The following is a 72,089-nucleotide window of genomic DNA, read 5'->3' as shown; positions in this document are numbered from 1 at the left end:
ATTTGTGAGATTTTGGTGCACCAATCACCTGAACAGTATACACTGAACCCAATTTGTAGTCTTTTATCCCTCACTCCCCTCTCACCCTTTCTCCTGAGTTGGCAAAGTCCATTGTATCATTCTTATGCCTTTGCATCCTCATAGCTTAGCTCCCACTTATGAGTGAGAACATAGAATGTTTGGTTTTCCATTCCTGGGTTACTTCACTGGACTAATAGTCTCCAGTTCCATCCAGGTTGCTGTGAATGCTATTAACGCATTCCTTTCTATGGCTGAGTAGTATTCTATCATGTATAGATATATACACCACAATTTCTTTATCCACTTGTTGATTGATGGGCATTTTGGCTGGTTCCATGTTTTTGCAATTGCGAATTGTGCTGCTATAGACATGCATGTGCAAGTATCTTTTTCGTATAATGATTTCTTTTCCTCTGGGTAGATACCCAGTGGTAGTATTGCTGGATCAAATAGTAGTTCTACTTTTAGTTCTTTAAGGAATCTCCACGTTGTTTTGCATAGTGATGGTACTAGTTTACATTTCCACCAGCAGTGTACAAGTGTTCCCTTTTCACTGCATCCCCACCAACATCTTTTTTTTGTTTTTAATTTTTTTGATTATGGCCGTTCTTACAGGAGTAAGGTGATATTGTATTGTGGTTTCGATTTGTATTTCCCTTGTCATTAGTGATGTTGAGTATTTTTTCATGTTTGTTGGCCGTTTGTATATCTTCTTTTGGTAATTGTCTATTCATGTCCTTAGCCCACTTTTTCATGGAGTTGTTTATTTTATTCTTGTTTGAGTTTCTTATAGATTCTAGATATTAGTCCTTTTTCAGATATACAGATTGTGAAGACTTTATCCCACTCTGTGGCTTGTCTGTTTACTCTACTGACTGTTTCTTTTACTGTGCAGAAGCTCTTTAGTTTAATTCCCACCTATTTATTCTTGTTTGCATTTGTTGTGCTCTTGGTCATGAAATCTTTGCCTAAGCCAACGTCTAGAAGAGTTTTTATGATGTTATCTTCTAGAATTTTTATAGTTTCAGGTCTTAGATTTAAGTCCTTGATCCATCTTCAGTTGATTTTTTTGTAAGTTGAGAAATGAGGATCCAGTTTCACTCTCCTACATGTGGCTTGCCAATTATTCAAGCACCATTTGTTGAATAGGGTGTCTTTTTTTTTCCCCTACTTTGTTTTTGTTTGCTTTGTTGAAAATCAGTTGGCGGTTAGAACTTGGGTTTATTTCTGGGTTCTCTATTCTGTTCCATTGGTCTATATTCCTTATTTTTTTATATCAGTACCATGCTGTTTTGGTGACTAATGGCCTTATAGTATAGTTTGAAGTCAGGTAATGTGATGCCTCCAGATCTGTTCTTTTTGCTTGGTCTTGCTTTGACTATGCAGGCTCTTTTTTTGGTTCCATATGAATTTTAAGACTGTTTTTTCTAGTTCCATAAAGAATGATGATGGTATTTTGATGGGAATTGCGTTGAATTTGTGGGTTTCTTTTGGCAGTGTGGTCATTTTCACAATATTGATTCTACCTATCCATGAGCTTGGGATGTGTTTCCATTTGCCAAAGCCCCATTTCTATTTCTACTTCTGTCTAAGGAATTTTCCCATTCAAGGAATATTTCCTTTTTATATAAAAATCTTGCTTCCATTACCCCTTTGTATTACTTTCTATTCTGATCTTCTAATTACTGCATTATTGTCATTATTTGAGGACATTGTATTCTCATTCACAATACTTTCTTTCATTCTATTTATTAACAACTTTTTTTGGAACCCAAAAAGATAGACACTTATCTCTGTAACATCCTCATTCCTAAATATTTTTATTTACTTTTCACTCCAGGCTGTATCTTGAATAATGAAACTTAACATCACCTGAAACATTTTCACCATTAAAACATTACTATGTTCACTGTCTTTTTATGTCCTCCAAATTTTCCACTTCTCTTATTTCTTTATTGTCTCTGCAATGGTTCTTTAGAAATATCAGAGCATTTTTCCTTAGACTTTGGTCATTTCCTTCTGCTAGCAAACTTCTCTTCCCTTTTCTAATTTTTTTACTCAGCTAAGATATCATGGTTAATCCCTTCAACTAATTATTTGCCAATATCCTCTACATGCTTACCTAATTGGTCTGCCTGTACACCTGCACATGCATGAACACACATGCACACACACACACATGCACACACACGCACACACTTTGTGATGCCTAATTGGATTAATCTGTTTATTTTCTATACTTTTAATGCCAGATTGCTATTGTCCCTGAAGTAAAACCATAAATTATGTAAATAATGTTGCTGGAAATTTATGTTACTGAAATTTACCTAGTAAGCTCTGCTTTCTATTTTCTGTAGTGGTTATTGATTAACCTCTCTACTTTGCTCAAATATAACAGAACACCTCCATCCACATACCTCATACTCATAGAATATTATACTTTCTTTTTCAATTAGAGAATAAAAGGTATTATGTAAGATTTTTAAAAAAGCTTTCCCAAGTGATTTTTAAGTTACTTTCATCCTAATTGTTTAGATCTTTTCCTTGACTCTTCATTACAATGAATGTTCTCATTATCCATTCTGCAAAAGGGAAATCAATTCCCTACATCTGTGCTTTGAATCCCACACCTTCATTCTCTTTTGTAACTTTCCTGTATCAATTATTTTTGATATTCAAGAATAACATGATTGCTGGAAATAGTTTACCAGTGTGTGAAATGCCTATAGTTTCACTTAACCAGTTTACCTCTATTTTTATATTCTTCATCTTATTTGTATTTTCATTTCACTATTAAACATACTGAAAACTAAAATATCTTAATAAAAAGGTATCTAACTATAATAACAATAATTATTATTTTTTGCTTGAGAATGAGCAAGCAATGAGTTTTCACTCTTGATAAGGCAAAAAAGAATAAATGAAGCAAATTTGCTCCAGCAACTCTGTATGTGCATTTTAAGGTTGAATAGATATGCCAAATTCCTGTCTTTTTGAAGAGTCACTCAAAAAGTCACTGCCTCTTTCCAGTAAATGTTGAAATGGATCTTCATTTATGTATATGTAGCTTATATTCAGACCCCCCCCCACATTTATGGAGAGATCTGTTATACAATTGAATCTATGTAATGGCAGAGGACACTCAGCCACCATCTATCATAATAAACTTAGTGTTTCATTCATACATATAAAGAAACATCTAAGAATTCTGACAAAGCTAGTTAAAAGTAACGACTCAAAAGAGAAAAATATATATATTTTTGTGTTTTGTATCATCTTATTAAAAAACAAGCATGTATATTATATATTTATATATATTCATCTTGACATGAAAAACAGTAATGGTAATTCTAATACAAAACTAACAGATTGAGTGCATGTGAATCACTAATATTGGTAGGCTATCCAAATATGCAGCTTTTGCTAGTACAAGTGTGATTTTTGCATGTTCTGTTGTCCTGTATTATATTTGCACCAACATGACTGTTGTTTTAAATGAATAAGGAATTCAGTTATTCAATTAATTTCAAAATAGTTATCAAAGAATAATCCAAAAGTTCCTACCCTAAAAACTAAGATAAATGTTGAAGGTGATGGCTATCCCAATTAAACTGATTTGATCTTTACATTCTTTATATCAATGTATCAAATTATCACTTGTACCCTCAAAATATGTACATCTATTATGTATCAATAAAATATATAAAATGAAAGAGCTGAGAATAATAAAATAAACTGATAATTTATTATTTTAAAAGAACATGTTTATAAATACAGAAAAGTGTTTACCCAACTTATTTTTGCTCCCCAAGAAGCCCTATGTATAGAAAATAATCTCTTCAGAGAGACTTATTTCTTTCAATATCCTGTGGGTACACTAGTGAGTTGATGTATATTGGACACAGATATCTCTTTAGCATTTCGTTTCTATTTAAGTAGAGAAAAAAAACTATTTTGGTCTAAAGCTTTATAAATTGCATTCTATACTGATATGATTTGGCTCTGTGTTCCCACCCAAATCTCATCTTGAATTGTAATCCTCATAATCCCGACATGTTGAATTAGGAACCAGGTGGGAGGTGACTGGATCATTGGGGCAGTTTCCTCCATGCCATTCTCATGACAGTTAGTGAGTTCTCACGAGCTCCGATGGTTTTATAAGGTAATTTTCCCTGCTCTTGCCTGCTATCTCTTGCCTGCTGCCATGTGAGACATGCCTCTTCCCCTTTTGCCATGATTGTAAGTTTTCTGAGGCCTCCCCAGACATGCAGAACTGTGAACCAATTAAGCCTCTTTTCTTTATAAATTACCGATTCTCAGGTATTTCTTTATAGCAGTGTGAGAATGAACTAACACATATACAGTGTTGAATTTATCGTTTTTTATCTTAGCTGACTATCACCTTCCACCTTATCTAGTCGCAAATCCAGAATCTGGATTTTTTTTTTTCCTGTTCTTCACTGCCTAAAGGGTATTGTGTCAAAGGTTGTACCTTTGTGATCATGAACCTACCTCTCCCTCTTTGGTACTCCCTACTAATATTTCAACATACCGCATCATTTTAGACAGTTTTCATTATCTGGATATATTTTCATTCTATCAGTATATGAACTCAAGGTTGGAAATGGTGATTTATCCATCTGTGATTTTCCTAAAGAATGAATCTTGTAAAAAAAAAAATAGCACCTATTAACTACTGGAGAATTGTATCCAATCTTCATTCTTAATTCTCTTGACTCCAAGCGACTTATGAGCAGCAGTTGTCATTGGGAGATTTAGAATGACTGAAGAATGTTAACAGATATTTTCACTACATTGAGCATCAAAATGTATTGATTTCAGCTGCAGGAATCTGACCACTATAAAAAATAAACATTGGAAATTAATTCAAAGGACACGTAAGAATAATAATAATAATAATTTTTAAAAGCAGTCAAAATATACTGAGTACTTTCTTTGTATCAGACCCTGGTCTAAACTGTTGTCATTTACTAGCTTATTTAATGTTAAGAACAAAGTTATAATGGGTGATATTATTATTGCCTGTATTTTATTTCTCTATTGATTTTAAGTTTTTTAAAATTGTATTTTATTTTAGATTCAGGGTGTACATGTGCATGTTTTTAACAAGGGTACATTACCTACTGGTCTCCACCTATTACCCAACTAGTGAACATTGTACTTTATAGGTAATTTTTCAACCCTTTCTTCCTCTCCCACCCTCACCCATTTTTGAGCCTGCAGTGTCTATTATTTCCATCTTTATGTTCATGTGTATCCATTGTTTAGCTCCTAATTATAAGTGAGAACATGTGGCATTTGATTTTCTGTTTCTGCATTCACTTAGGATAATGCATTGCCTCTATTATATAGATAAGAAAACTGAGGCTAAGATTTACCCCGTATCAACAGCTATCAGTAATCTAGCTAGCACGTAAGTACTGACAATCTGACTCTGGAGGGAGTTCGTACTCAAACTTACCTAAGGCTGTATCCTATCTGTTAGGGAAACTTGTTTCAGAGAGATTCGACTCATTATTGCAGTGATTTTAAAATGCAGTCTTTACTTCTATATATTTTAACAGTATTTCATTTTAGAGGTATAAATTAAAATTGTTAATATGTGAGGAGCCTGAAGAATGAGGCATTAATGTTTGAAATTGACTGCGTAAGTTAAAAGGCACAATGTCCTGAAAATGTTGTCCTAAGGAACCTAGCTCTAAACACAGAATGTTCATAAAATACTTATTGAATTGTTAGAAGCACGAGCCTCACATTTGTTATCTTAGGTTATTCTACCACTGGCCATGCAGTCTTGTTTTCTCTCCTTGATGAATGAACTGTCCTAATTCTAGGTTATAAATGAGATGTTCAAACTGTAGGGTGCCTCTTTACTGAAACTCTGACTTCTGAGAACAGATGACAATTTTTTTAGTAGAAACACAAAGACAGATATTTCTGTCTTCTACAGAAAAGATATATAAATCTCAGCTATATATAAAATCTAGAATGTTGCATATTTTCACCCCAATTTATGGAAACTTTTCTAATGTTCAATTTTACCTTTTCACCAACTTACCAGCATTGAAACAAAAGTGTCTCTAACTATTCCCACCTGCGTCGAAATCACCTGGTTGTACTTGTTAAGCCTGCAGCTCCCTGGCTTTTACAGTGTAACTGCTTTGTCCAGCTCTGCAAGTTGGAGCCTGGGAAGCTGGCGGGTAAAAATAAAAGAATGAATGAATGAATGAATGGATGGATGAACCAAGTCGTTCTCATATAAAATTCCTGCCATGGTTCCTTTCTTTTCCTCTTTATTTAAATCTTCAGTTCAGAAATATATCATTTTCTACCCACATTACTGCATCTTCTCTTTCTACTTCCAAAACACATCGCTGACATGGTTTCTGCTTCTTCCGTGGTACTGAGGCCTTCTTTAGAAATTATTATAATTTTTAGCTATTCCTTCTACCTTTACTTTTTGTGCCAACTCTCTATCTTCAATTATTTTAACTGCTAAAATTTTGAACTTGGCATTTTAATATTTTTTGTGAGTAAATTATCTACTCTTTCTCCTCTTCTAATCTCTAAATATATTCGTTTGTGTATTCTCAAGCAGGCAATGGTATCAGGGAGCAAGATGATAATGCCACCATTCTTACCTGTAATGTCTCATGCCAGTGTGTATGGTGAATTGAAATATGAAAATCAGCGATAATTCACTGTCATCAGTAGGTCTGCAATTTAATTGCTGGCTACATAATTTTAGTCAAGTCATTCAACATCATTGAATTTTCATAATCTCATCCATCAACACTGGGATTGTAGTAAACCTAAAGCTATATTGTGCTTGAATTACATGAGTTAATCCTTGTGCATATGTTTGGCAAAGTGTCCAAGTTTTATAAAAAACTTTCTCTTCTTTAGAGTTATGCTTATTTGCTTTACCTTATAGTCTACTCACATTAATAAAAACTGACCAAGAGTAATTTATATATTTCATAACGAATAAAGCTAAGAACCTAGCTTTATTAATTATAAAGAAGTACATTTGTTATTGTAGTATATCTGTGCATAAATATGTGCTTACAGAGATTCAACCTTACATACATATGCAAAGAGAGAGAGAACTAGTCTTTTTCGAATATTTTATTTTGCCAGGTATTTAATATGCATGAATCTAACTTATTTAGCATTATTATTATTTAAGTTTTACAAATGTAAACATCTATGGAGAGTGACTTTCCCATTGGCCACAGTAGGATATGATGGTATTCTGACCTGTGGATTTGAATACAGGGGTAAAGTGAAAGGATCAATTTGGCCAGGGCGAAAATTTGTATCTGGAATTGTCTGCTGTGAAACACACAGCTGGTCTCCACCACACGGGTTTCCAAGCTGCTTGATTTTTTGCTGCCATGTTTAACATGGATTTTTGTGTGTGTTTCTTTTGTTGTTTGTAAAATCAATATTGCTTTAGCCTACAAGCAAAATGTAGAGGTCAAGGATTATGTCTGTTTCCATTGTTTTGCTCTTTCTAGTCCTCTAAATACTGAGATTTATGTTCAATCATATTTTCTGACTAAGCTGATCCCTGTGGATAAATGGGGTTACTTCTTTTATACAAAATTTATCCACCTGCCTTCGGTCTTTCTTCTTACAAATTAAGTAGTAAATAATGCAAAGCATATTGAATTACCATTTTTGAAGGTCACCCTATATATTAAAACCTATTAACTAATAATGAATTTTAATAATGATACCACATGATATACATTTATATAATTAATATTAGGAGCATTGACTTGAATACTACACATTAATATTTTTAAATTGCCATTTTATGGTACATATTAATGAATAACATTAATCAACAAATATTTATTTGGAGTCTTTAGGAAAAAAATCTCTGAGTTATAATTGATAATTATAAAGAAGCCATTTTAAATGTACTTAATTTTTTCAATTTATTATTCCAGGGATTCACCTCTCCACCCAACGAAAATAAAGAACTACTGTTGTGTTTACAGTTAAAATAAATTCTGTTTTTATTTCCTGATACCACAGATATTAAGCAATTTTAGAAAATTACAAGGCATTTAGGAGAAATAAATCATGTTTGTCCTGTGGTGTGCTCCTGGGAGATAACATGTCTCTCAGGGGACCAATGCTAGCTCTTGCAGTTTCTGGCTATAACATGATCCATAGCCATTAAGTACTAAAAGCTAGTGTACTCCCTCTATCCTTATGAAAATAAGACATGATTTACTCTAGGGTAACGTTGTACTTAAAAGACTACTTTTCTTTTTAATGACTGAAGGGACATTTGAACAAAATGTTTAATTTTGTATTTCTGCCAATGTTACATAGGCAGCATTGTAATAAACCACATGACTGGATTTTTGCCAAACAGTATAAAATGACAAGCTTAAAGCCTATAGGCAAAACTATTTGTGATAAATTATTTTCCATTTTAAGAAACTTACCAACTGAGTAACTTTATGGTTTTCTGAGTTTAAATTTGGCGTGATTGAATGAATTGTTCTCTCCACTCTACAGCTAAGGTGCCACATAGCGAATCAATTTGAAAATCCACAAAAATACTAAGTATGGTCTGTGACACGCATTGCATGTCCTGGATTGCCTTTGTATTCCTCATAGTGACTCATTTTAAATTGCAAAGTAACCACTTTTCTGAAATTTAGTCTCAATGCTACTTCCTTCAATGTGTGGTATATAGGAAAGAATATAGGTTTTGGAGTCAAGATAAAACTTAGTAGTAATATGGTCTTGTGTAATTCATTTAATTTCTATTGGCAAATAAAAACAAAATGTAATTTACAAGTTTTTGGAGTAAAATGATAAAATATATAAAGCATCTAGCATAATGCTTTTCAAAATCTAGTTTCTCATTAATAAAACCTATAGAAAAATTTGTATTTCATTGTCTATCACATTTATTAATTTCTTGCTTGCAATTTAATATTAGTATAATATGTGTAATAGTTTAAATATAGTTTAAATGAAGAATAGTTTATTTTACCTTTTTCTCTAAATTTTATTGTGTTTTTTTAAATATAGAAAATTCGAAGGATAGTAAAATAAATGCCATATAACCTACATTTGGATTTAATAATTGTTAATACCCTGACAAATTAGTTTTCTTTCATACTCGTTCTCTCTCTCTTTCTCACTCTCTCACTCTCTCTCTCCTTATTTCTTCTACTTGCCAAATTTGTGACATTTTAATGATCAAAAAAGGTGATGACTAATTTTGAAATATTGAATAGATAACAATCCATGGACTCAGAGTGATACACACATGTAGACACCAGGGAGTTCTTTTTACAGAAGATGATGGTAGGTAATAAATGGAGAAGGAGTGATAGAATTAAAAAATCAGCATTTGTAACCCTAGTGAAGTGATTCTTTGGGAAGGAATCAGCAATGGGTTCCAAAATAAGGTGGAAAGCGTATTTGTATAGTACCAATGTTTCACAGATTGCCTACTAATTTCAGAGGAAAAAAATCATTTATTTAATAGAGAGCTTCCAGCCACCATCCTAACCAAGGACTCAACCTCAGCATCATGAATAGTGGGAAAACTTGACCTTACATACCTGATGATAATACAAAACACAAAATACATGGCATTACTTCTGAAAGGTTCTCACCATTTAACCTTCATCTAATCACTTCTCTAGTCCTCATTTCAGTTTTCCAACGAAAAGACAGAGGAATATATTTAAGAAAATACCAGGAACCGTAAGACAAATTTAAAATATTTACAATCTATTGACAACTGATTTAATCGCTTTAAAAATGCCATAAAGGGGAAAGAAATGTTGAAGTATTAGAGAAAACTAGGAGTGTCTTTACATACGAAGGATACAAGGGCATCTAGGACATGATATGCATACACAGTTAGTACTTTCTTTGCTTTTTTATATTGATTCATTATATAGCACCTTAAGTATATAGTCTGACTAAAGTTATTTGATCAATGGTAAGAACTCATTTAATCATTCTAACTTCAGAAATCCTAAAATTATTCTGGTGGTTTCTTTCACAAAAAGAAAATTAATTTATCAAAATATTTGTGTCTACAGTCTTGAAGCTTGTAAGATTATGCTGTTTGGCAGAAATTCAGGTAAATGATCTCCTACAAAACTTAGATGGAATCTTGTTTCAAAATCAAAATTATACATATTATTTTGTAAACATTTAGAATAAATTTGAATATTGTTTAAATGTTAGATAACATGAGGAAATTATTGTTAATTTTTAAACTGTGATAATCATATTATTATTACAAGGAAAAGGTCATGTATTTCTTAGGAGATGCAACTGAACTGTCTAGGGTTGGAATGTTTTCTGATTATGATGCAATCACGCTGCAAAACTAATTAAATGAGAAATTTTATAGGCCCAACTGCCTAAAAATAAACAACTACATTCAACAACTCCTGTGTTAAAGGGTAAATATAAACCCCAGAATAACTAAGTTACTTATTAATCAAATAAAGTTCATTCTCTAGATGATCATAGGAAACATAGCAGTAAAATCATCTCTAAAATTTGAATGCTAATAGAGTTTATTTTGTAAACTCATTTATTGTTTTTATATCCTTCTAATATTTCTTTTTTATTGTCTATTTTTTAATTTTTAATTTTTGTGTTTACATAGTAGGTACATGAGGTACATGAGAGATTCTGATATAGGCATACATTGTGTAATAATCACAACAGAGAGAATGGAATATTCATCCTCTCAAGCATTTATCCTTTCGTGTTACAAACAGTCCAATTATATTCTTAGTTATTTTTAAATGTACAACAAAATTGTTGACTGTAGTTGCCCTGTTGTGCTATCAAATACCAGATCTTATTTATTCTAACTATATTTAGTATCCATTAACCATCCCCCACTGCCCCTCCCCCACTACCCTTCATAGTCATTGGTAACCATCAGTCTACTCTCTACCTCCATGAGTTCAATGGCTTTAATTTTTAGCTCCCACATATGGGTGAGAATATATGAAGTTTGTCTTTCTGTGCCTGGCTTATCTCACTTGATATGATGACCTCCAGTTCCATCCATGTTTTTGCAAATGACAGGATCTCATTTATTTATGGCAGAATAGTACTTCCATTGTTTATATGAACTACATTTTGTTTATCAATTTGTCTGTTGATGCACACTTAGGTTGATTCCAAATTTTGGCTCTTATGAATACGGCTGCCAATAAACATGAGAGTGCAGATATCTCTTCGATAAACTGATTTTGTTTTTCGTTTTTCGTATATAACTAGCAGAGGGATTGCTGCATCATACAGACATAGTGTCTGTTTGTGTACCAGTACCATGCTGTTTTGGTTATTGTAGCCTTGTAGTATAGTTTGAAGTCCAGTAGCATGATGCCTCCAGCTTTGTTCCTTTTGCTTAGGATTGTCTTGGCTATATGAGCTTTTTTGGCTCCATATGAATTTTAAAATAGTTTCTTCTAAATCTATGAAAAATGTCAATGGTAATTTAATGGGAATGGCATTGAATCAATAAATTACTTTGGGCAGTATGGTCATTTTTATGATATTGTTTCTTCCTATCCATGAACATAGAATGTTTTTCCATTTGTTTGTGACCTCTCTGGCTTCCTTGAGAGGTGGTTTGTGGTTCTCGTTGAAGAGGTCCTTCACTTCTCTTGTTTAATGGAAATAGCATTGAATCTATAAATCTATAAATTACCAATGGAACAGAATAGAGAACTCAGAAATAAGACTGCAAATCTACATCCATCTGATCTTCAACAAACCTGACAAAAACAAGCAATGGGGAAAGGATTCCCTATTTAATAAATGGTACTGGGAGAACTGCCTAGCCATACACAGAAAATTGAAACTGGCTTTGATCTTGTTACTTGTTATTAGTCTGTTCATATTTTTAATTTCTTCATGATTCAATCTTGGTAGATTGTAAATGCCCAATCTTGATAGATTGTAAGTGCCTAGGAATGTGTCAATTTCTTCTAGGTCTTTTAATTTATTGGCAAATATGTTGCTCATGGTACCCATTAATGATTGTTTGAATATCTGTGGTATTGGCTGTACTGCTTTTTTTCTCAACTCTGATTTTATTTATTTGAGTCTTCTCTCAGTTTTTGTTAGTCTAGCTAAAGGTTTTTCAATTTTGTTTCTCTTAAAAAAAACAACTATTTGTTTCATTGATGTTTCGTATTTTTTTTCATTTCAATTTCATTCATTACTTATTTTTGTCTACAAATTTGGGATTTGGTTTGTTCTTGCTTTTCTTTAAGATGCATTGTTTATTTATTTGAAGTTTTTCCACATTTTTGATGTAGGCGCTCATAGTTATAAAATTCTCTCAGTACTGCTTTCACTGTATCCCATAGGTTTTGATATGTTGTGTTTCCTTATCATTTGTTTCAAGAAAATTTTCAATTTTCTTCTTCATTTTTTCATTGACCCACTGGTCATAGAGAAGCAAACTGTTTAATGTCTATGTGTTTATGTAGTTTCTGAAATTCCTCTTGTTATTTATTTCTAGTTTTATTCCATTGTGTTCAGAGAAAACACTTGATATTATTTCAATTTTTTGAACGTTTTATACTTGTTTTGGACCCTAACAGTGGTGTATTCTTGAGAATCATCAGTGTACTAAGAAGAATATTTATTCTGCAGCCATTGGATGAAACCTCTTGCAAACACCTGTTAGGCACATCTTGTCTACCTGTTGCTTAATTCTACTGATAGATCTGGCACCCAAGCTACAAGACAAAGTACTCCCCACTCTTTCCTCCCCTATCTTCAAGCAGAGGAGTCTCCCCATGGCCACCATCACTCCATTTCCACAGTAAATACTACCCGGTTACCACTGATGTTCACTTAAGGCCCAAAGGCTCTTCAGTCAGCTGTGGCGAATGCTGCTGAGTCTCTCCATTCAGGGCCTGAGTCTCTCCATTCAGGGCACTTGGCTCCCCACTGGCCAAGGGTAGGTCCAGAAATGCTATTCAGGAGCCAAAGACTGGAATCACAGACCCCTGGAGGCTGCTTAGCGTATTACCTAACTGTAGCTGAGCTTGTATGCAAGCTGCTAGACAAAGTTTCCTTTACTCTTTCCTCTCCTTTCCTCAAGCAGAAGGAGTCTCTCCCCATAGCCACCACAGCTGGGAATGTGCTTGGTCACATCTGAAGCCAGCACAATTCTGAGTCTCACCTAAGGCCCACAGGGAGTACTGCCTGGCTACCACTGCTGATTATTCAGGACCTATGGACTCCTTAGTCAGCAGTTGATAAATTCTATCAGGGTTGGGACCTTCTCTTCAAGGCAACAGTTTTCTTTCTGGCCCACGGTGTGTTTATAAATGGTGTCCAGGAACTAGGGCCTGCAATGGGGGCCTTGGGAGTTTGCCTGATGCGTTATTCTACTGTGACTGAACTGGTACTAGGAGGCAAGACAGAAGTTTTCTTTACTATCCCCTCTTCTCTCTTCAAGCACAGGGTGTAAGCCTTTCCCAGAGCTGCGAGCTGTGCTTCCTGGAGTTGTGGGAGAGGTGGCACAGGCACTGTCTTGGCTGCTGCAGCAGGGGTCTCACTACGTCCCATGCACCCCAGGTCCACTGGCTTCTAGCCCAGCACAGTACAAGGACTCGCCTGGGAATTGCAGTCCTTGTGCCCTAGGCTGCCTTTCAAGTTTCTTTCTTTTTTGTCCTTCCTTCCTTCCTTCCTTCCTTCCTTCCTTCCCTCCTTCCTTCCCTCCCTCCTTTCTTTTTCTTTCTTTCTTTCTTTCTTTTTCTTTCTTTCTTCTTTCTTTTTTTCTTTCTCTTTCTGTCTTTCTTTCTTTCTTCTTTCTTTCTTTTTCTTTCTCTTTCTGTCTTTCTTTCTTTCTCTCTTTCTTTCTTTCACTCTCTGTCTCTCTCTCTTTCTTTCTTCTTTTTTATTATTATACTTAAGTTCTGTGATACACGTGCAGAACTTGCAAGTTTGTTACATGCCTGTGCCATGGTACTTTGCTGCACCCATCAACCCATCATCTACATTAGGTATTTCCCCTAATGCTATCCCTCCCCTTGCCCACCAACCCCTGACAGGCCCCAGTGTGTGATGTTCCCCTCCCTGTGCCCATATGTTCTCATTGTTCAACTCCCACTTGAGTGAAAACATGTGGTGTTTGGTTTTCTGCTCCTGTGTTTGTTTGCTGAGAATGGTGGTTTCCAGTTTCATCCATGTCCCTGCAAAGGACATGAACTCATTCTTTTTATGGCTGCATAGTATTCCATGGTGTATATGTGCCACATTTTCTTTATCCAGTCTTACAAGAGCTCCTGAAGGAAAGACTATCAAGTTTCTTTAGGACCCCAGAGTTCTTTAGCCCATGGTGGTAAGGCTTGCCAAAACTAAAGTTCTGACTCCTGGGGTAGATGATTTGCCCCCGGGCTAGTCTAATTACGCTCTCCTGGGTGCTAGCCAGATTTGGTCCTGTGTCACTTTTTGCTGTGACAGGGCAGCAATGGGTTTAAATGCGAAGTCTAAAATGGCCGGGCGTGGTGGTGGGCACCTGTAATCCCAGCTACTCTACTCAGGAGGATGAGGCAGGAGAATCGCTTGAACTCAGGAGGCGGAGGTTGCAGTGAGCCGAGATCACACCACTGCACTCCAGCCTGGGCGACAGAGCGAGACTCTGTCTCTAAATAAATAAATAAAATTAAAAAATGCAAAGTCTCACAATCACTGTACTCTATCTCCTCCAAGTGCACAGATTCTTTCTCCATGCCACCCAGCCACTGCTGAGGGATGGTTGGGGCTGGTGTAGGTAATGCAAGGGTGTTTATTCTAACCTCTTCAGTGCCTTTTTCAGCAATATGAAGTTAAAACCAGGTACTGTGATTGCTCACCTGATTTTTGGTTCTTATGGAGGTGCATTTTTTGTGTGTGGTTAGTTGTTTAATTTGATGTTCCTGTTGGGGGGACGATCACTGGAGGCTTCCATTCAGCCATACTTCTCTGGCTCCTTCTTTCCATGCTAATATGGTTTTTAAAATATCCTTGATTCTTGAAAAATATCTGATGTGGCTATTAAAACATTAGTTTTTACATTTCTTGCTTTGTACTCTGTCAAAATGATATTCTGTTGCTTTGCTTTGTTTTTTGTCATAATCTATCAAATTAATTTGTTTCTTCTCTCTTTAAATGATAGACTTTTTCCTAGAGATCCAATGTAATTTCTTAAACTTGAAGTCTACAAACGTTACTAGAGTTTTTCTCACACAATTTTCCCATGAATTCAGTGAGCCCTTTCAAGTGTTAGAGCTTGATTTTCTCTTATTTCTGGAAATAGTCCTTAAAATGTAGTTTTAAATATTAATGATCTTTTGCACTGTTTTTCTTTTAAAGAGACTTTAGTTATTCATATGTTGGAACCTTCTTCTCTGTCTGCTTTTTTATTACATTATTTTTTATCCAACTTATATTTTTCTGCTTTTTTCATTCTATTTTATATAATTTTACTGTTTCCTTATGTGGAAATCTTGTAATTTACTTTTTATTGGTGGTATGATTTATTATTTTATTTAATTTTGGAGTATAAATATTTCCTATTTTAGTACTTACTATTGTATGTCTATATTCTGAATTTCTACATTTCTGATGAATGATTTTTATATACACATTTATTTAATTATATGTAATTAGTGCCAAAATATCATGTTTCTTGTTTTTTTTTCTTTTCATAGCTCTTTTCTCTTTTTGGAGTTTTATTATTTGTTGTGAAGTTTTGATTCTCAAACTTTTGTTTGAGGTTATTTGCTTCGTGTATGTTTGTTGACTGTTTTGTTTAGAATTTTTCTTCATTGAAAATAATAGGGAGTCCTGTTTGGGAAGAGGCTAGAGAGCAAATGGTTTACTTCCTTGGGTTTTAGTTTGAGCGCCTTGTACTGTTGCTATGATGAAGTGATTAAGCACAACTTTAAAATGTCACAAAAGAGAAAGTAATGTAAAGTCCCCTTTTCTTTTTTTTGTGCCATTTTCCTATGTCTCTTGTTTTAATAGTTCAATAAATCTTAAGATAATTCTTAAAGATTTACAGTCAATAATTGATCTATATACTATACATCTTAGCATAATTAAAACTTGAGATATGTATTTCCTCACTCAAAATAACTGTGAAGTCCTATAAAATAATGTTCTATACAAATATTTTTATCTTTTCTACTTTGAGAAAAATACAGCCCAATAAGCAGAGCACATAAAATAAGACATTGACCATAGCTACAGCAGTGTTGGGCCATATACATTTCACAAATGTAAATTTAGTCTAAACAGTACAATGTGGATAAATAAGTACCTGAGAAAAGTAGTTATATCCTAAGACTAACCGGGAGTAGAGAGTCAATAAGGACTTGGACAGAATAAAAAAGAGCAAGGACAGTTGCAGCACAGATAACACCAAATAAGCTTTACTCTCAGATATCACTGAGAATATCACTAAAAGTGGGAAGATACTGATGATGGAGGGTACTGGCTACTGGAAAACAAAAGAAAATGACTATAAAAATGTTGAGGGCCATTTTTGGGGAGAGGGAAAATACCTTGGAAAGAGAATGTATCCTTTGAAGAAAAACTCAAAATTTAAAAAAACAAACAAACTGCTGAATAAAAGAGTGTTACTGAAAGAAGATGTATTACTTTCTCTTTTGTGACATTTTAAAGTTGTGCTTAATAATTTCATCCAGGTGAAATCAGTCAATAGGATATTTCAAAATGTTAGGGTATTTGTTAGCCTAGATAGTGGTTCTGAATCTTTCTTCATTAGCTCTTGATATGGTTCCCACTAAGATACTTTTTTTTGTTGTTAATAGACATTTCACAAGTTATGTATTTAACCATCCTGAAATTGTGTTTCATAACATTACAAGAGTCAGGGATTCTGTGACCTCTTTTGCAGGAAAGAACAATTTCCTATCCAGAGATAACCAGCTTAAGAAGTTATTCAGAGGTTATATATATCTGTTAAGCTAAAGTAAGTAACAAGTAATTGACAAAGTCTAGTCTATAGTTATTACTGGTTGTCCTCACTTGTTGGTATTTTTTAAAGACACATAATGAAGCATTTGTTATTATCCTAGAGAAATCTGTGATCATTTTAAATGTATGAAAATATGGTTCTCTAATTTGTTGTTTTTCTCAATCTACATCTATTTATCTTTCCACCATACTGATACGTTCATCATCTCTCATTCCTCTAGTTTAAAAGCATTATTATTTTAGAAACAGAGGCATCATCATAAGATATTAAAGATTGAACTTAATCCTTATAGAGAGGTCTTCTTGAGGGTGGCAGACAACGCTAATGCCTCTAAACTTAATATCCTTAGTGTCTGTTTAAAACCACAATACAATTTGAACTTCGCAAAATGGTTAATAAACAATAAGATTGCTTTTGGTCAAAAACGTTACCTATTTGTTTATTTCAGGGTTTTTTTTTTTGGATTAAATGTATGTCTCTGTTCTCTGTGACTTACATAGCAAGTTCATTACGCTGTTCTAATATTTCTAAGGATTCACAACAGTTGAATAGTATTTTTAGAATGCATAAATAGATAAATTTACTACAAATGCTCAATTTCTAGAATGTCATTTTTTCTTTGTATCTTTCAAAACATATATTTAAATTTATGTATTTAAATTTTAGACTCTGAAATTTTTATATAGTTACAGCCACATCACTTTTTCCAATGAGAATTTATACTCTGTAGTGTATTTTTTAACCCAAAGGTATAAAAATTATAGCTTATATTTTCAAAGACTATTTATCGAGTATAGCTGATTCACAATAAAACTTGCAATAGGAGAAAAAACCATATGTAAATAGATAGCATCCATAGAAAATAATGACTGTTAACTACTCTTTAGAAATATTAGTGAGGTAACTGTAATCAAGTGACACAACTGATACTTTCTAAGATTCATTTCAAATAGAAAATGCAAATTTTGAATATGTTTTATTTCTGTCCTAAGTCATAAATATACAAAAGTGTCCCTGAGAATTTACTTATAAAGCAAACTTTTCTTGAGCATTTAGAACATTTATTTAAAACTTGAGTATTTAAACAAGTATTTATTTTAAAAAATTGCTGTTAGCAATGATATTAAATGTCAACATAACTAAGCTTATAATGTGACCGTTTCTGTAAAATCTTTATACAAATACTGTATTATTGGATTTTTGCATGATCGTAGCTCATGTTCTTGCCTCTTCTAATGTATAGAGAATATTTTCATCATAAAGCTATCAGCTCAAATGCATGGCTACCCTTAAGGCCTAGAAGAATTAAGACAACAGACATCTGGAACTCCCCATTAATACAGGCAAGTGTTTAAGAAAATGTAGTCACTAGATGGTTTTGCCAAATTATAGCAATTTATGGTCTTTACTGCTTCTACACAACCCATTCAGTATACACACACACACACACACACACACATTATGTTAATAGTAAGTAGATATTAACACATTTCTATCCAATTAAATTGCAGGGCATTTCCACCAAAAATTTTGTTACAAACTGGTTAAGGTATGCATTTCATAGGATGACATCAGAAAATATCCTGTTAATTAACTAGCAAACACCTACATTGTTGTTAAGCTAAATGTTGGGTAAAGCCATTGATCCTTATTTTTCTTGGATCAGCTTTTATAGTAGTCTCTGAGAATACCAAAATGAAAAATATACTGTCTTTGTCCTCTAGAAGAATTTACAAATTAATCACAAAATGATTACATTAACTGACTAATAACTGGTTTTGCTTTCCCAAGGTGAAGCTAAAGATGAATAACTCAAACAGCATATCTTTAGAGCTTAGATATTTAGTTCAAATATAATTTATATAAATCTAAGCAAAAAAGCCATATTAAATCGCTGTCTAATGATCTAATTTAATTCACTTTAATATGCATTTGTATTATGTAACATTCCTTGAATATATATCAGAAATGAGATAAGACTAGCAGGGTGATTTTAATTGTGGTGGGGGGGGGTGATATTTGGGTTGTAGGGGTAGCGCTGCAAAGAGTAATCAGCCCCAAGAAAGAAAAATGTTCTAACATCACTAAGGTCTCCATTCAGAAAACTATATGAAAAGTCAAACTTCAAAATATTTTTGTGGGAGGTAGAGGAGGTTGAATAGTCCATTAGGTTCTGAATCCCAAAATAAAATTGATAAAGCTTAGGTTGCTAAATCATAGCAAGTTGTTCACAAATGCAAGCTTCAGAACACTAGGTGGAGGCAAAAAGAGGTAGTGGAACAAGAAATAGTCAATTTTCATATTCTTACCAATAAAAGTAGCAGGGCTTCAGAGTTAGTAGACCAGACAAGTGTATTATTAAATGCGTGCTTTTTAAAAATTTTATGGACACAAAACATATTTTACACACACCTTTAAAAACAGATCAGTAACTCTGAAGGAAAACACAAACATTATTAGCTAGGCATGGTGGCATGCACCTGTACTTCCAGCTGCTCAGGAGGCTTAGGCATGAGAATCGCTTGAGTCAGGGAGGCTGAGGTTGCAGTGAGCCGAGATTGTACCACTGCACTCCAGCCTGGGTGATGGGCAATACTTCATCTCAAAAGAAAAACAACAACAACATAAAAAACCCACAAGCATTAACAGCATTAATAGTAGAGGTTTTCTCAGGAGAGGAGAACTAGGTGATTGGGGGAGAGCAAAGAGAGACTTTTCCTTGTAGATTTAGAAAACAATATTTGAATTTCCTACTGCATCTGTACACTACATGCATACTTGTGTTTTTAAAAAGTGCATTAGTGAAAATATATACTTCATGGAAATACTCTTCCACATAATTTATGTATCCACAAATAGGAAATATAGATGATAGATAGATAGATAGATAGATAGATAGATAGATAGATAGATATCATAAGGTCTTATGTAACTGCTGAGATGTGTTCTGAGTTCTTGACAATTATCACTTTCAGTTGTCATTTAATACTATTTTGGAAATAAGTTTTTGTTTATTTGTTTAATTTTATTTTAGTTCTTAAAAATCAGCCAACCACCCAACTATGGGATGGAAATAACATCTTTTGACCCCATCAAGAATCCATAATGCTGGTGGGTCAGTCGGAGACCTCATTAATATCAGCTTCAGTAAAGAGAGGTTTCAATCTTAAGAAGCTCATAGCTGGGCTGATGTTGCCACGGCTCTACTGCCACTGACTATGAGGTTCCCTGATGACAGGGCTTTATTTCTGTGACGTCATCATGTGTGTGTCTCCCTGATAGTGCCTAGACCCTCTTGACCTCAACTCCCTATCCAGATATGTGACATAAGTAAACCCCATTTGTCAGAAAGGGTAGAAAAAGACATATTTATATTTTAGCTATCTCTACAGAATGGCCCAACAAGGGAGTAAGTGTTTGGGATTGCGTGTAGTTTGAGCTTGCAGTGCCCACGCCAGCTGGTGGGTAAAACTGCTAGCACTAGAAACTTTCCAAAAGCTACAGAATTACTGTTCCTACTCCTGAATGAGATGTTGTGCACAAACAAAGATCTAATTTGTAAGAAGGAAAAAGATTGAGATAATGGCAACAACTCAAGATGGGATTTGAAAATTAATATCTATAAACACATGCTTTGGTTAATCATGTTTGCCTGCAAGGTGGTTAACATTAGCACTTGTGATCATGACCTAGGTGAAGTACTGCTAAAATACAATATTAAGTTTCAGAGCAGTTATTTTTCTTTTATTACCATGATATCAGTTATACACATTAATGAAAGGAGCATATAGCTTTAGTAAAATATATATTACCTTTATAATGATAGATATATAGAACTTTTTGAAAAAAATGACTGACTGCTCTTTTATTTTAAGTATTCTTATATCCTGGGCATGATCATAATTATGTCATATTTACTAATTATTAATATTCTATATTTAAAACAATATCTGAATTTAAACCTGTGAATATTTACTATTATGCTCTCATTTTCTTTCTTTTCTTAAATTAGTAACATTTGTTTTATTTTAAAATAACAGTTTTATAAAATATAATTTGCTGTTTTCAAATACATATAAATGAGAATTGATTACTGCAGTCAAGCTAATTAGCGTATCCATCACCTCATATAATCACCTTTTGTTCTCTGTGTGGCGAGAACATTCAAAATTTACTTACTTAGCAATTATCAAGTGTAGACGCAGTATTAACTATAGTCACCATTATGTATATCAGATCTCTAGAATTTATTAATCTTACACAACTGAAAGCTTGTACCCTTTAATCAACTTCTCTCCATTTTCTCCCACTTTTTGCAACCATCATTTTGCTCTCTACTTTTATGAATTTGACTATTTGATTATTAGATTCCATATATATGTTAGGTTATGCAGTGTTTTTCTTTCTGTATCTGGCTTATTTCACTCAGCATGTCCCAGTGCTCATCCATGTTGTGAATGGCAGAATTTTCTTTCATTTTAAGGCTGAATAATACTCAATTGTACACACATGTGTACCCCCTTTTCTTTATCCATGCATCTTTCAATGGACACATAGGTTGTTTACATATCTTGGGTATTGTGAATAATGCTGCACTGAATGTAGCAGTGCAGATATCTTTTCTAGATATTGATTTCATTTCCTTTAAATATACCAAGTGATGGGATTGCTGGGTCATATGGTAAAAAAGTTTCGTTTTTTTTTTAATTTTTTTGAGGAAATTTCATTCTGATTCTCGTAATGGATGTACTAATTTACATTCCCATCAACAGTGTACAAGGGTTCCCTTTTTGCCACACAAGACTTCCACAATGCTTACATCAATTCACTTAATAGTGTTCCATAAATCCCATAGATATTCTCTACTCTTTTTTATTATTTTTCCTACTATGTCAGGATAATTTCAAGTATTCTGTCTTTGAATTTGTTTAGTATTTCTTCTGCTTGATCGAATGTGTCATTGAAGCTCTCTATATAATTTTCATTTTAGTCATTGTATTCTTCCACACCAGAAATTAGTTCTTTTTATGATTTCTGTCACATTTTTGAAAGCAAGGCTATAAGGAACAAAGAAAAACAGAGATACATGACATTGCCAAAATAATGTGATAATTCCCCAGTAACTGACCCCAAATTAATGGGATTGTATGATTTCCAGACAAATAATTGAAAATAATTGTTGTAAAGAAGTTCAGCAAACTACAAGAGAACATTAATAGCAAATTCAGTGAAATCAGAAAAAAATAATCCATGAACCAAACAGCATGAGTTCAATGCAGTGGTTCTGGCTCTGGGCAGTGCCAGTGGCTTGGTTTGACATCAGTGAAGATTAGGTGAGTCTTCTGTGGCAGTAGCTATGGTGGCTGGGATCCACTGTGTCAAAGGCTGCTGAGGTTCCCTGCTCCCCTTCTCAATCCAGGGGGGAATTTTTGACTGAGGGGATTTATCTTGGTGCTGCACCAGCCTGGAGAGGTGGGGTGATGCAGACAAAATACCTTCTTCTCCTTTATATGCAGTCATCCCTGGTCTCTGTACTGCACCAGCCTGGCGGCGAGGGAGGTGGTGATACAGACAAATATTTTCTTCTTCTTTATATGCACCCATCCCTGGTCTCTGTACTCCTCTGTGTTGCTGTAGCCTTCTAACAGCACTCCAGCAATATTCCAGAGCTCATCATTCTCATTTTTGAATAGTTGACCTCATTGTTGTTTTTGTGTAGGATGAGGAAGAAAGACAGACTATAAACCAGTAATTCTCATGGACATTGAAGCAAAAATTATCAATAAAATACCTTGAAATACATTAAAAAGATAAAATATCATAATTAATTGTATTTAACTTGAGAATGCTGGGCTATTTGGATTTCAACAAAATCAACCAACACAATTCAGCCTATTAACAGAGTAAAGATGAACACCAGGGATTCTTCTTGCTTGAAAACGAAATTGATCTCCTTGTGGCATTAAATGGCCAATAGTATGAGATTGTGAAAGTATTTTAAGGCCAACCACCAAAATAATGTTTCATGCTATTAATAATTTGTGAAGCTTTCTGAAACATATTAAATTGTAGGTTTAAACAGGCTTAGAAAGCCAAGCCACTGCTTGATTTTTCATCATGATTATTCTATAAGTTAGATTTTGTTGTTGTTGTTGTTTTGAGATGGATTCTCACTCTGTCGCCCAGGCTGGAGTGCAGTGGCGCAATCTAGGCTCACTGCAACCTCTGCCTCCCCGGTTCAAGTGACTCTCCTGCCTTAGCCTCCCGAGTAGCTGAGGCTACAGGTGCGTGCCACCACACCCAGCTAATTTTTTGTATTTTCAGTAGAGACAGGGTTTCAACAAGTTAGCCAGGATGGTCTCCATCTCCTGACCTCGTGATCTACCCACCTGGGCCACCCAAAGTGCTGGGATTGTTTTCTTTAGTTGTCCTTCACCTTAAGTTTCCAGCAAAATGAATGTGCTAATATTGTCTCATTTTGTTAATCAAACTGGCCTACGTTTTAATACAGTTGAATTAAAACCCAAAATTAGTCTGCCAGAAGTAACAGTTTTCTGAGGGAAAAGAAAACAAAACAAAACCTGCTAAAAAAAAATTTAAATATCTACTGTAAAATTTTGCTTTCATTTTTGCAACAAAAGTACCCTTCTTTTCAGCTAAACAACTAATTTTATGAAAACTAGTGTACTTAGAATAATTTCATTTGAAATAATAGTAAGCCAGATAGAAATCAATATAGGTAGCAAAAACTGAGACAGTTTCATGTACACTTGGGAAAAAATATGTATTCTCCTGTTTCAGTGGAGTGTTCCATATTTTTTCTTTTATGCCTAGCTAGTTTATAGTGTTGATCAAGTCCTCTGTTTTCTTGCTGTTTTTTTGCCTAGTTTTTCTGTTATTGAAAGTGTGATATTGAAGTCTTCTAATACTGTAGAGCTGTTAACTTCTCCCTTCAATTCTGTGATTGTCATATATATATATATGTGTGTGTGTATATATATATGTGTTTATAATTCATCTTCTTGATGGATTTTTCCTTTCATCATTATGTAATGTCTGGACCTTCTTTGTCTCTGATAACCATTTTTACTTAAAGTCTGTTTTATCTGATAGTAGGTACCACTGGTTCTAGTTTGGTTATTATTTGCATAGAGTATCTGTCTCCATCCTTTCACTTCCACCTCTTTGTGTTTTGGAATTTAAATGGAGTCTCTTGTAGGTGTATTGTAGGATCATGCTTTTTAAATCCACTATGTTATTCTCTACCTTTTAATTGGAGAGTTTAATTCACATGCATTTAAATTAATGGCAGATAAGTAAAAACTTCTGCCATTTTGTTATTTGCTCCCCATGTCATTTTATTTTGTTCCACAAATTCCTGTATTACTGCTTCTTTGTGTTTAAGTAATTTTTTGTAGTGTACCCTTTCGATTTCTTTCTCACTTACTTTTCCATATATATTTTTAGTTAATTTCTTCGTGGTTACCCATGGATTACAATTAACCTCTTCAAAGTATAGCAATTTATTTTGAATTGATACCAATTAGCCTTAGTAGTGTACATAAACTCTGCCCCTACACAGGTCATCTCTCATTGCTTATGTGGTTGTTGTTACAAATTAAATCATTATGCGTTATGTTCCCAATAATATAGATTTATGATTATTTTAAGTATTTGTATTTAAATCCTGTAGGAAATGAAGAGTGAAGTTTCAAACCAAAAAAATAATACTGGCTCTTATATTTGCCCATGTCTTACCTTTAACAGAGACTTTTTTTTTCTTCATACAGCTTTGTTTTTGTTGTTGTTGTTTTGTTTGTTTGTTTTTGTTTTGAGACAAAGTCTTGCTCTGTTGCCCAGGCTGGAGTGCAGTGGAACGATCTCAGCTCACTGCATCCTCCACCACCTGGGTTCAACCTCCGCCTCCTGGGTTCAAACAATTCTCCTGCCTCAACCTCCCAAGTAGCTGGGATTACAGGCACATGCCACCATGCCTAATTTTTTAATTTTTAGTAGAGACAGAGTTTCACCATGTTGGCCAGGCTGGTCTTGAACTCCTGACCTCAGGTGATCTGTGCACCTCAGCCTCCCAAAGTGCTGGGACTACAGACATGAGCCACCATGCCTAACTTCTTCATATAGCTTTGAGTTACTGTCTTGTATCTTTTTATTTCAACCAGAAGAACCACCTTTAGCATTTTTTATAGGGCTGCTCCAGTGATACAAATTCCCTTAGCTTTTGTTCATCTTTTATTTGGAAAAATCTTAATTTCTCCCTCATTTTTGAATGATAGTTTTGCTGGATATAGGATTCTTGTTTGATAGTCTCCGTTTTTTCACAGCACATAGAATATGCCATCCCACTGTCGTCTGACATCTATAGCTTCTGGTGAAAAATAGACTGTAGGTCTTACTGGGGAGCCTTAGTGCATGCTTTATATGCTTCTGTCTTTGTCTTTGCTTTCAGCAGTGTGATTATAATGTATTTTAGAGTCAATCATTTTGAGTTTATCCTGCTTAGAATTTGTTGAGCTTTTAGAATGTATAGATTTATGACTTTCATCAAATTTAAATGTTATCAGCCATTATTTCTCTTAATATTATTTCTGCCTCTTCAACTCTCTTTCTGAGGCTCTTATTATATATATGTTGGTATAACTGATAATATTCCCAAAGTCTTTTAGTCTCTGTTCAGTTTTATTTTTTTGTTATTCTGGATCTCAGAATGTATAGTGTAAGTTAACCAATTTTCAGATTTGTTGATTATTTCTTTAGCCTGCCAGTATCTGCTGATGAACCTCTTCAGTTAATTTTTCATTTCAATTATTGTCAGCTATAGAATTTGTTTCATTACCTTTTTAATAATTTATGTCCACTCATATTCTGTGTTTCTTAAGACATCATTCTTCCAAGATCCTATTGTCTTTTGTTCATTGTTTTCTTTAGTTGGCTGAGTCTATTTTGAGAGTGTTTGTCAAGCAAGTTCAATGTCTGTGCTTCCTCTGGGAAAGCCTCTCTTAGTATCTCCTAGAAATGGGTCTGTCTTTCTTTCTTTCTTTCTTTCTTTCTTTCTTTCTTTCTTTCTTTCTTTCTTTCTTTCTTTCTTTCTTTCTTTCTTTCTCTTTCTCTTCTTCCTTTCTTTCTTTCCTTCCTTCCTTCTTTCTTTCTCTCTCTCTCTCTCTCTCTTTCTTTCTTTCTTTCTCAATTCCTTATTGAAAACTGGGCATTTTGAATATTATAATATGGCATCTCTGAAAATTATATTCATCCTCCTCCTTGGGGTTTGCTTTTATTACTTTGCATAAGTAGTTCTTTGTTCAGTAACTTTTCTAAATTACTCTTGTAAATCCTTTATTCTTCTTGTTATGTGTAGTCTCTTAATTCTCTGGTCATTTAGCTATACGCAGCTCATTTTGGACAGGGATTTGCTTGAACACCAGGAAGAAGAAAAATAATTTTTAATTATCCACATATATTTTCTCCTTGAGTTGTCCTCTGAGGCTTTCAGTGTACCTATAATTTGCTCAACTGTACCTTTTTCCAATGTTGCAGTGGATTTTTCATTTGAATTAAAATATCTTCAAGGGATACCTTCTGTTATAGCCACATTTCCACCCTCTGTGATTTCTGAGCTAGACAAAACAAAAGCAGGCACCTTGGGTTATTCTTTCAGTTGACTGCCAGATTAAGTAATAATGGAAAAACACAATTATTTGGGAATAACATATACTCTCTTCCTTTCAGAACCAGTGACCAAAATTACAAATTGGGAATATGAGCTGTGGTTTTCAAAATAGCTGCTGCAAAGCAGAGGGTATTGGGCCAAAGACAAGGACAAATTCCACAAAGTTATCTGACCAAGTTTAATTTACCTTTTCCTTAATTCAGCATCTGCCGGTTGTGGTTGCTGTAAACCTTTGACTCTTTGCCAAAGTTGGAACAAATGTGAAAGTGGAGTCTGATGGTTGCACTCATTTTTTCAATATTTATCTGGAGAGAAGGGCTCTTGGAGCTACATACTCCATTATCATCACTCCTGAAAAGCTGCTTTTTAAAATTTTATTTTCTTTCCTATTATTTGTTGCTTTCCACAAATGCAGGAGTTGTTTTTTTTTTTAACATATGTGTGTCACAGTCTCTTTATACATGTAAAATTCTTTCAGTTACTAGAAAAAATAAAATCCAAGCTGTGTACATTAAAAAATACTTAAGATTGCATTTAAAAACAGATTTGCAAAGTTTGCAATGAAATTAACATAGCATTCTAAAAGTTTTCTGCTGTGGACAAGATATAAATAATAAAAGATAATTTTTTTTTACCTAGTATTTGGGTAAAACTAAAGATATAGTTAGATACTGTAGAAACAATATAAATAATAAAAGATACAGTAGAAATAATAAAAGATAATCTGTTATAATTTAACAGTATTATTTCATAACACTGTTATTATCCTGAGTAGAAATAGTAAAAGATAATCTAATTTTACCTAGTATTTTGGGTGAAACTGAAAATATAGTTAGAACAGTAGAAACAATAAAAAGGTGCAAATAAATAAAAGAGTTAATTATAAAAGCATTGTTTTCACAGCTGTAAAAAAAGTTGAATACAAATCATGGGTTATCTTTATTTCAATTTTTTAAAATAAGGTATAACAATACAACTTTATATATGTACTTATTTTATGGAAGTTGTGTTTCTTTTTTAAACTTTTAAGTTCAGGGGAATACGTGTGGGTTTGTTATATAGGTAAACTTGTGTCATAGGGGTTTGATGTACAGATTATTTTGTCACCCAAGTATTAAGCCTAGTACTCATTATATATTTTTCCTGATTCTATTCCTCTCCCGCTTTCCACCCTCTGGTAGTCCCCAGTGTCCATTGTTCCCTGCTATATATCCCTGTGTTCTCATCTTTTAGCTCCCATATGTGAATGAGAACCTTGGTTATTTGGTTTTCTGTTTCTGTGTTAGTTTGCTAAGAATAATGGCCTTCAGCTCCATCCATGTTCCAGCAAACCACCATGGCACATCACTGACTATTGGAAAAATGCAAATCAAAATCACAATGGGAAATTGTGTTTCCACGGAAAATTATCTGTCCTCTAGAACTGTGCATCCTTTCTGTATTCTCAGATCTAGCTTTGTTCATTGTTTCGGGGATATTTTGGTACACTTTGTAAATTGTAGTTACCTGATAATTATGTAAATTATATTCTATATGGTACGAATTTAATTGACTTATCCCCCTTCTGTGAAATAACCAGCATTGTTTCCATTTGCAATACTTTTCAGTATTCCTTTTCTCTAGTTTTGTGCTTTTTGATTTTCCCTAATATCAGTAATTACACCTGCTGAGTTATCTCATGTCATGTGATTAAAATAGAATTTTTAAATATGTTTACCTTTTATATGTGCATAAAAATCATGATTTTATCTTCTTCCTAAACATTATCTTTTAACATTATAAACATAAGCATGTATAGATATAGATAGACATGTATTTGGAAAAACAAGATAATTTTTATATATGTGTACATATATGTATTATTTATGTATTCACATATATAAGCATTTTATACCCACACATACATATTGCTATGCTAGATAGATTGATATAGATGAATATTCTAGCATGAGATGGAGTCCCTTTCTTCTTTTACAATTTTATAACTTCAACCCCTCTTTTGTATCTTTTCTTCACCAATTTAACTACTTTATTTTTAAAAAATAAGTTGCATATTTGTCAAGCTTGGAGTGAACTTGGTATAAAGATAAATTCTCTTGTAAATGTTGTTCTTCGAAAATATTTAGACTCATTTCTAAGCTTTCTATATAGAGGGTAATGGTGAGTCAGAAGGGAAGTATAATGGCCTTTATCTACATTGGTAGAAGTTCATCCCTCTGGGATGATGTAACCCTCAAAGGATAAAGCTTATTCAGAAAAGCAGGGGTCAGATTTTGGCTCCAACTTACTTGTTTTAACCTGAAGCCTTGTGCAGAAATCAGAAATTTAACTGACTTAATCGAGTTTTAGAATTCATAAGTATTATTAATTTCTTGGTAATGTTAATGTGCAGAGACACCTGAAGGTGAATATAAATGTGCTACTTTTCTACAACATCAAGGCTATGGTGAAAACAAACCCCAGACAAAATTATTTCCATTTCTTTGACTTTTATTAGCAAAACAGGAGTTAGTAGACAAAATCAGTCTAGAAGCTACCTGAAGTCTCAGTCTCTGCCTATTCTGTTACTCACAGAGCGTCTAGAATGAAAAGGTCCCTCAAGGCAAACCGGCCTATTGAGCAATAGCCAAAACTCAATTAACCATCTAATCAGGTTCAGGTGATAGCCGTTTTAGGGATCGCAGCTGAGCTGTTTTCCCTACGACTAAAGGTGAAAAAGCTAAAATCTTCTATCCAGTTTAGGTCAATAATTTAACCAGTGAAAACCACGTGTAATGCCCATTATGGTTATTATTATCAAAACATTAATTTCAGCAACAAAAAGTCATCCTTAATATATTAAATATATGCTGCTAATTAGAAAGGACCCTTTTCTTCATTAATGAGAAAGCAAAGGGAAACACTTCTAAGAGCTCATCCTTGAGTGGATCTCCTTATTGAATGCCAGCGAATCATCTCTATGGTATTTCTGTTTTTGGAAGTGGGTCACTCTTGAGTAAGCACAAAACAACAGAAAATATAAATTTTAATATTTTAATTAATAAAATATAAGCACTTATATATCACATTTTAAAGTATATAACATCAAAAAGTAATTCCTGTTGTTGCAATTTATAAGATTGAAATAATATTATATTTTATGTAGCTATAATGAATATCACCTGTCCAGAAACAATAAACCTCATTCAGTGCCACTTAATAAGCTATTCTTTCTGTTCTTTTAGAACAAAATTTGTATAATTTTCTCCACATGAGTTAGGATTTCAATTTTCTTTTCATGTCATTTTTCTTTCCAATTTACAGATGTTCTCCACCAGAAGGAGAATAATATGCCCAAGGAATCCAACCTCCAACTTTTCAGTGAAATATTTGCTATAAGCTATAATTTCCGTTCTGAGGATCTATCATAGAAAATTTTAACATAGGTACGTCAATCAAGTATTAAAAAATGAAAATTCTTTTCTTTACCATACTGAAATGGCTGGTTATTGCTTCTTTTGGGAATCAATGTTTTAAAGACAGGGCTTCAGTATCTTTTATTGCTGTAATAAATGTTCAATATTTTCCCCAGTGTTGAGTGAAAGTGGAGTGAACTTGAGTTTCCTTTCTCAATTCTGCAGTTGAAAATAATTGCTTTGCTTTTCCCACATAATTGTGGAAAAACAATTTTGACAAGAGACTAGTTCCTAAGTATTGAATATTGAAATTAATTAGCATTCACATTGCGTTGTGCACTGCCATCCCTGGAGAATTGTGGTAATGAGTATTCAGATTAACTATACCCACTAGGGACACCCTATACTATTATGCCTTCATGTTCTATAAATATATATAGTCCCTGAACAGTCAGAATATACTAAGGGATCAGTTATACCCACAAATCTAAAAGAACTAGAATATAGAAGGACATGGTCCATTTAACTATGCAGATCACAACATACTATGCTGGTACATCATAATATTGTCTCAACTAAAATTTCCAAGTGTCTGTTCTTGAAATTGGCATAACATAACAACACATTGCTATCAAACACTCCCATTTAAAACAGCAGAGCATTTGGTTTCATGACCCCCTTCTAATTAATTACAAGAATCATGCTTAGAAAACTGTCGATTTATCAAAGCAAAGTTATGGATATTGGCACATATAATTTTTGTTAGTGTATCCGTTTCACTTCTTTCCTACAATCTCAGCAAGTGTTGGCTAAGTTTCAAATTTAGTCAAAACATATGCTCCAAGTAGGATTTTAAAAATTAACCTACTTTGGTTTATTCAAAAACTGATTAAACAGATAATTAAAACTTATAGACACAGATTCCTGCTAAATTACTGTAGCTTAAATGAAATTGTGCAGTAGATTATTAGTGGCATGTACGCTGGTATAAACTGCATCAGTCACAGTGCGGACAACATACAAAGATTTCATGTTTCCTGTTTTCTACATAGGCTCCTAAAATGGCTCCTTTTGATATGAAAAGAGTCAGAAATTTGGACAATTTATGAATTTTTTTTTTTTTTAGATTTAAGAGCTCCTTTATCTCAAATTTTCTAAGCCAGTGCCACTGTTTATTATATCATTTCATCATGGAATTGATCATTAAGAAAATTCTATTTGCCTTAAGAATCCTTTAGTGCTTTAAAAAGGTAAATATGCTGAGAAAAATGTAAGAATTAAAATGGTCATTTATGGTAAATTGCCAAGATGCAAATTAGGTCTGTGGTCAAATATCTACTATGAATACTTTTTATTTGTATAACTCTCTGAATTTCAAACCATCTTGTATTACTAGGAAAAATGCAGATTTTTAAACTTTAAGTATTGTTGTAAGTACTAAATGAAATAATGTATGTGAGACTCCCTAGCACATTTCCAGGAACAAAATCTTGCAAGGTTAGTTTCTTTCATGCATTTACACATGGAAAGGTAACATGCAACAGATTAAAAAAAGAAAAAGAAAAAGCTTCAGACTTGATCTCTTCCATGTACGACTCTAAATTTGAGTAAGGCACACAATCTCTGATCCTGATCCTCAGATAGCTCAGCTTCAAAACTCAACAAATAGTCACTTTAGGTAACCATGAGATCAAACAAATAAGGTATACACATCTTCCAGAAATATTGGCATTTTGAATTCTCTCAAAAATTGTTATTGGCCTTTAAACATTATATATTTGCTCAACAGTCAGTATCATTCTACTTCCACATTCTTGTAGAAAGAAACTAATCATTGTGAATATCTCAATTATCCACCTTCCCTAGTCCAGCATATATCTATTAGAATTTGCTATATGCTTACATTGTTCTAGGCATTAAAGATAACGAGCTTGAAGCAGAACTACCCTAATGAAACTTACTTGGCCATACCAATCATAGGCAATAAGCAATACAATATCAGGTAGAGAGGAATACCAAAAATAAAGTTCAATATAGTACAGGTTAAATCGTTAAATGTTGGAGTATAATGGTTGGAGTGGCCAATGAAATACAGGTTGATCCAAAAAATATAGGAATTTTTCCAATGTTAATTACAAATTTTATAGAATTCCAATGTGATATTTATCTAGACAAAAAGATTCTAAAACTAATCAAAAAGAATAGTAAAAAGCAACACAGGCAAAGATAATTGCCCTAATAGAATATATGATTGAGTGATGTTATAACTCAATGGGAAAATAAATAATTATTCAATAAATATTACAGAGAAAATTATCTAAACATTCAAAAATTATTAATCATTTTCCCTTACATTGCATGCCATAATAGACCCAATATAAAATGAAGAGGCTTCAGTTAAATTGTAAACTGTAAATAAGAAGTGCTACTGAATATTTAGACAATACTCAGAAAGGATACTTTAAGTATAAAAACAATGAAATAAATAAAAAGGTAAAAGTAAACTACACACAAATTTGAGATTTCTGAACCTATAAAATACATGAAAAGATAATCAAATAAGCCAAAAATATTTATTATAGAAGTTTTAAAGTTGGATTTCTAAGATTACTGAGGTAAGCCTTACAATCTTGAGGTTACTTAGAATTATATTGACTGGGTATCCATTAGCCACATCTGACTATCAAGCACTGAAATGTGGCCAGTCCAAATTGAGAATTGCTACAGCGTAAAACACAGACAAAATTCTGAAACCTTGGTAGGAAAATTAAAAATATAAAAGATCTCAACAACGTTTTGTTGATTAAATATTAAAATAATACTTTTGACTTACTAAATTAAGTATATTATTAAAATTAGTCTCTCTTGTTTCTTTTACTTTTGTAATACAGCTACTAGAAAATTTAGCATTACCTATGTGGCACAGATTATATTTTGGATTGCACGTATCTAGAGAGGCAAGAACTATTTGGAAAAATTGGACCTACCAGGTTGCCTCATCTTCATTTTTCTAAGATATTATGTTAAGAGCCTTGATTATGATAATGATAACAGTGGTGATGATCTTGGTAATTTTTGCATCTTGACATTGTATCTTTATACCTTCTTATAATTTTGGTGTTCACCTTATGTTTGCTATACTGATGCTAGAATTTGAAAAGTCAAACATTTTGGCTTCATAACAATGACAGCTTCCTGATTTTCCTAACTGCTATGAAATGTTAAATGGCCATGGCCAAATAACTCAAGAATTTCATATTCTGTATACTTCAATGAAAATAAAAATGTTTACTCATTAACTCTAAATAAAACCATCACCAAATTAGTTGTAAATAACTAGGCAGAGAAAAAATTATAAGTTGTATCATTAAATTTTTATCTTATTCATTAAGAAAAGAAATGCCATTTGGGGAAGGACTTATTCAGTCATCTCTGAGATTTTCAACTGTCTGTTATTGCATAAGAGATAGATCTGTATAATATGAACCTTTAAGAAGACAGCTTGTATCTGGGAATTATCATGACTTGTGTCACTCCTACTTCCATATATTATCTTAGTTATTCCAAATTAGCCACAATGACTAACAAAGCATCACAGTCCTGTTAACCTTTCATAGTTTGGTAGAGAATCTAATGAACAGGCAAGGAACATTTAATTCACCTTGATTAAATAATTGCATCTGTGAATTTGTGTAAAATTATGAATAGAACTGAGATGTAGACAAAATTATGTATGAGGATGCTGTCATTGCTGTTGTGGCTGCTGTTATTTTGTATTATCTTGATGCAGTTTTTACAACAATAGGAAATAAATTATGCGAACACAAAATTTTAAATTTGAAGCATAGTTAATGACATGAGAAGATTAAGTATTTTAAAAATTATTCATTATCCAATTATCTAAACATGACCACATATAATATTTTAGTTATGTATATTTACATATGTGTGTATTTCTAAATACACTGTTTTAATGTACATATCATTTGCTACTGTGTTTCTTTACATATCAATCAGTATGCAGCCTCCATTGTAGCGAGGATTAAAGATGATGCATGCAAAACACTTGTGTCGTCTCTTCCAGAGAGTAGCCTCTCTAAACTTCAGGAGATTCCTATTCTTGCTCATAATGTTCTACATTTTTTTCATATTACTGGTATATAATATGCTTGCTTAATAATTTTGGTTGCTTAGACACTGAAAACTAAGATTGGTTCAGTTTAAGTTAACTCATTCCAACTACCTAGCCCATAATTTCTTTCTTATTATTTAATGGCATATACAATCATCTACATTACTTTGGGCTGCTTTTAATAGAAAACTGAATACAATGGCTTAATGAAGTAAGGGTGTATATTTCTCACCTAGAAAAAAAATCAGAGGCAAGAAATCCATGGCCAGTGCTCCACTATGTCACAAGGACCTGGTCTTCTTTTCTGTTCTAACATCTTTAGTTTGTGAATTACGTTCCCATCTGACATGACGGTTGCTGTATTTAACATTCACAATTGAAGAGGAAGTAGAAAGACAATAGCCGTTTGCTCTAGCTGTATGATGTTTTTTGTTTTTGTTTTTTTAAACAACAGGAAGAGGATAGCACTTTCAGCTGTTTCATAGATTTTAAATGAAAAAGTAGACTTTCCTGTATATAATTATCCATATGTAGGTCTAATTTCAAACAAAATGAAATCTGTTATAAAAGAAGGGAAAAGAATTGAATATTGGGAGACAATGAGCAGATAGTTTAGGGTGTAAACTGTGATAATCCAATCTACTAACAGACTTTTATTAATATTTTTGTACATTTGAACCAATTTTCTCCTCTATTAAATGATGAAATAATATCTATCTCTCTGAGTGGTTATGCGAAGTTAGTAAGGCAGTGTCAATCATCTAGTGAAGCAACTGATTCATATTGTGTTCCCATTAATGTGCTGATTGACATGAAGAGTTAGATTTCTGAATAAATAAGGGTTTATGTATATTAAGTTTCTATAGTTGTTCTTTGGTAGTACATGAGGTTGTAATTAATAAGCATAAAAACGTATTCTAAAATAAGTGGATGTTGTTAAAGGCATATGATGGGTAAGGTAAAAAATGTCTTTCTTATTACTTCCCTAGAAAATATAATTAAGAATTAGCACTAAATATATTCAGCCCTTACTATGTCTAGGAAAATTATGATAATATAAAATATTGAATACTACACAAATATACTTTATGAGCCTTTGAACATTTATTTGGGATATAATTAAAGAAAAATGGCAGAATAAAATATATACTATATTAACCTACATTATTACTTTTTAAGTTTATTATTTGAAAGCATTTACATAGCATGTATATATCAATTCATGTAATTCACAGAGCATATCGGTTGTCCAATAAAAGTCTTTTTATAACTTGGATTATGAATTTAAAAAGGAATATGTTTTATCAAGTACCTATGAATGGATCCTTGGTTGTCTTTTATAAAGAATTCTGAAGTTCTCAGAAAATGGCATCACATAATTGAAGCTAAAACAAAATCTAGTAAGAGTGGACAGAAAGTGTCAAAAGGCAATACAGCTTTCCAAGTTAAAGGGTAATATAGAATCAGAGAAGAAATGAAGTGGCTAAATCCGTCAGCCACTTTCCATTGTGTCCAGTCTTATTTGATATGAATTCCCTATGATAAGCCACTTGAGTATCTGTAATAATTTCCCAACAGGTCTCCATGTCTTCACATTCTATGTTCTCTATATTCCTATCCTCCAAATGTTTACAAAAAATATTATTACCATTATTATATTTAAGATAGCATTATTTGACAACTCATGTTAAAAAAGTCAGATTTTCTATTAACAAAGAAGATTATTTAATTTATCCAATATTCAAGATCCTTTCTACTTTGTGTTTAAATTACCTTGCTGGTCTTATCTTCTAGTGTTTCATTCCTCTCTGGTCACAGCAAACACTTGGGAGACTCACTGGCTTTGCTGATGCTATTTCATCCTGTTTTATTCTATTCCGTCTAATTGGCATTTCTTTCCACTCAATTTAGCCCATTGAATTTTTTTGACAAACAGCCCAAATTTGCTACTTTTTTGAATCCTTTCCTGATTTTGCTTGGCCAATTTAGTTACTCTCTCCTTTGTGATTCCATCATATTTTATTTATATTTACAATTGCAGAATTTATTATAATCTGACATGCTTTCTAGTTAGCTAAAAAATTGCCCCCTCTTCTACTAGGTCAAAAGCTATTATTATTATTATTATTATTATTATTATTATTATTAATTTTAATCACCTAGTACCTAATTTGAGGATACATGCACAGCAGAGTCTTATAAAAGCTTATTGAATTGAATTAATATTCATAAATCTATCCCACCCAGACAGTTAACTTAGTTTTCTTTTAATATCTACTATTCTGGAATCAGTGTCCATTTGCTATTGTGACAAATTGGAAAGAATATTCATAAAGCCTTTCCCTTCAAGTTCATACTGCTGAATATTCTAAATGCCACTTCCTGCCTTCTGCTTACATTATCTGTTTTCTCAAACAGTTTCATCATTTTTAAAAATTACAAAATTCCAAGTAATTTATAGTACATTTCATAGGATTTCTGCTTTCTTCCAGGAATGTCTCTAGTAAAACTTAATATGTCTTCTATCAAATTAACTCATTTATATTCATTCAGTAAGGAATTTCCATATTGATCTCTCCTTGAAAGTTCATCTTGTCTTCTTTCAGTCTCTTTGCACTCAGAATAGACATGAAACTGCTGCCTCAACAACTTATCAAAATCATTTCCATCCATGAAGATTGCAGAGAGAATGAAAAACTCCAGTGTTAACATTAGGCCTTATTTATCCTGACATTTTTCCCTATGCTTATATTTGGCTTAGAAGAAGCCAAATGTATTCAGAGACTTATGTATTTGGCACCATAATATCTAGCTTAGGGCCAAAATTCTGTTGTTGACGAAGATGAAAAGGTCATTTAATTTATTGGAACTTTTGTTTTGACATATGTAAAATGTAAGAAATTCAGATAATATTTATGCTTTCTCTTAGAATCTCTTTTTTTAAAAAAAAACTGAATTAATGTTTCAAGGTTAATACTAGAAGCACAAAAAATTACATTTAAAAGGCTATGTAGTAAGTCATTCTTAAAGTCTTTGACTTATAGAATACCAGAGTTGGGAGGGAACAAAGAGTTCTTTGTCTAGTCTTCCTCCCTATGGCAGAGATGTTACACATTATATCCAAACTAGGCAGTCATTTTCTATCAGCAAAATAAGTTCTGTAGCAACAAGTTTATGACATCAAAACTTAATCTGTTCCACTGCTGAACAGGATGGATTACCAGAAAATCCTTAGACCTTGTAATTTTCATTCCTATCTTTGAAGTATCTGTAGTTAAAGCATCTAGAAATCGCAAAGAATTTATCTCTAGAACTATGGAATAAGATCCATGGTCCTCACCTTGAGTAGACAGAGATGTACAAAAGGAGCCCTTTTAGCCAGCCATAACATCATTTGTGAAAAGCAAAAAACAGGATGTCTCTCATTCTAAAATTCCATATCCTAATCCCAAGTACTGTAAATGATGGGATATCACTGTGGTGATTAGGTTACATTATATGGCATGGTTGATCAGTTGATCAAGTGGGCCTGATCTAATCCTATGAACCTTTAAAAGCAGAGTGCTTTATTTGGCTGGTGATAGAAGGGGAAGTGAGAGAGATTCAAAGTCAAAGGACTTGACATTCTTTTGCTGGTGTTGAAGGGCTCCACTGAAGTAGGAGTACAGGTGGCTTCTGAGAGCAAGGGGGACTCCCAGTTTACAGCCAGCAGGGAAAAGGAAATCTCAGTTTAACAACAGCAAGTAACTGACTTCTACCAACAAACTGCATGAGCTCAGATATTTCTCTGCAGATCTTCCAGATAAGAACTCAGCCCAACAAACACCTTGATTTCAGCCTTGTAAAACCCCAAGCAGAGAACCAACACGCGATGCCAGATTTCTGACCTACCATACCGTGAGCCAATAAAATAGGTATCATTTAAGCTAATAAATTTGTGGAAATTTGTTACATAGTAACATAAAATCCTACCTCAGTTAAGAAATAATATGTTACAGAGTTTATTTATAAACGAGGTACTAAAAAAAATAAAATTATCACCAAGGTACCAACAGACTTTCCCTCCAAGGAAAATATTTTCAATTAAATTGTAATCATGAAAATTGTAATATGTTGGTTGTAAAGACTGATATTTCATGTGAAAAAAAGCATAGCTGTTTAATCCTTAGAATTTTCAAAGAGAAGTTGTTCATATTCTCATGAACAACATTGTAATTTTAAGCAGAAATAAATTGAATAAAAGCAGTTAATCCAACTGGATAGTTTTTATTTAAGAATAACAGATACTTTGTGGTCAAATTTTATAGTCACAGATAATTTTCTGATTTGTAAAGGACTATTCTTATATAAAAATTGCATTGCAAACTGAGAATATTATAGAGAAGAAAACATAGCTAACCATTATTGAGCAATTACTATGGACCAGGAGCTGTTTTACTCATTTTAAATGTATCTACTCACATAGCCCAATAGATTACTATTATTATAATATAGTATAATTTTTATTTTACAGATGAGAAAACTGAGACATGGAGAGATTACTTCTCTACAGGTACAGGAGTAGTGTCTGGTAAACCTGGAATGTGAATTTAGGTTCCAGAATCTGTGGAGTAACCACTATTGTTATTTATGTGTGTATGTTACCTAAGGAGATAGTTCTTCATAATTTTATAAACAATCAGAACATAAAGGTAAATATCCTTTTAGCTTAGGCAAAATTATAAACCATATAAAAAAGATATAATCCCCAATAATATTTTTTTCTCCATCTCAAATCATTATATTTTTCGTGGATATATTGAATTATCTTATCTTACTTTCTGTGGCCAAAGTACCAGAGTAATATGCTTCTCCTTAAGCATTTTAAAAATATATTCCAGGTACAGAAAATCACACAAAATAAACATCTATAGCTCAATAGTTTGTCACAAAGAGAACGTTCATATAACCACCAGCCAATTGTGACAATAAAACATTTCATATTTTTAAATTTTTCATTTTCTTTTAGGTAATTAATATATTTATATTTAAAATTGTAATTTCTTATTTGTTCTATGAGTTATTTAGAAGTGCATTATTTAATATGCAACAAGGATTTTCTAGTTATCATTTTTATTAATTTTTAGTTTAATTTATTTTCAGCAAGATACGATGATGTGTATGATTTCCAACATTAAAAATTATTTATAAAGACCTTCTATATGGCACAACATATGGTCAACTTTGGTAAATGTCTAGTGCATACTTGAAAAGAAAGTACACTCTGCAGTTTAAGGAGTGCGATATCTTCACCATTAATTTTACTGATTGTGACGTCCTAATCTTTATTTTATCTTTACTGATTTTGGTGTCTTTGTTTATGAGTTTTTGAGATAGTTCGAATAATCCTTCTAAAATTATTGGTTTGTTTATTTTTCCATTGTTTATGTCAGTTTTGTATGATTATAAAACTTTATAATTTCTTAACTAAGTAAATTCTTCAGCATAATACAATGTCTATTTATCACTAGTAATGCTTTTTGGTTTGATGTCTATTTTGACATCAATATTTTCATATTAATAAGTGTTTGCAAAGCTTATGCTTATCCATTCAGTTTTATTCATATATCTTTATATTTTAGACATTTCCTTTGTAAATGACAAATAATTGAGAAAATTTTATACTGTTTTACAATCTTTATATGCAATTTGAGTGTAGAGCATATTATTTACATTAGATACACAATTTAATGACTTTTAAAAAGTCATTTATATTCATATAATCTTTCCCTTTTTTCTTACTTTTTTGTCTTCTTTTGAATTGATCATATTTTTTTTTATTTTTTGTTGTCATTAATTGACATTGGTCCACTCTCTTTACTATTAAAAGTGTTCTCATAAATTACTCTATGATTATAAAAAATACGGTTTTAATGTTAGTTGGGACCATTCTATTTACTTTAAATAGTATACATTACATAGCAATACATACACTTGATATATGTCTTTATTATTGTTGTTATGTGGAATCAACATTTATTTATACCTACTGTTTTTCTTGCTCATCATTTCTTCATACATCTTTTAGCTTCCATCTAGAAAGCTTTGCCTTCTTGAGAAGATCCCATATTCTCTAATACTTTACTTAACATATGTGTACTGGTAATATCATGGTATAGTATAATTTTTGGCCAGGAAAAGTCTTAATTCTATTCACATTTTCACAATATTTTAGTATGAAAATCTTTAAAGAAAGAAAATCAAATTGATTTATAGTGAACAACCACACTTCTACTACGTAGATCCTGTCATTGTTAGGTTTAACACATTTACTTTTCCGCATATATATCTATTCACATATATATATATATATATATATATATATATATCCATCAATGAATTTTATATTTTGATGCATTTCAAAGTAAATTGGTTTCAATAAAATGATTCAAATGTGTTCTAAGGTCTTTCATAGTTCACATTGGTTTCCAGCTTACATTACTTCTATGATGCAATATTTCAGAATATCATCCAAATTAATAGAGTTTACTCAGACATTTGTCTCAGTCTTGGACTCTGACTATTGTCCCACTAACATTGTGAGGCTGCCATAACTGCAGTGCTTAACCTTTGGCTCTGAGCTTTTCAAGTGCCTGCTCTGAGATGTATCATGCTTCTAAGAGGAAACTGACCTTGAATACTGGGCTCACTCCCTATACCTCCATCCTACTCTGAATCCTGTCCCAATAACTCTTAACTATCTTGACAGATTTCACATGACTTTAAGTACTTTTTAAACTTAATATTAAAACATTTCCATCTTTTCTAATTTTCCACAAGTGTTGTTTACCCATTTCTACATTGGTCTACATATAGACCAATGGAAATATAATCTTTACATACCTGATATGCATTTGCCCAAGATGATAGATGCCATTTCTAGTTGGTATTATCCCCTCACTTACATATCAAAAAGAATCATTAAGTTCATTAAACATCTTCATTTTATATTCACATATTGGTATGGATGATTGATAGGATACTTTCCTTGGAGTCAGGTCATACGAATGATAGGTTAGTAACTTGTTCACCCTAAACAATCTATAAGAACAAGGAATATACTGTTAAAAGCATTGAATAGATAACAACTCTTCTGCTAACAAAATCTCTAGCACTTGTTTGTCAGGTGGTCTGTTATTATTATGCTCCCCAGGGAATTAGATCAGGTCTCCTGGCTTATTTCTTTCCTAGAAATGTTCAGAGCAAACAAAGAAATGACCATGGACATGCTGCTTAATTCCTTCCAAGAAATGCTGACATCTTGGTAATGGTGACACTATTCAAAACAATGATGTCATTGGCGAAAATTTCGTTCGCAAAGTAACTTGCACATAACTTGGACTTTGCAAGCTTTTTTTTTTTTTTTTTTTGGCTCACCACGTATACACAGATGTCCAATCTACAAGACCTGACCTTAGCAATTACTTGTGTTGTACAAAGATTAAGCAATGCCAATATCTAGACCACATCATATTCAGTTTTGTAATCTCAACATCGGCCACAAAAACTGGCTTATGTTTTCTGCTCAAAGAAATGTTCAAAACTATTTATTGCTGAATTTGTTTATTTAATGGAGAGATAATTTAAGAAATGAGAAATCCATAGTAGTCTTAAAAAATAAAAAAGGTTGTGGTTTTATTCTCCTGTGTTATCATCACATTTGACCACTAACACAGTGCCACATTCTTCTTAGGTGATGAAGAGGTCATTTTAACTTCTACAGCCAGTTCAGGAAGAAAAGAATAGTAAACCCTTGTTATTTTCTCTCATTCACAATAATGCAACCTTACAAATAGGAAGTTTTAAGTTCTATTCTACTTACTTTGAAATTCTGTGTAATTCTTCAATATAATATGTTTCATATAGAAATTGTCAATTCATCAAAAGCAAAATTCCAAGGCATTATTCAAAAGGAAAAAAAAAAACATATTTGTTGTTGCTGCTATCCCAAAAGTAATCAAAGGAGGTACAAAGATTTGGCAAAGCTATCCGTAAAGCAAGTCGAAAGTAGCCAAGTATCCTTTGGAAAAAAGTAAAAATTGTTTTTTATGTTGATTAACTCAAATTAGTTTAACATTTTGAATATACCATAACACTAAAAATAATGATTGTGATTCTGACATAACTTATATCTCTATATTCTGAAAGGACAAGCTTTAGTATTATTTTTTAAGTCTGATTAAAACATACTTAACATGACAATGAAAGCTTTTTTTCAGTTTGCTATTTAATGAGGAAAAAGTTATGATACTCTTAGTATGTCAGAGGATATGACATAAATTATTTCCAAATAAGTCACTTTCTCACCTGTGGTGATTAATATGTACAATTCATCATTATTCCAATGTATATATTTTTAGTTATAAGCAACATACATTTTCCAGAGAATTAATCATGATTAAGATTTAGAAGAAGTAGAGAGGAAATTTAGCAAGACATTTAACAGCTTGGACACTGGAGTTACAGTCAGTTGGACAAGAATTAATAGATATTAACTCTGTGAACTTGGGAGATTTGTTTTTCCTTCCTGAGTCTCAGTTTCTTGATCTATAAAATTAGGATAATACCAGCAGCAACTTAATTTGATTATTTGAAGAAAATACAAGGAAGAAATAAGAGTAAAGTAGCAGATAGATAGATGATAGATAGATAGACAGAGAGATAGATAGACAGATAGATAGAAAAATCTATCTTTTTTAGGGTTTGTGATAGATATCTATCTAGCTATCTATCTATGTATCTATCTATCTACAAATCTATCTATCTACAAATCTATCTAGATATCTGGACAAATCTATCTATCTGTCTATCTATCTATCTGTCTATCTATCTGTCTATCTATCTATCTATCTCAAGCACTAAAAAATGTAAACTCATGCATTCAATGTAAGTATGCAGAGAGAAATGTAGTAGTTGAGTCCCTAAATCTCTAGTCACACAGTGACTCTGACAAGCAATAGAACTTTGTTCACTGTACTTACCTGAAGAATTAATCTTTCCAATACGATTTTCCGTTTCATTTTTCCAACCAGTTTTTATTTGTTTGCCTTTGATCCTTATACCCAAGATTTAGAAAGTTAAAAAAAGCTACAATATTCTCAATAAGTTCAGTTGGCTTATTTTAATAGAAATGGTAGAAATGCCGTATTTAGGGCATTTTCTTACATTTTTATGAGCACATAATCCAATTAAAAAGTCATAGTGCTTTTTCAGAAAACAAAACCTTCAAAATATTTTTCTGGCAATAAATTAAATTGACTTCATGACGCAATGTAAACAATAATGCATTATGCATTTTTTAAAACAACATTTTTAAAATTTAAAAATGACTGAGGCCGCGCGTGGTGGCTCACGCCTGTAATCTCAGCACTTTGGGAGGTGGAGGTAGATGGATCACCTGAGTCCAGCCTGGCCAACATGATGAAACCCCGTCTCTACTAAAAATACAAAAATTTAGCTGGGCATGGTGGCAGGCACCTGTAATCTCAGCTACTTGGGAGCCTGAGGCAGGAGAATCGCTTGAACCCGGGGGGCAGAGGTTGCAGTGAGCTGAGATGGTGCCACTGCACTCCAGCCTGGGCAGCAAGAGCAAAACTACATCTCAAAAAATAAATAAATAAATAAATAAATAAATAAAATAACTGAAAATTGTTTTAAAGATAAATCTATTCACACTTTTTGCTAAATAACAATTTCTAATTTTTTAATTCCTTAAATTATGTGCATAAAATGATTTTAAAAAGCAGAGTTACTTAGGATTATTAAAATTGTGATATTTTGGCTTTGCTTATTTCATTAAAGCCAAGACATCTACATGATTTAATTTTGTAATTTTAGAAAATTGCTATACTTTCTGCAGATATATAATTTGCAAATTTGATACAGATAAGTGAAGAACATTGTTACTTTGAGTGTTTTCCAAAGCTTTGAACCTTATCAATAGAAAAATAGAGGAAAATAATCTGCTGTTTTAGTTCATCAATCAATATCTCTGTTCTGATATGATCCACAGTGTTTCCTTAATGTGCCTAAATTATTAAACATCTGTGTCTGTAGAAATTGAAAGATTTCCCTACAATTGACTCAAATTATAACTTTATTTTCTCCCTCATACTGTTTCCTCCTTCTCCCCACTCTCCATCTTTTCTCCTTGTCTTCTAGAATTCATCCTTCTTTCCCCCCTTCTCCTTATCTTCTTCTTCCTTTTGAAAATATTTTTGATGAGAAAAATGGCCACTTAGTAACTCAAACACATATTAATAGTTATTTATTAAAGGGAAAATCAATCTCATTCAATTGCATTCAAGTCTCTTCAGATTTCATGAGACCAAGGCAGAATTCTTTTCTCAGGCACTTGTTATGTAGCGGGGTCTAAGTGAACACTTAATGCAAATGACCTGGTGGGAAACCGGAAGACCATATATTAGGGCTCATCTACACTTTCGTGTCACCAAGCCTTAGGATATAATTTAATGACAATGTGCCAATGCTGAAAAAATGATTGGATTTCAGTGATCTGGGTGTCTAGTATTAAACCATGAAGAAACATTGTTTTGGGAACCAGGAGAACTAATCATCAAAATAATACAAATTATGTGTTTGACCTTAAACAAATATTTATTTCTCAGCTTTCAAGTGAGACATATCAATAAAACCTCTGAATATTTATTTACAGAATAATAGGGATATATTTGAAGACAGGTTTTTTTTAGTCATTTACAGTTATTTTACAATCCATATTATCAGATTTATTATGATCTGCATTATTTGTGGAGTAATAAAAGAATCCACCCTGAATCAAATATTCTAAATACTTGCGAATGAGTTTATAGTTCTAGATCAACATACAGGGAACCAACTGCAAAACAAAATTCAGACATTAAGCCAGTTTTATTTCAACCTTTTTTGTAAGCCACAGGACTTCATGAAAAAAAAAAAAGTCTGTACTTGATGTTAAATCACAAACTAGTTAGCTAATTTTCCCCAAATGATCTATGTCTTCTTAATTAAAAATTTCCTAATTAGGATAATGTCTCTGTTTCCACTTTAAAAACACTAAAGAAGATAAGTAGACCTAAGAGGATAGTGCTATTTCCTAGGTACAACAATTTTTACTTAATTTCTCATTAACACTTTTTAAAAGAGCATATGTTTCTCCTAAACTCTTTCAAACATCTTTTTTTTAAAAAAAAATTCAGCAGTTACAAAGTCCTGTTTAAAAGGACTTATTATTAAAAACAAAAGCAAAAACTCGAAGAAAAATCCTCACTCCTGAAAGCCAAGAGCGAATCATAACAAGGTCATGATGAGCCTAAGCTCACGTCAAGGGAGTTTTCCTAAAGACATATCACCATAGCAACAGCATTGAGGAATGAATCAAACTGCATGTGCGGAAGTCCTAACACCCAGTGTGATGGTATTTGGAGGCGGAGCCTTTGTTAAATGAGTTCATAGATGTGGGGGTCTTGTGATGGGATTAGTGTCCTTATAAGAAGAGACACTGAGGAACTAGTTTTCTCTCTCTGTCTTATGAGGACACAGTGAGAAGATGACCATCTATGAGTCTGGAGGAAAGTCCTCACCAGACCTTGACCATGCTGCCACCCTGATTTTGGACTTTAAGACTCCAGAACTGTGAGAAATAAATATCTGTTGTTTAAGCCACCTAGTCTATGGTATTTTGCATGGCAAGATTAGATTTGCACTGGTCAATATAGTAGCCACCAAACACCTGCAGCTATCAAGCACTTAAGATGTGGTTAAATAGTGATTTTCTGTGAGTGTAACATACATGTCAGATTTTGAAGACAGTAAAAAAAATGCAAAATATTCCATTAGTAATTTTTAAAATTTTAATTATGTATTAAAATATGTACCAGTTTAAATACAATATATTACTAAAATTAATCACAGCTACTTTTTCTTTTACTATTTAAAATGTGACTACAAAATTTACAATCCTCTATGTGGCTTGCATTTGTAGATCACATTTTTCTATTGGACAGCATTAATTTAGACTCTCGTGTTCCTATTAAAAGCCAACTCCTGATTAAGATAGTAAATTTAATGATTAGTCATATCTTGGTACTCCTGAATTATCAAAATTTGAAATGCATTTTCTAAGGAGAAATCATTAAAAGGGAATCATGATATGTTGAGAATAATTTGCGACATGAGTTATTTACACGGGATCTTGGGAGACCCTCTTTGGTCCAATTTATAGTGGGTCAAATGTTATTCAGTAAGGATTGCAATAATTGATTCACAGCATATTAGATATGGAGAAGCCTACCTAAATATTTTCAGATAAAAAATAAGGCTTTGGATATAATAATATATTGTTCTCTATTCAATTATTTATCTCTTGCTTTCAATGTTTATTGCCATTTATTTTCAGACGTTCAAACTCATCTTTCATCTAATGGAAGCTCAATACTATACTCTGTTCTGACACATTTATCCTTGACTCTGAAAATGTTCAAACTAATATTTAAACTTATGAATTCTTAGCAAAATAAAACCAGTTATGATGACAAGTTTTTGTTACTCATCTCTCTTGTTTTAGAATAGTTAGTGAAAACACAGGTGCCATCCATGACCATCTATGTTGAATGCTCAGCATTGTAAAATGATTGATTGGATTATATCTTAATATTAAAAAAAAGTAAATAGGTGCTCCATATTAGAACTAATAAAATGGAGTATATTGTTTTATATTTTACAACCTGAAAGGACATTTTACAACTTAAAGTAGATCAGTATAAATGAGACTGTAATTGCTTATATACTAACATAAATAGAGTTATAAATGGCTTTAGGGAAAAGACTATTAGGCTATGACCCTAGATCCCTCACCTTTCAATGTACCAACTTCATAAGGGTCATATGTTCACCATAATCAAGGCAATTTTACCTTTATTGTCAGGATGATTAACCAAATACTTTCTTTTAAAAATTTTATTTTAGGTTCACGGGTACATGTGCAGGTTTATGGTATAAGTAAATTGTGTGTCACAAATAATCTGTTTGGTGCACAGATTATTTCATTACCTAGGTAATAAAGATATTACCCAACAGGTAGTTTTTCCATCCTTACCCCCTACCTTGTGTAGGCTCTAGTGTCTGTTATTCCCTTCTTTGTGTCCATATGTATTTGAAGTTTAGCTTCAAATTATATGTCAGAATATGTGGTATTTGGTTTTTTTGTTCCTGCATTAGTTCACTTAGGATAAAGGCCTCCAGCTCCATCCATGTTGCTGGAAAGAAAATGACCTCATTCTTTTTTATGGCTGTGTAGTATTCCATGGTATATACATACCACATTTTCTTTATTCAATCTACTGTTAGATTTATTCCATAGCTTTGCTATTGTGGATAGTGCTGCAGTGAAAATATGCATGCAGCTGTCTTTATGGTAGAGTGGCTTATATTCTTTAGAAGTATATACCCAATAATGGGATTGCTGGGTAAAGTCTACATAATGTATTATTTTGACAATATATGCTGGGTTGTATATCACATTGCAAGTTCTTCTTTCACCTACATAGGGAACAGACAGTTTTGTTTTGTTATATTTTATTTTATTTAGAAACTGTCTTTTAGAGTGCAGCATGTTTTTATTCCTCTGGATTTTACTACTTTGTTGGAGAAGGCAAGAAGAGAGAACTGAAGGCAGGTTTTTATCCAATGAGTCTAGAATAAAATATGGCATATTTACATGCCTGCTGCTGGGACATTCAGTGCCTTCTCACACTTTCAGTGGCAGGAGAAGGAGGCAACCCAATGTATCACACTCCCACGTGGAATAGAGAGGACCAAACCCAAAGCAAGTATCACACAGAAGAGTCACAGACTACATTTACCTGCTTCCTCTAATGATCAACGAAAACTCTACATACTAATACTTGCAAATTATTCACCCACATCGAAAATCCTCATTTGTAGGGCAGGGGTAGGGTGGCATTGATAATGTATTCAATTTTCTAAAATCCATGAAAGGATGAGCTTTAATCATTTAAAGTTAATTAGAGAAAACATGGTCTTCACCACTGACTTGTTCAAGAATCAGGCTTAAGATGATGGGTGTGTAGTGTTTCCTACATCAAGAGCATGCATTTTGAATTAGAATTTGATTAAATTTGGATCAATGAAATGTAAGAAGTTTTATTCTGGGATTCTGAAATCTTTCTTCACTGGTAATTTTGAGAATAACAAGAAGAGGCACTCTCTGTCATTTAGATCTGCCACCTGGGATTTCTTCAGCCAGTTTTGATGGTCTGAGGTTAAGACCAGAAAGACTAAGGTCTGAGATAGAAAAATGTGATTAAACGGAGCTTGAAATAGCCATTAATTAAGTCAACTGTTAAGGTGACGCTACCCATAGATTTCCATTCATAGTAATCAATATTATGTTTATTATATTTTCTTCTTGTTTAAAAGCAATTTTAATTGGAGTTTCAATTCACTACAGCAAAAAGCAGCCTAATTTCTCCAAGGTCTGAGGGAACTGTCAGAGTGTAGGGCCATGCAAGGTGACTTATGCAGCTGACCTTAAATATCAAGTAATTTATTTCACTGCCAGAAAGTATATTGCTAGCTGTATTGCCTGGTCTGAACATGAATACCATAGAAGGAGTGCAAGGTCACTGACAACCATCAAAACAAATAGAAGAGCAGTGAGAATGAAGCCATGGTGCTATCTTCGTATTTATAGTGATCTTTTATTGCTGTTGACATAGTCATGCTACCAGCGTCCTTTTTATTTGAGAGAAAGAAAGGTAACATGTGTTTTAGTAAATGAGACACAGCTATGTTTGGGTCTATTATTCTGTCTCCTGGGGCTCAAGAAGCTACTCAAGCTGTGCATTTGTGGTTTATCCCACCATCTGCTATTCAAATGTTTCCTATTAACCATGACCACCAGTGGTTTAACCTTTCAGTATCTTTCAGACATTTCATTGACAGGCCAAAAAAAAAAAGTAACTGGGATGGATGCACAAAATCCATTTTGAGGCCTGTATTGTTCAGCTAATAGATCTGTCATCAATTAAATGAGGGCGTAAGTTAGATATTTTGCATGGCCAGATACATTTCTCTGTTCTGAATCTGTCTATCTACATTGCTAAAAGGGCATGAAATAGTTTCCACCGGTGGTATTTTATTACCACTGAGCTGTAAAATTTTACAGCACAGCCAACATTGTCTGGTACCTACCTGTTAGGGAAAAAAGGGACAATGTGGAAGATTTAAAGCTTAACCAACAAGACATCCAGAAGTAGAAAATGAGTGCTTAGAGTGAGACTTTGTTAGTTGGAACTAAAATCACAGCTGAACAAAATGACTTTCCCTTCATAAAAATAGTTGCTTGACATATTTCAAACCCAAATGCTTATTTCTTCCTTCACAAGAGCATATATTTAATGTAAATTTGTTCCATGCTCTATACTTTAGCTGAGGAAAAGCAGCTATTGTGTTACAAATCAAATCCCTTTACACAACATCTTTCTTTCACTCATTTGTAGAAAATGCAAAGGATATCGGAGTTGTCAGAATAAAAAATTCTTTTCTCTTAACAACAACACTCAGGAGCAGAGTTAAAGACTATAAAATAAACTTCGGAGGCCGAGAAGAGAAGCCCTAAATTGTTTGTCATCACTGTGTGAGAAAGATAAGACAGGTCAAGCCTGAACTGGGGTTATATTATTTAAGTAATACATTTACTTGTAAAGCATTGGTAACTATTACATGTATTTAAAACCATATCGAAATCTCCAGCCCTGTTTCACATTCATGCTATAGAAAATAGGACCTTTTAAAGAGCAGTCTATGAAAAAGCATGACTCTTTTAATTCTAACAAAATAGGTCATTTAGAAAGCACAGGTAGCTGATACATTGTAGCCAGTGTTACTGTGGTTACAGTAACCAAAGCCTCTGAGATAAAAGCCTAATTTAACACATTTGGACCCAGGGGCTAAGGATTTTGGGAATAAGTATGACTTTGAGGTACAGACGACATGGATGGGCTTGTCTAATCATAGATGTGAGAAAAAAACACATAATTGAAACTGCAAGAACTATTAATAACTTGCTCATCTCCCACTTTACTTGAGCCCCTTCTCCTGTTCATTCTCCATTCGGAAGACAGATCTTTCTCTACAAATGGAAATCACATCATATCATTCCCCAACTTAAAATCATTCAAATAGTTATTGTTAATTAAAATAAAATATAATTTTCTTATGTTATCCTGCAAATCCTGTTATGATCTCTCTCTTATGCACCCTAAAAATCAGCTCATATAATTGATTCCTCCTTCTTCCCTCCCTTTTTCCCACTCTTTGTCACTGAAATCCAGAAGGACGGGTGGGTTTACAAATTGCTTATAACGTGATGAGCCACAAGTGGTTTTCAGTGTTATTGGCTCCCAATAATCCTCCCTCCAGCCCTCATGCACTGATAATTCTTTGCATAGTTGAATTTTTCTCACCAATTTTTCTTACTTAAAGAGACACCTCAGTGGGATTTCTCCGACCTTCCTGACTAAAGCACCCTGTCCTGTTTTATCTCCTAGTGTCCTTGTGGCAGTTATCAAAATTTGTAATTGTTCATCTTTTTGCTTGTTTTAGTCAGTTTTTATCTTGATATGTAAGAACTTCAAAGAATGTTTTAGAAAACATGAAAATTTAGAGAATTTAGAAGACAATTACTTTTCCTAAACTTCAAAGGTGTTATTGATTTTAATAGATTTTCATATATTACAAAGTCATTGATGTAGTCTGTGAATTTCATTATAATACATCAAACATGTTACAGGTATAGTCTTATACTAAGTTGGCAATTCATAGCTAACACCATTGTGAGTATTCCTAAATTTATAAAATCTAAATCTCTTATGAAAGTGAGTGATTATCTTAGATACACTGGAGAAATTTTTAAATTAGTTTTCTTGGGTAGGCAATAAATATAAATAAGTAGATAGATGGAGTTTTTAAATAGTTTTGAAAACTTAGGAAAGTATTGAAAGTTTCATACAAATACTTTTCTGGAATAAATTATGTGCATGGGGAGTGAAGGATTGAAGAATTATTGGGCATAATTCATAAAGTAATTAGTCAATTAAGTCAATAATGGAGAGGATATCCTAGTCTTATTAAACAAAACTAGAAAAATGACAGAGCAAAGCTCACATAATAGCAAAGAAAGCTATTAGAGAGGATGTTTATCACTGATATAACTCTTTATAGGAGTCAGCAGATCCAGGAAAAAAAACAACTATATATTCCTGGAAAGAGCTATGAATAAAATCACCTGAATGAGTTAATATAAAACTGATAAGAACATGCTCAGTGAGCTCTTATTATTGAGAGTTAAATGAATGGATAGAGGGGAAGCCAGGAGGCTAAAACTTATTAGGAAGTTTTATTAACATCTCCCCAGGGAATTAACAAAGACTTTAGTAGTATCAAACCCAAAGAAGCTAGTAGATTTTATTATTGGCTAAAAATAATAAGATTAAACAGGTCAATCAAAAGATAATTGGTATTCTTCTTCTAGTAATAGGGAAATATCTCCTACCAAACCAATCTTCCAAGATACGACTTGAGTATAGAGCTACACACTCTACAAAGATTTTAAAAACAACTTTTGAAAGGCATAAGAAAGTGACAAAAGCAGTTGTAAACTTGAGAAAAGTTAATACTCACAATAAGAAAAAGGTGGGAAGTCATTTTTCTATTTTTATGGCTTCCTGCTTGAGGGAAGACCCAAAATTAGGTAGAAACTGACAGGCCTGCTATCTTTAAAAGTCGGGATGAAGACTTCAGGGTGAACACAGTAGCTAGAATGTAACAGGAAACATCTGGGATAGGATAAGTACATGGAGGAATATCTTCACATTTTGAAAACAAGTTCTGCCCAAATCTCTGCATGACCCCTGCATTATTCAGGTGTATAGTAGAATCTAAGGAGCCAAACTAAGAACAAAATATGTAAACAGAAGTTTTACCTGCTTCCCACCACAGAAGAGACTGAGACTGAAGTTTGAGTTCAGCTAAAGTGACTCCCTATTAAAACTTAAAAAATCAATCAATTAATCAAATCAGTACACTTCAAAAGAATATAATGGTATCTGAAATCTACCCAGTATATCATTCACAATATACAGAATGCATTCCAAAATTACCTGGCATGTAAGGAAATAGGAAGCTTCATTTCACGTGTACTCAAAACGAAGAGAAATAAATTAAGATTAACACTTACCTGATCCCAACTTAGAATCAGCAGGTGAAAATTTTAGAGCAGCAATATTTACTTTCAATGATGTAAAGAAAAATATCCTCAAAAGAGAATAATGTGTAGAAAATAGAAATTAAGAAAAAATTGAAAGCTCTGGAGCTGAAAATCACAATATTTGAAACAACAACAAAAATGTTTAAATGGGGTTATCACCTGGTTGGAAATACAGAACAAAACGTCCACAAACTTGCAGATAGACCAATCAAAATCATCCAATCTGAAAAATAGAAATTAAAAAGATTGAGAGAAAAGTTGAAAAACAACCCAGAGTTAATATCAAAGTTCCAGAAGGAGAAAAAGATAGTATGAGACAGAAAAAAAGGAAAACTGAATGGCTGAAAATTTCTTCAAATTGTTGAAAGACATACATTTACAAATTAAATTTAGTGAGTCCAGTGTTAAAAATTATAAAACACACACAGGCTTGTGAGTGCACGTGCACACACACACACACACACACACACACACACACACATAGAAACAATGTAGGGAATGTAACTGTTTAAAACCAATGATAAAGAGGACAATTTTCAAAGTAGCTAGAGAAAACCGACAAGCACATGAAATGTAACAATATGTTTATCCTGACTTCTCCTTAGAAACAATGGAGGCTAGAAGACAGTGGGATTATATCATTAAAATGCTACAAGAAAATCACCCCAGAATTCCATATACAGCTAAAGTATTCTCACAAACACAGATAAACAAAAGCTCAGGGTGTTCAAGGAAAGTATTTAAGCAATTCAGTGGTATTTTTTTTCTTTTAACAGATATTGCTGATAAAATTGAATATCCAATTTAAAAACTAAAGCTCCAAACCTGTCTGTAATTATAACAAAAATTTAATTCTAAATGGTTAAGTCTATCAATGTAAATGCTAAAATATGAAGCCAAAGAAACTTTTGACGATTTCTTGACATGTCTTCATAACGCTGGGGTAAGCAAATGTTTTCTTAGATAGGACATATAAAGCAATAACTATAAAAAAAACAAATGTTGCTATGCAGTCAAGCACTTCCTAAGCAGCAGTGACTGCTGCATCAGCTAGGTTGACTTGCCAAATTTCCACAGTTTTGGTCAGTAGGGAAACAATGAGCCCAAATGGATTTAGACAGTTTATTACTCTTAGCAGAACCAGCAGCTTGAATTTCAGGTTCGCATCAGTTCCTCATGTAGCCAAGTTCCATAGAGTTGTCATAGAGGTGGCTTCAGGTGAACAGTCTGTTTTGTAGCTAAGGACCACTCTACTTTGGAATCCACTCAATCTTACAGAGAGTGGCTGGCAAACCTATCATTCTGCCCTCTGGAGACAGCTATTAACTTTATTATCCTAGTCAGGAAACAAATCTTCCCCCTAATCTGGAAGAAGACATTTTCTTTATTACCTTGTAAAATTTATCTGGGGAGGGGAGGGAGACATTATTATTTTTTTAGTCTCCTAGAATATCAAAAATGCTACATCCTGCATCAGAGTAGCTTTGCAAACTTCACTGATGTTCAGAAATGCATGATCCATGGGGAAAAGTCTCCAAACAGTGGGTAAACTGGCTTTTTCAAAACTCGAAGATATAATCATCAGGTACCATGAAAGAGAAAATGAATAGCCAGTGAGAAAATATTCCTAAAATATATATTTCCAAAGGATTTATTTCTAAGATATATAAAGAAATACAACTACTCAATAATAAAAGATTGACAACTGTATTTTTTGTTGGGGGCGGGGGGCAGAGTCTCCCTCTGTCACCAGGCTGGAGTGCAGTGGTGCAATCTCGGCTCACTGCAACTTCTGCCTCCTGGGTTCAAGCAATTCTCCTGCCTCAGCCTCCCAAGTAGCTGGGATTACAGGCGCACACCACCATCCTCAGCTAATTTTTGTATTTTTAATAGAGATGGGGTTTCAACATGTTGCCAGGATGGTCTCCATCTCCTGACCTCGTGTTCCGCCTGCCCTGGGCTCCCAAAGTGCTGGGATTCCAGACTTGAGGCACCGCACCTGGCCGAAAACTGTATTTTTAAAAGGTAGCTACATAAAAGGCCCCCAAATATACTAGATTAATATTCATAGTAATATGTACATTAAAACCACAATGCAATATTATTACCTACCAGAAGGGTTGCAGTGATAACGACTTCAAGTATGTGAAGAAAAGCCATCAAAGGATACTAGTAGGAGTGTAAAATGGTACAACTATTTAGAACATGAGCCTGACAATTTCTTATGAATTGAAATACACACTTACATACCAGCAATTCCACCTGTAGAAAGAGAAAGTTGTACACTCATTATACATGAATGTTTATAAAAGCTTTATTCATAATGCCAAACAACCCAGAATTTTGTGCATGTGTGTATGTGTTTGTGTGTGTCTTACAATGTTCTTTATATTGACCCAACTTTTTGCTTCAAAACTTCCCTGTAATTACCAGTTTTCCCCTAATTGGAGGATGCTGCACTAGTATTAAAATGGGATTATATAAATGGTGAGTAGCATCAGCAGGCACTCCTTAATTCATTAATGTTTATGATTCCACACATGCATACTAGGAGTTCCCAACCCCTAGGCCATGGACTGGCATTGGTCCGTGGCCTGTTTGGAACTGGGCTACGCAGGAGCTGAGCAGCAAACCAGCATTACTGCCTGAGCTCCGCTTCCTGTCAGATCAGTGGTGGCATTAGATTCTCATAGGAGCATGAACCCTATTATGAACTGTACATGCGAGGGTTCTAGGTTGCATGCTCCCTATGAGTATCTAATGCCTGATGATCTGAAGAAGACCAGTTTCACCCCAAAACCATCCCCCCAAAACCCAGCCCATAGAAAAATTGTCTTTCCATTTATGCAGCCAACAGACATACGAAAAAATGCTCATCATCACAGGTCATTAGAGAAATGCGAGTCAAAACCACAATGAGATACCATCTCATGCCATTTAGAATGATGACCATTACAAAGTCAGGAAACAACAGGTGCTAGAGAGGATGTGGAAAAATAGGAACGCTTTTACACTGTTGGTGGGGGTATAAATTAGTTTAACCATTGTGGAAGACAGTGTGGCAATTCCTCAAGGATATACAACTAGAAATACCATTTGACCCAGCAATCCCATTACTGGGCATATACCCAAAGGATTATAAATCATTCTACAATAAAGACACATGCACACCTATGTTTATTGCAGCACTATTCACAATAGCAAAGACTTGGAACCAACCCAAATGACCATCAGTGATAGACTGGATTAAGAAAATGTGGCACATATACACCATGGAATACTATGCAGCCATAAAAGAGGATGAGTTCATGTCTTTTGCAGGTACATGGATGAAGCTGGAAAACATCATTCTCAGCAAACTATCAGAAGATCAAAAAACCAAACACTGCATTTTCTCACTCATAAGTGGGAGTTGAACAATGAGAACACATAGACATAGGGAGGGGAACATCACACACCAGGGCCTTTGTGGGGTGGGGGGTTAGGGGAGGGATAGCATTAGGAGAAATACCTAATGTAGATGACGGGTTGACGATGGGTGCAGCAAACCGCCATGGCACGTGTATACCTATGTAACAAAACTGCACGTTCTGCACATGTGTCCCAAAACTTAAAGTATAATAATAATAATAAAACAAAGAAAAATTGTCTTCCATGAAAACCAGTCCCTGGTGCCAAAAAGTTGGGGACCTCTGATGTATACATTTTGAGAATATGCCTCTGGAGTTTGATATTTTTTCCCTTGAAGTGATTGAAAAACATACCCTGAAGTAAATTTATCTTCATGTACATCTTAAAGGGAGTGGTTACGTTTACAGAGGATAGATTTTTGAACATTAGAGAGACTTATTCAAACTTGCTGAGAAATAATAGGCCAAAAAACCAGTTAAAACTGGCAATCAATTAATAAAAGAATGTTATTACTCAAAGCGAATTTGATGAAAAGTTTACTGCTACCAGTGTTTTAGATTTGGGGACAGCAACGTGCAGTTACATGGGTTCTGTCATGTGGATTGACCTGTGTGTTCATTAAATGATATTTTTTGAAGACTAAGCAGTATTTTCTGTATATTGGTTTGTATCTCTATAAAAAAAGAATATCTACAATAAAAACAGACTCAAAGTCATAGACAAATTTCTTTTGGGAAAAAAATGTAGATTCTTATTCAGTTACTGATTAGTATTTGCCCTTGGGTACCATGTAAATTTCTATTTCCTGGTTCTCAGTTTTTTTTTACATAGATAATAAATTGTATTTAATCATTTTGAATGTAACCATTGCGAATGTGTTGCCAGCTATAGAGTCTTCTGGCATTTCTATAAAATTGAGACAAAGGAAAGTTCCTAGATTCCACTTTAAATGACATTTGCAAAAACCAATGGCCACTACACCAACATAAAGTACTATTTGGAAGACTGTTAGTAATTTCATAAAATTGGTTTCTTAGGTTATGTTCCCCTAAAAGAGTTCCTGAGACAGGATCTGAATGCCCGTAGTTTATTTGGTAGATATTCCAGAAAGCAAAAATGAGGGATTAGGGAGAATGAAAAAGAGTAGGAAGAAAAGTCAAAGAAGGGTATGCTCATTAGAACAGGCTACCACTGAGGGCAACTAGCCTTTAACTGGGAAGCTGTGAGTAACCTAGTGTAGCGATGCCTTAAAATTTCCCGTGAAATCATGGTCCTAATTGGTTGATGGCTGCTCTTGGGGAATGTTAAATCCCAGGAACTCCTGAGTTCTCCTGAGAGAAGACTGGAAGAGCTCTCAGGGAGGCTAAAGAAAACCTCCATGCAAAGACACAGAGAGACTCAGGTCCTTGAGGGAGGAAGCCATCAGGGTAAATAGGAATGATCTGTCTCAGCTTCAGGAAACAGAACAGGGGCAGAGAGAAAGCAAAAACTACAACTTAATTCAATTTCAAAGTACAAGTATATAAGCATATATAGGCATATATATATATATATATAAACACACACACACACGTAATGTGTGTTGTGTCAGTATATACTATACAGATATGCATAGTAAAATGATATTTATATGAATACAAAGATTGACACAATGTGATGTCCACCTCACAAATATTCATTAGCCTTTCTTCTAATTGTGGATATTTAGTAATCACAAGGTCTATGGATAAGAACTGAACAGAAACTTTCAGAGATTCCAGGGATTATCATTAATTTACCAGAGAGATTCAACTTCCAGGCATGGTGGTTCATGCCTGTAATCCCAGCACTTTGGGAGGCCAGGGCAGGTGGATCACAAGATCAGGAGATCGAGACCATCCTGGCTAACACGGTGAAACCCCGTCTCTACTAAAAATACAAAAAATTAGTCAGGAGTGGTGGCGGGCGCCTGTAGTTCCAGCTGTTTGGGAGGCTGAGGCAGGAGAATGGGGTGAACCCGGGAGGCGGAGCTTGCAGTGAGCCGAGATGGTGCCACTGCACTCCAGCCTGGGCGCCAGAGTGAGGCTCCATCTCAAAAAAAAAAAAAAAAAAAAAGCTTTCTAACTCTGAATTTTAGTTTTTAGTCCTAAAACTTTAAGCTACTCACATTAATTTCAATGGACATCAATGTGTCTCTATAGTTTTTTTTAATTTTTAATATTTTTAGGCAAACAGTTTTTATATCTGGAAATCTGAAGATCTGAACATATGCTAAACTATTCAAAAGACACACACGTTAGTACAAATAACCTGTACTCTAAAAATGACATACATTAGATGTCAAACACCAAAGGAAAATTTTTTAGTAACTGCAAAAAGTAAGAAATGTGGATATTACATAACTCATTTTTTCTAGGAACTCTGATACTCTAAATGCACAAATACTTTTAAATTTATAATTTTATATTTAGTCAGTTGTAAAAAAATGTTTAAACTGTCCTCGTGTTTTAGAGTGCTTTCCCAATGGAATATTTTAAGAACAAAAATTCATCACTCCAAAACAAAGCTCATCTGGAAAAAAATTTGAAGACTAACAGAAGTGTCGAATTAAAGTGGCATATGTTATAACATTTTTTCAACGATAATTATAGGACATATGGTGAAAGATATCCCTTTATTTAAAATTAAATTTTTTAAAAATGAACACTGTCAAATATATTCAACTCTCATATGAATATCTATTATGTAATAAGTCACAGGAGGTCTGCTTCTGAAGATGTTACTATGAAGCTTTTACTAAAAAAAAAAAAAAAAAAAAAATTGGGAAAGCATCATGCCCCTAAGCAGATACAGTAAATCATATTCAGGTTGAGGCTTCTTAATATTATGAAATGACTGTACTGAGAATGGAAATACATATCATAGATGATGAGAACCAGAAGAAACCTTAGAGGCCACTTAATCCAGTTATTTTCACCAGTTTGTACTCTTTTCAAGCTCAGAAATACTTGGATAAACTCCAGTATAAAGATCAGATCAAAGCACTGTCTCCCCTCCCCACGTGAGGGCCTCCATATCACCACTCTTAATCCATTAGAGCTCTGCAGAACGCTAAAGATCGAAAATCAAAGTCCTTGTTTCACTATAATTTTCCAGATGGCAAGACTAGTGTATCACAAAGACTAATTTATTTTTCATAGTTGGTAGCTTGATGTGTATTGCAGATGGGTCTGGAAGCTAGGTCTCTTGATTAGTTCCTGTGTGCCTGGAACAACATGTCCTTGATTCCAAAAGAAGGCCTGCTGCAGGTTATAGCTAAATGCAACCCACATCAAGTAGATGTGAACATACTATGCAAATAAATTCCAATCGTTCTTTAACCTGGGGTCCTTTATTGACGTGGAGTCTTCGTGCAGAATAGGAAGATGTTGTCTGCATGGTACTAGACATCTCAGGGTGATTTCCCATTCATATAGAAATCAAAACGATCTACATTATTTCAAGAAGGTAAATGGGCTTCCAAAGTGTGTTCAAACAATATTGACAGTCTATACAAACTTTCTAGAAACCTCTAGAAATGCTTTCTGCGAAACCTTTTATTTTGCCTTTTCATCACACTTTCTAAACACAGAGCAGAGTGATTGGGGTGTAGCACCATAACCATTATTTTGTAGATAACTCTTAAATATTACATTTTTTAGAAAACAGGGTTAAGGTCATGTTAAAAGAGAAAGATTTCCTTTTAATGTTGTTAAAATCATGTGGCATCCTTTAGAAGAGAAGGAGTGTATTAATTCTTTTATCACTATTATTTTGCTATTAATATTTTAACATTATAAAATGTGAAGGTCATATTAACTACTCCCCTTGAAAACAGTTTCAAATATATAAAATGATTATGAGATGTGCATATCAAAAAAATAGAGCAACTCCATCAGACTTCGAATTCTCAGTGCTATAGAATACTATTTTTTTTCTGATTTCCATTTTACTTTAGACTCAGGGGGTACCTATGCAGGTTTGTTACAGGCTATATTGCGTGGTGCTTAAGTTTGGGCTTCTATTGATCCTGTCACCCAGATACTGAACATAGTACCCAATAGGAAGTTTTTCAGCCCTTGCCCCTTTTCTCCCTCCCTCCTTTTGCATTCCCCAGTGTCTACTGTTCCTAGCTTTATGTCCATGTGAGCCCAAGATTTAGCTCTCACATATAAGTGACACTACTCAGAATTTGGTTTTCTGTTTCTGCATCAGTTCACTTAGGATAACAGCCTCCAGCTGCATCCATGTTGCTGCAAAGAATGGAGTTCTGTTTTTTTAAATGGAGTTCTGTTTTTTAGTCCCAATTTTGCTTTTTTTTTTAAGGAAAAGAGAATTTTATTGAAAATCTTAGTTCAGAATTCAACTTTCAAAGGTGAAAATTTCCATTTTATCAAAATTTCTATTTTATCAAAATTTTAAATATAAAAATTTCTATTTTAGTTATAATTTGGCTAAACATTTTTACCAAGTAATATCTTCTTTATACCATAAATTAACATGAACAATGAAAATTTCTTTGTTAGAAATCATTATCATAATAAGGTTGGTTATTTCCCACAACTCAAAATTGTTTACATTGTGTAATATTTTATATATAAGCTTTAGAAAAAAACAAATGGGAAGATGATAAGCTATTCGTATATGACACTATTAACCTGTTATTAGAGTTGTTACATTGTAGAAAATTTTCATATTATTAGACAGACTTTTTAATTGAAGACACTTTTGTGCAAGAGGAAACTTTATTTGTTGTTTGACACTCAATAGATTAATTTTATAAAATTGTTTAACCAGTATTTCTCTAAAAATTTGAATACATTATATAAATAATAAAACAAAGAAGAATTACAGTTAATATTTAAATCCCCATAGGTGTTTACTTAAGAAGATACCACACATTTAGGATATACTTTCTTATACCTGAATTTCTTCAAATTACAATTATTATTACTCTGTACTCCTGTTATTATTACTACAATTGTTATTTTATGTTAGGTTGGTGCAAAAGTAATTGCAGCTTTTGCTATTAAAAGTGCTCCCCAGACTGAGCTAGGGATATATTTATTTAAGTACCTTGACAGAGTTATCATGTACTCCCATCCAAGTATTAACCAGGCCAAACTTGCTTAGCTTTTGAGATCACGCAAGATTGGGCATATTCAGGGTGCAATGGCCATGGACTCTAGAGTTACAATCTTTTAGCAAAGCCAAAAGTAAAGCAGGAATACAGGCTCAGCCTGGGTTGGCCAATATAGCGTTTTTTTTTTTTTTTTTTTTTTTTCTGTCTGTACATACTTCACTGTCATCTGTTTATGCCTCTTAAGAGATGAAAGGTAAAATCCATGTTGTTATCTTGTGAATATCAGCATGTGCTGACCAATCATTAAAAAGCTATTTTTCTCGTTATTTTTGGGGACCACTGGTACTGTTTTATCCTCTTTTCCTTTTATGTCTTCTATTTAAGAAGAATTTCGTTTAACCATAGTTTTTGGTATTTCTCTTTTTCAATTTCCCAAAGAGAAAATGGGCAACAGCAAAAGCAATCACATCTGCTTACAGGCACTCTTTTTTCTTATTTCAACTGCATTTTGTCGTTACGAATTTGTGACTTTAAAATCACAATGGCTTCTCTTAACTATAATTGTAATTTTGATTATGATTTCTTTTTAATTTGGCCAGTGGGAAATCCTGGCTCTTTTATGTTTTAAGGTTGCTCCCCAAATTGCTGAAATTATTTACTCCCTCAATATATTACAAACCAATGAGGATTTTATGTTTGTTACAAAATATAAAATAAACTGCTGTCTAAGGACCTATCATTTCTTGTTACAATATAGAACCTTATCTGTGTTTTAAAGACACAGGTTAGAAAATTGGTAGCAAATACGTTGGGCCACATTTAGTGAAGAAATGGAAACAATATTAATTTTAAGGTCAAATATTATTATAAGGGTTGATTATTCTTGATTTAATCATACAATGGCCAATTATTTACACCTACATATTTCTAGTTTAGTTTCTATGTAACCTACATAGGTATAATTTTATATTCATCCAAATTATAAGGGAATTCCTTCTCTTATAAACTGTAGTATATTCAGCATCCACATATGTATAATCAATTTATTGACAGACATTTATTTATTCTTTTTCCTAGTATTAAAATAGACTGTTACGGTGTGAATATTTGTAGTCCCTGAAAGTATGTTTTAAAGCCTAATCCCATATGTGATATTATTAAGGGTGGGGTCTTTGGAGGAGATCATATCATGAGGAAGGAGCTCTCAGGACTGGGATTAGAACCTTTATAAAAGAGGTCCAAGGGGCTCATTGGCATTTTCCACTAGGAGAGGACACAAGAAGTTGCCATTTATGAGGAACTGGCCCTCACCAGATAGTGAATCTGCTGGCACCTTTATCTCAGACTTTCCATCCTCCAGAACTGTGATTAATAAATGTGTGTTGTTTATAAGCCACTCAGTTTACGGTATTTTGTTATATTAACCCAAAAGGACTAAGGCATAGCCAATAAAAGCAAATTCTTATGTAGTGCTAAATAGTTACTCATCAATGTTTTAAGTACTTCAATCATTTCTATTAACTATCTCAAAAAATATATGTACCCATTTTTTATTTCAAGAAGCTAAAGCACCAAGAGATTAATCCATTTCCCAAACTCATACACACACTACAAATCCCAACTGGATCCAGGATTTGGACCCAGTGATCATGCCAGTAACTAATGTACTCCAGTAATTTCAACTATTGAACCAGAAACTTAGTTTAAAAATCTGGGCTAACATTTTTATAATGACTAAGCATTTGTCAGTTTATTTAATTACATATTATCAAACTAATTGGTGAAAAAGTAAAATAAAATTATCAATCATAGTTTTGTTAATTTTTTGTCATTTGACCACTTTTACATTTAGTTTACAAGAAGTTTGCTACCACGTAGACATGTAATACTAGGTAGACAAAATCTCTCAAATATACAGGCAATCCTCAAATATTTATAAAAAATTTTTAAATTTTTTTCTTACTTAATTTTCTTCTTATCCTCCTTTTAAAAGATGTTAAAAGTAATTATTAGCCCTTTTTATTTATATATTTTTTTTACTACAACATATATCTGCTTAATTTCTGCCTCAAAAATGCAACCTGTTTTTAACTGGTATTGTCAATATCCAATAAATAATAAGTTAAGGGTGAAGGGTAAACTTGATGGCAACTTGGCTGTAGAAGGGTCTTGCCACTTTTAAATATTAGATAATTTGGCTTCTCATAAAACTGCCACCTCTACTCCTAGCCCATTATATTTTTGTCTATTTGTTTGTAATAAACTGTACAGTTCTCTCAGGGACTTACATTTTTCAGTAATCCCTCTTAGAGTGATAGTTACATGGTGCTATAAAATATTATTTTATGGCCGGGAGCGGTGGCACACGCCTATAATCCCAGCACTTTGGGAGGCCGAGGCGGGCGGATCACCTGAGGTCAGGAGTTCGAGACCAGCCTGGCCAACATGGTGAAACCCCATCTCTACTAAAAATACAAAAATTAGCCGGGTGTGGTGGCAGCCTCCTGTAATCCCAGCTACTCGGGAGGCTGAGGCAGGAGAATCACTTGAACCCGGGAGGCGGAGATCGCAGTGAGAAGAGATCCTGCCATCGCACTCCAGCCTGGGCGACAAGAGTGAGACTTCATAAAAAAACAAAACGGGCCGGGCGCGGTGGCTCAGGCCTGTAATCCCAGCACTTTGGGAGGCCGAGGCGGGCAGATCACGAGGTCAGGAGATCGAGACCATCCTGTCTAACACGGTGAAACCCAGTTTCTATGAAAAATACAAAAAATTAGCCAGGCGTGGTGGCTGATGCCTGTAGTTCCAGCTACTCAGGAGGCTGAGGCAGGAAAATGGCGTGAACCCGGGAGGCAGAGCTTGCAGTGGGCCGAGATCGCGCCACTGCACTGCAGCCTGGGCGACAGAGCAAGACTCCGTCTCAAATAAAACAAACAAACAAAAACCTCAAAAAATTATTTTACTTCTGTAAAATATATCTAAAATAAATACCTTCAGAAGCTTAACATGCCATAATGAGATACATTGAAATTGCATTTTTAGTGCTAAATTTTGGATATGCTCTTGCATTCTAGATCTGAATTGAAAATATAAATAGCATCTCAAGAATTGTATATTTCAAATTAGACTACTGCAGTGCATGTGTCTAAATGCTCTGCCCAAAACTTCACTTGCTGCAGCTTGATTAAATATATTTGTCCTTCATTTTGTCTTGGCCACCTTATATTCATTACTGTAAACTTCTCAATATTTATTTAAATGTTCAAAAATAAGTCTACAAGCTTCTATGTGTCTTGACTTCTATAAAATTTATGTTTTTACCTTAGAAATTGTAAATTTAATTTAAGCTAAAATTGAAATCCCTTATATTAAATGAGAAAGAAAAACAAAAATCCTCTAAAGAATTAAGATTGTTTTTCTTATATCAATAATGTTACCTAAAAAAAGAAGACATTTAACAGTGTTTTTACTTCAAAATTATGGTATACGATAAATATGCAAAATCTTTCTTTTTGATATAAAATAAGCTTGTGAAATTCAGTAAGGTAGAGTTTGATGGTGATAGATCAGGTTTAAAAAGTATGTTTTGATAGGAAGATAAAATATTTGTTTAATTTCTATAAATCAGAATTAATCCAATACGTCATTTTTCCCTCTAAAATATTTTGGGCTCATTCAATACATAATGACCCAAAGTCATTTACCTGAAACATTTACAAAAATGATTAAATGTGTCAAGTAATCTCTTTAAATGAATCTTAAGGTTTTGCCATAGGCGGAGATTCCACAAAATTCTTGGTCCAGAACATTTAAGATCCGAGATTCATTGTTTTATTTTCGTAGTTCTTACTTCATCACTGACAGCTGATGAAGAAACACACTGTAAGATAAAGTACTGCTGCAAATTGTTATTTATAGATGTTCCGCACAATACGCAATATTCCAGAATACTTCCCATTTACTATATTTCCAAACTTCAGGTCACAGCTCAATAACGATTTGTGAAATCAATTTATAAAACAGAAAAAGAATAAAATATGATGGTAAAAAGTTGGAATTCATGCCATGAAGTAAGGATATATGTTGTTGATGAATATTTTCAGCTGTGTGCATGTGTATGTGTGTATTTCTGTGTGCATATTTGAATACTGAGTCTTTATGCCTAGTATAATTATTAACATGAGTTGTGGCCAAAGTGCTCGAAAAATACAACTATCTTAACTGAAAATATACCTAATAAGCTAATTTTCTTAAAACTGGAGTTTAAAAAGTGGTAGTTTACAAAACAGTGTGAGCTTTTCACCTTCATATTCTCCCTTCTGGTTTTCTCTTCTTGCATTCTCTTTTACTTCTTGTTTTTGCCCTTCACAGAAGTACACTATGTTTTGCTTCCTAATATTTATCTGAACACTTCATTATTTCTTTTTTATAAGTATGCATGTGCCAAGTCTGCACAAGTCTCTCTGACTTGGCACATGCATACTTAAAAGGAATAATGTAGTTAAATATCACAAATACAAGAAACAATACAAGATGACATTCAGCCTTAAGAACTTGAGAATTTACTGGAAAAATAGAAAAGTAAATAGAAAATTACTTCCCAACTGGTGGTATCATTAGAACTCATTGGAGCTGAGAACAAATGGAAAAGAATGGATAGGAATGCACTTTTTAAAATAATTTAAGAGTAAAGAAATTTTATCTGGAACTAGAAAAATGATTCAATGACAGGCAAAAATAAAAACATGAGGTTACTTGAAACTTGATAAATAAGCAAAAAGTAAAAAAAAAGCAATAATAGTACCTGGGCTTTCAGTATCTAAGGTTTAAATGGCATTTGAATGGCCTGTCTAGTTCTGTGTTACCTGTCTCAGAGGAAATTCTTTCAGCTATATTGATAGTCTAGAAAACAGAAAATCTTATTCTTGCTACATGATTTACACTATGTGAGAAACAGTCTTTTGTGCTATTTTGCCATTTCTCTCTGTTGGTGACTGAAGTATAAAATCGTGTGACTACTTTTGTGATGTGAATTCAGAGATGTGCTAAATTTAGTTCTTCCTTTGGGAAAAAGTCTGTACAGTCCCTTAGGAATCCTAAAACTACCTAACATCTACAAGATGGAATTTTTTTCCACAAACTTTTTTTTTTTTTTTTTTTTTTTTTAGTTCTTAACAATTCTTAGTGCACTCTGATTCATCTCTATAAATGATCAAACTTAAGGAAATATATTCTCACATGTTTCTCACCATATGCACTTCAGAACTCCATTTGCTTTTGTGAATTCATCAAAAATATCTCCAAAATAATGACAGAATTAAGAATAATTCTTTCATTTTGCAAAATTTAAGGAATACCAACACTATACCCTGGCACTGGGGATGCAATGATAACAACAATAACATAATCCTTGCCTTTGTGGAGTCTACTTTGTGGGGTTAACAGTGTAGTTGGAGACAAATAAATATAGCATGGAGGCTGAGGGAGACAAGATTGTCAAAGATCGGTTCTCCTTTGGGCTAATGCAAATCTATGGGAACCATTATAAAGAACACTGGAAGAATAACAAGTTTGGGGACAATCAACATGAATTGGTGTGGGAATATTGAATTTGAGATGTGTTTAAAGCTTCTTAATGGAAATGTTATGTAGGCAATTGAACATATTGTGTGAAGCTAAGTTGGAAAGCCAGGACTGGAGATAAAAAAAAATGTAACTCCTTGGTCTGTTGAAGCAGCATCATGTAAGATTTTCAAATGATAAAACTATGTAATGGAAGAAGAAAAGGTCTTCAATGTGTGTTTTGGGAAGCTCCAACAGGCTCAAGTAAACTATAAAAACAAATTCTCACATGTATCTTAATTGAAAAGACAAAGGTACAGCAGCCCTGAGCATGTTAATGTAGCTGAATTTAGGGCTTATTGCTTACTAGCATGTCATTTCCCTGTATTATCAGCTTCTTGAGGCCAGATGCTTATTTGGCCATGGGCTCATTAAAAATGAATGATAGGGTTACAATACATAGTTTTTTTTTTAATTGAATTGAGCAAGCACATATTTTCATTTCACATCTAAAATAGTCTAGAACACAATCTAAATGCTATTTTTTTGAGCCATTGATTCATTGAGAGAACTAGGTAAATCAATTGTTTTATGCCCTAGTTTCATCATTTGTAGTGAAAAGAATGAACAAAACACTAAACTTATTACTGACCAATTTATATTACAAATCATAATAATTAATAATAGATGATATTGTCAGGGACCTAATACAGAAGGCTTCTTTCATCACTTCTTGAGTTGAGAACTGTGGTAGATTAAAGAAAGCTGCAAATGTCCATCCCTATCAAGAGTAGAGGATCTATGTCTCCTCTGCTGGTATTTGAATGGATTTCTGGGACTATCTGGCTAAGAGCATACATTTGAACATATGCTCTGCCAATTTCTGAGTCCAGGCCTTAAGAAACAGATGGCTTCCACCTACACTCTTGGAGCACTTGCTCTTGGAATCCAGCCACTATGCTTTGAGGAATACCAAGCACCAGAGTGTGAGGAATCCCAAAGACACCCACGTGAAGAGGAACCAGCCAGCAATCCCAGCTGAGTTCCCAGGGCCAGTACCACATTACCGAAGATAGGAGTACGCCATTTTGCTAGTAGGTCCTCCAGGTTTGTGGAGCTGAGTAGAGCCACCTCCACTGACTTCTGCTCAAATTACAGATTCAGCAGCAAAATTTGTTGTTTAGTTTTAAGTTTTACTTTAAAAGTTTAAAACCTAGTTTAAGCATTAGTTTTAAGATTTAAATCTGGAAGTTATTTGTTACATAGCAATAGACACCTAGAAAGACAATAAATTGAAATCAAAATAAAATCCTTATATTTACTAAAGCTGCATCAGAGAATATAGTTTGAGTCTATGACCACAGGCTTCTTAATCACAATATTTCCTTAATGTCTAGACTTTGGAACAGTCTAAAGAAAAGTTTGGGTTATCATGGCAGATATATACATCAGGAATTACTGACTCCTGGCAGTCCAGAAAATTGGAGGGAAGAAGCAAATAAATAACCCCTGTAAGAATCACTTCGAAGAGACACAGGGACAGATGAAAGGCTCTCCCTGAAATCTCACAATTTACAGGAGTTGTGCTTAGTCTAAAATAATCAAACTAGGAAAAATACCTTAAAAAACAGAATCACAGAAGAATATGTTTATTGTATTATAAGTAAATTCCTTACGTTAAACTTTCATAGCCTTAAATATACTCTACTAACAATAGACATGATTTCGGTTTTACTTTACCTACTTTTTGTTCATAATTATGTTTTATCAAAAACCATTAACATGTTCTAGGCAATGGAAGTTGGGAGTAGAGAATCAGTAAAAGGAAAAGCAGTGTGTGTGTGTGTGTGTGTGTGTGTGTATGTGTGTGTGTGTTTTATATGTATGTAGTAAAATATTTGAACATAAAATTTTACAAAGACCACATGTTTGAAATTAAACTTTTGAGTTAGTGATGTGTGTTGAGGATTCTTCACTGGATACTTTTCATGTTTCTTCAGGGACTTAAACTAAAATTTGTTTCTACATAATTCTTCTGCAGTTAGTTATATCTTCTAACATATATAAGCAGGTATGCGTATATATATATATTTATCATCCGTCTTCATTTTCAGTGAGACTAATCTATAACTATGACTACTCTTTCATTGCATATAAGGCAACGTATAAACTTATTTTGCATGTGTTTACTACTTCTGTATTATTGTGTGGCAATGTGCACTTTTGATATATTACCTCCAAAAAGAGATTTATAAAATATATGTTTTCCTTCACCACAATTATGTAAGAAATATTTTTCAAGAGGCATATTAAAGTAGTAATATTTAACAGAGGCTGACACATCCTTCATAATTACCTTTGTTCTATTACAGCACCTCACAAATTTAGTTATTTCACACTATTGTAATACCAAAATATGGAATAGAAAAATCACTGAGCACCTAAGAACTTCAGCTGCTGTCAGTTTTGTTATCCAGATCAATCAAATCACACACATTTGTTCAAACATATGAACATTATCTCTTTCGGAAAATGTAAACTAAAATAGAACACGAGGAGAAGACATGAGCTCACCCCAGTGACCTCTGTTGAGTCATTTCACCTTGTTGAAATATAAATCTTAGCAAATCATGTATATCAAGAGAAACAATTCATCTTTCATTAGAACTCAAAAAATGTAAAACAAAATAAATGAATTATGGTCAGTTATTGACAGTGTTATATTTTTAGTGAAAGCTACCAGTTTCATTACATTTCAGAGACAAATGCTTTGAAAATATTTTTATGGTATTTTCCACATAAACTATCCATGTTCAAATATTAAATCTTGTATACCATCCTAGCTAGAAAAAATGATCATTATGACAACCTCTGCATAAATTAAACTGTATTTCTTTCAATATTTTTCTATTATATTTTTCTTTTTCCATTTTAAAGCTTACATTTAAGAAAGTAGGCTGATATCAGAATATCTATTCAATAATTGAGAACTGTTATAGCATGTCATAAGATCATTGCATTGATCTTGCTAACTTTATACTTCTATTTAACTAACTCCTCACAATTGAAATATTGACTGATCTTTATAATCCCTGATCCTTTAAGAAGAAAATAAAAGTGTTTAAATCCAAGTTAACTTTGCTTTACATTAAAGGCATGTTAAAGAAATAGACTGGTCCCTCTGAAGTTTACCAGTAGCTTGTCATTTTATATCTATAATCTTGTTTTTAGGTTACGGAAGATATCTTCCCAAAAATAAAAAGTACATTTTTAAGCTAGACAACAAAAGCTATTTAACACTAATGAAAATAAATTAACAATATGAATCTGGGATACTGTCTCTTGGGAATAGGAAAATGAAATGAGAGAGATTAAAAAAGCAGGTATTTTGCTAGTGTTCCAGGGTTCTGTCCAAGTCTACCTAAATTTCTGATACACATCCTCTCAGAGGTGCCTATGGTTCCAAACATTATAGTTATGCTGATAACCCTTAAATCTACATCTACCAAAACAAATTTATAAAGAATTAACATTAATCCAAAAATTATTGAAAATTTCTAAGACCCTCTGGGTTACTTGCATTTTAGGGATATTCGTTAAATCAAAATAATCTTTTATGAGTTGAATTTACAGAAGAATAAATGGCATTTAGTAGTTTAAAAGTCTGGATGCTTTGGTTTTCTTTTTTCCTCCTGATTTCCTAATAAAACTTTACCTAGTTTCTTACCTTTGTTTAATTTTTAGGAAATAGACGTGTCATGTGCCAAGTTTTTGTTTTTGTTTATTTTAAAGGTCTTTGATTGGAAACAGAATGAGCAAGACAAAGGAGATCAGGTGGGCTCAGACTTCCCCTTCCCTCTCTCTTTCTCGTTCTCGTTTGCGTTCTCTTTCTTCTCTCTCTCTCTTTCTCTTCTCATTCTCTTTCTTCTCTTTCTCTCTCTGATACACACATGCTGACACACACACATGCAAACATATACATACACGCAATATGTATATGTGTGTTTCATAAGTCAGAGCTACCTGTACTCTGCAGTTCTTAAAATGGTTAGTCTCAAGATGATTCTCTTCCCTACACTCACTACACAATAAGATCTAGTCCACTTCTGTGGTTTAAATATCACCGTGTGCTGAAGATTCCCAGTTTTGTCTTTAGAACCTTTTTGTTCTTTGAATTTCAGTCTTGTAAAGCTAATGGGCTATTAATCATCTCTATACATAGATATATAATCACATCACAATTTTAATATGTCCAGAACAAATCATTGATTTTTCTACCCATACATACTCATACCTCAGTGTTACCTAGCTATTCAGTTGCTTATCCTGGAAACATTAAAATCATCCAATATTTTTTCTCACACATACTAAACTAATACATTAGTCAATCCTATTAATTGTACTTTCAAAATATTTCTGGAAACCAAACACTTACCACCACCACCACACTTCATCTCCAAACTACCATGACCTCTCACACAGAATCCAGAATGATACCTTTAAAATGGACATCATTTTTTTCACCTTCCACTCATAAAAAGTTATATTCCACACTCATAATAAAATCCCAAGACTTCTAATGGACATTAAGATCCTACGTGTTCCAGCCCATGGCTTTCTTGGAACTTGTTTTCTATCATTCTCTGTCCACTCATCCTCTTCTGGGCCTCTGGGTTGTTCTTTATATCAAGCATCCTCCAATTTCTAGGGATGTAGAGTTATTTTTTCTTGAGCCTTGAATCTTCTTCTCACAATTTTTGGTGATTTCTCTCTCATTGCATTCAAGTGTTGCCTTTTCAGAGAGAACTTCTCTGGCACCCCTATCTGCAAGGACATTTGTTTCTCTCATGTTGAAAAATATATAATTTTATTTTTGCTCCAACCAAAAATATGCTCAAGGAGGACAGAATTTTGATTTTATTAACTGCTAAAAGCTCAGTGTTGGCACATAGTAGGTGGTCAAAAATATTAGTTGAATAAACCTCATGAATTCTGTGGAATTCCACTACTTTTGCTCCCAACACTACATTCCCTTTTTATGCCAGAAAAATATATTTTAATAACTTAGTTATCTCTTTTTTGTTATTTGTCCTCAAGGATGTGATCTATAAGATTGGAAGAGAGTGACCTGGAAAGGGGAGTCAACCAGTGCCAGCAAGGTAAGTTTTATGCATGACATCCCTCTATGGCCCTCTATCAAATTCATAGTTCTGAACACAAGGTGGATGGTAAATAAATCTTTGTTGCATTATGGATGCTATCACAGTCCATTCATATAACCTTGCTTTACCTTTGCCACTAATACTACTAATGATAATAAATATTATTGACCTTCCTTGACATCTGCTATGACAAGACCTACTAAATTTCCCTCAATATTCATTCCCTTCTTCTTTATTTTAGTAAATAAACC

At 33.4% G+C, this 72,089-nt stretch overlaps 1 long non-coding RNA gene across 1 annotated transcript; it reads left to right on the top strand.

Annotated features, from left to right (window-relative positions):
• Positions 1 to 30,055: 30,055 nt before the first annotated feature.
• Positions 30,056 to 71,836, top strand: LOC105372169 (uncharacterized). Its single transcript, XR_935583.2, has 5 exons — positions 30,056 to 30,172; positions 38,068 to 38,188; positions 38,788 to 38,826; positions 70,469 to 70,510; positions 71,774 to 71,836. It is a non-coding gene; the product is annotated as an uncharacterized LOC105372169 (long non-coding RNA).
• The last annotated feature ends 253 nt before the right edge of the window (positions 71,837 to 72,089 follow it).

The sequence above is a fragment of the Homo sapiens genome, chromosome 18 (genome assembly GCF_000001405.40).
Source record: "Homo sapiens chromosome 18, GRCh38.p14 Primary Assembly".
In the NCBI taxonomy this organism is placed as follows: Eukaryota; Metazoa; Chordata; class Mammalia; order Primates; family Hominidae; genus Homo; species Homo sapiens.
The sequence above is the reverse complement of the archived record's forward strand: the minus strand, read 5'-3'. Positions and strand labels throughout refer to the sequence as shown.